Raw genomic sequence first — 72,089 nt, forward strand, 5'->3', positions numbered from 1 at the left:
TGGAAAGTGGTGGAATGTTTAAAGATTGAGTCTAGTGGAAGAAAGTTGTCAGTTGCTGAGGACATGCCTTCTATGGAATATTGGGATCCTGAACCCTTCCTCTCAATATTTACTTCCCTGTGCCATGAAGTGTATAGTTCCTGATAAAAATGATGGGAGATGTCATTCTGTAAATATGTTTCTCGTATTGATTAATGAATAAAGCTCTGTTGGCCAATAGGAAAGCAAGATAGGCGGGACTAGGAGACAAGGAGGATTCAGGGAGAGGGAGGAGAAGATTCAAAATGTAGGACCAAGATGAGTAAAATGTCAAGACCCCTTTTCCGGTAAGCCAAGACCACGTGGAAATACTTAGATTAATAGAGATGGGTTAATATTTAAGACAGAGCTAGCCAATAAGAAACGCTAGTAACAGGCCAACAGCTTTGTATCTAATACAGTGTCTCTGTGTGTTATTTGGGGCTGATGTGGCTGTGGGACATGGCTGGCAGGAAAACTACTCATAACCAAAAAACATTGGCCTAAAAGCAACAGAACTAAACAATCATAGATAGAAACAACTTAAACTATGAGCTAAACAAAACTTTTCTGCTTTTAATGACTAATCATGGTTGTCAGCTTGATAACAACTGAAATCAACAGAAACACACACTGCTGAACTCTCCTGTGGGGAATTGTATATAGTGCGCTAAATAAGAAGCTAGAAAACAATAGACTGATAGATGTTTATTCGGGGAGAAACCACTTACACCAGAAACAGGTGACCGCTGAAGGCTCCCATCCCAAGGATGCCTCTCTGTCTCCGACCAGGAAGTAAGACAGTGAGTGAGCTGGGGTCTGTGACCCCAGACCCAGTCCCCCTAGGTCACACTTACACCTATCCTCAAGTCCCAATGGGCGTGGTCAATGCAACAGGGGCAGGTGGGTTGGATATCTCACTACAATTTTACTTACCAGGTTATCTGAAAAAGGAAAACAAATGTATGATGGCATCTCCCAGTGGAGGTCCAGATAAAAGGACATGAAAGGAGGGAACATTACTTTTTGCCTGTCTGTCCTCACTCTTGCTGGCAAGTTTATCTATCCTGTTCTTGGGGCATTGCTTCACCAATATTAAAATCAACTTTTTAGGATTAAAGCCTAAACTGAAGACCAGCAGTTTCCCAGGAATCATCTAGACTTTCAGTGCTAGTAAGGACTGTTGAGATATCCATCCCTGAGGGCTGACCAATGACTAGATTCTAGGCCTCTCCAGTGTGAGACAGCCATTGTTGGACTACCCAGACAGCATCTTATAAGCCAATTTAATAAATCCCCTTCAGATATGTATTCATTCTATCAGTTCTGTTACTTTAGAGAACTTGACTAATACACTTATTCTAAATTGATTATCCAGTTCTAATTGTAACATAAATTAGGGAAAGCTGACTACCATAGTGAAAGGGTAAGGAAGCAACTCAGAGGGCAGGGGTAATAGGGAGAAATCTTCCAGGTGGAATGCCCCTTTTGTCTTGGTCAATCAGAGAAGACCTTGTGGAAGGGAAAATATTTCACCTAGTCTATGTAGCTTGCCTGGAATGCACCAAAATGAGGGTAAAAATTAATTAAAGATACACCATAAGGCTAGGTATGATGGTGTATCCCATTAATACCAGCACTTGGGAGGCAGAGGCAGGCAGATCTCTGTGAGTTGGAGGCCAGCCTGGTCTACAAAGTGAGTTCCAGGAAAGCCAGGGCTGTTACACAGAGAATTTCTGTCTCAAAAACACAAAAAAGCAACAATATCAAAAAGATGCACACCTTAATGAAAGGGCTACATGAGTAAGGACACAGAAGCCAATTATCAAAGCTACAAGAACCCACGTAGGTTGACAAAGTATGGAGGAGACCAAGAACCCATTAGATTGACAAAGTGTGGAAGAGACCAACAGGAGTGGGGTGGGTAGGTGAGCTAGGAAGGAACATGGTGAACCTTGATATGATGCCAATACAATCGCAGGTTCCTGTTTCTCAGGATTTCTGAAAAGAACTGAGCTTTCCCAGGGCCTGTAGATAGCTCTCTCCAAGTTGGGAAAGAGGTACACTGTGGATTCAATGACTGGCAGAAGAAAGAGCAGTGAGGATGCCTGTGGGGTCTGCAGATATCAAGGAGTCTGGATGCTGAACAGGGCATAGTAAAGACAGGCAGGTAGGACCTGTGTCAGAGGCATAATTTCAGTAGATTTCATGGTCATTTGAAAAGGACTCGGTACCCTGGGCTTTGCATACACACTAGTCAATCTGTGATTGAACTTGCTCCTGGACTCTTAGGGGCTCGATTTCCTATGTATCTTTTGCTATCAATCCTAGGATTTAAATGAAGACAGGTTATTTTAATAGGAAATTTAGATTCAACTTCAGAATTGAATTTATTCTTTCCCTCCCCCTAGTGACAAGATGAACTAACAGCTTCTATGAGAGACTCCTAATTTGCATAACCACAAGGTGGCAGTTTTCCGTGTGAGGCTGTGCATCCTCTGGCATGCTGCTGCTCAGGAGATAGTGTCAGTAACTAACAGGGACAATAGATACTAATAGTGTCACATAGGCTGTCCCACTTTATTTTCACTCCTATGTACATGTTTGTTGTTGTTGTTGTTTTGTTTCTTGTGAATTGAGCAAGCTAATTCTGCCCTATGCCACAGTTAGTAAGAATGGTGAATACTGTAGCATTAGCAACAATGTCTCCTCCAGCAGTCCCTGGTGTCCTGGACTCTTTCCTGTTCAATCAAGTATCACTTGCAGCCTTTGAGAACAAAAGTAACAACTAATAAAAGTTTTTTTGTTGCCTTGATTGACAGTGTACTGTGGCCGTTAAGTGGACCAGAGGGTATAGAGGGAGCTAAGGTTTCACCATGTGTAAAATGAGAGTAATAACACATACCTCATCCTACTATCAGGAGGACAAAATTAAATTATACTTGTAATTCACTTACTCCAAGCCTAGCATCTGGGGACCGTTAAGTACATGTCATTCATTATCACCCCTCAGTCATCACTCCTGCCATCTTAGTTAGTCCTGTGGTTTTGAGATTTACTTGATTCCAGGTGCCATGCTAAACTCCTTCCATGGGCTTGTGAATTTAATTTTCAAAATGGTCCCGTAAGGAAACAGAAACAGGGAGTGCCTGCAGGTTGCTGGGATTCCCACCTGGTAAGTGACCCAGGGGGAACAAAGCAGATCTAACAGGACAAATGATCCTCTGGCGTTTGCCACCCATTGGTCCCACAGTGTGGCCGTTTTACACTCTGGTGAGAGCTATCTGCAGGCATCATTCATTTGATGTATTTCCACTGTGTGGTAAATATAATTTATGTTAAAAAGGTCATCATGACCAAAGATTGTGAAGTTTAATATGCATATTTGTGCTACAAGGGGGAATAAACACACCTCCAATTGAAAGACAAGGATCTGATAGATGGCGAGGAATAGGTAGGGTCAATACAGAATGTGAGCTATCACTAAGAATACAGGATTTGAGAGAAAGCCTGGATAAAACTTACTAAAGATGAGAACCCCTTAAGAAAGTGTTCATAAATAAAAAGTAAAATAAAATAATTCTTGCCCCAAAGTATGGCATGCTTTTGAGTTTTGACAGGCACTCTAACTGGTTCTTCACAAGATTAATGCCAGCTACTCTTCTGCTAAGAGGAGAAAGAATCCATAGTCCATCAAGCTGGGGAGCACTGAATTAAATAACATAAATTGACTTCATCATTTGGGGACTTCTCAGAGTCTAGAATATACCAGTGCGTGCTTTTAATAAAGACAGGATGGCAGAACAAACGGAACCTTCTAATTTCTTACTGTAAAAGCTTGTGTTGGTGGGCATCTCAGTTCAGACCTGGTACTGGGAACATGTCAAAACCCACAGGCAGAGAAACAAAAGGCCCTATTCACATTGATTTGATAAACTGTCATATTGTCAACTCTCTCCTAAACATTTGTGTTTATATTTATAGGTTCATGATGTTCTCAACCTTGGTCATAAAAACTTCTTGCTACAGAGGGTAGCAGCACTTAATGAAGAGATCCCAAAAGTGCTGAGAATACACTACTGTAAGAACTCAGCTATACATGGGGCTTCTGAATCAACTCCCACTTCCATCCCAAGGCTCAGAAAACATTGGAGAAAATGAGAGAGAGAGGATATGAGAGCCAGAGGATGGCACGGAGTGCTGTGAAAAGCTGGCTATGGACATGGTATGTCTATTTCACACATGAACTCACAGTAGCTGTGGTAATCCACATAAAACTTCCACAAAATCAATAAAGTTAAAAATTCAAGCATAGGGAGGAGAAGCACTCTTAATTCTGTTCCCCCTAGCTAAGGAATAATAGCAGTTGGGGACTACTAAAAGAGGAAGTCCCTTTTATTTGGGAGCGATAGTTGGTAGATTGTTCATGCTCTAGTTGATGATCCTACATGCATGTATCTATGGGCTTCACTAACTAGAGTTACTGAGTTCTGGAAAAAAATAAAGAGGGAGACTTGAGATCTATTGGGGGTGAGGAAAAGTTGGAGGAAAGGAGTGGGAGATAGCTATGGCCAAGATGCATTGTATATACATATGACAATTTTTAAAGCAAATAGCTTTCAATGAATTTTTTCAAGAATGCTTCTAAGCAAAATTAGTAATGTATTTAGCATCCACATTCCTTGGGATATACTCCAAAGATACACATGACAAGTGATGAGACACATGTAGGGTAGAAAAGGTAGCAAGTTACATGACAAGTGACATGAAAGCCTGAGTGCCAAGATCCATTATGGGCACAGACAATTGTTTGTAAAATACAGGAAAGATGAATAAGGAGGGAGAGCAGAAGGCATCATGAAACTTTGGGGATGTTGAAATAAGAGGAAGTGTGAGCAGGAATCAGGCCACAGGGAGAAGCCTTGTCCAAGAATGAGTTTGAGTGAGGAATAAGACACGGAAGAGCACCAGATGGCTCAGAAGATCAGAGTTGGCTTTGAATTCCGGAAATAATGTTGAAAATGGAAAAGACTTCTTTGGGGAGAAGAAAGGATAGGATCATGCAGAGAAAACAACTCAGATTCAGGTCAATCAACACAAAAGACTAAGTGGGGGCAATGACTATAAGTCACAGAAAAGATGTTATGAAAATATCTCTTCAGAGTTTGAGTGGAAGAAAGACTACACATTCATGGTCACCATCTCATAGCAAGTGGGTGAATAGGCAGAAGAGAGTAAAGTGCTTCAGCAAGTAGGTCGAGAGAGACGTATGTAGCTGTTCCCTAGGTGGGCCTGTGAGCATATGCCTTGGCTTCTAATTATCAAAACCCTGCTCTTCTTGATCCATCCCCTGATGAATGTTGTCCCAGTTAACTGTTATCTTATCTACTTTGTCTCTTTTTACACTAGCCTGGGCTGCCCAGTTGTCCTAAGCCCTTGGCTTGCTCCTTCTATAGATGAAACCACACCAATAATCTCTTCATATAACCTGCACAATATAGGTAACTCCTAAAGGTTAGTACTCAAATCCAGGTCTGAGAGAAGCAGAGATGCAGACACTGTCTTGACTTGAAGAAGAGTCAGCAAAGGGAGCACAAATGAGCACATGCCTCCCATGGTCAATGAGGACTTGAACTCACTGCAAAAGTGGGTATTGTATAGACTATGCCACACAGATGCCCATCAACTTCCCAGAATTTACAACCTCTATGTGTCTATCCCATAAGGCTCCCAAGACAAGGAAAAGCTGAAGAAGAATCACAGAGTTCCCAGAAAGAAGATGCCAGAACATAGTTTATAAAGATAAGAGTGAACTGGCCACTAGCAGCTGTCGGAGCAGAAAAACTCTTTAAGAAGGAAGAGGTAGCCGTGAATATTTCCCTCCTCAGAAAAACGTCCCAAATGAGAAGCCTTAATTAAATGTGTTTGATGTTAAGCAGTGTATTTTAATGATTCTAAAAGCTCAGCAGTCATCATCAGCATCAAATTCCTCTTGCCTTTCCCCAACTTTCTACATACAGGTATAAGAACTCTCAGCCTCAAATGAAAGCATTACTGAGCAAAATTGCTTCCAGCATCAAATACACATCCCCAAAATGAAAACCTATCAAACCAAGGCTTAGGAAAAGCATGTGCATGTTGGACTTACCCTATAAATTACTTTTAGCTATGATTAAATTCTTTCTGTCTAACAAGTTTCTGGCCCATCAATTATTATAATGGACAGGGCTTCTGGACTTCTAAAACAGGTTTAGTAATTGCATTCAAATGTGTTCTTTCAAAATGTATTTGGGATGTGGCATTTGAATGTCAGCCTGGAGTAGTGAGGGACATGAGGGCAACTGAACACAAAGAAATGGTTGACCAGATGGTCAGCCTGCAAAGCCTGATCCATGACCAGCTATGTTTAATATTCAAATGCACGATTGGCCCCTGATCCTGCTGCTCCTGTCTCCGGTCCCCTTTGAGAGCACCCTTGGAGCTCTGATACACCCCCACCCATCCCAACCTCCAGCCTACCCCCCCTACCCTGTGCCCTACCCCACCTACGGTCCTGCCGCTCTGGTTGAGCACTGGGACAGAGGGTGGAGCCAACAGTCCACCCTACTTGGAGACCTCTCGGAGCAACTCCGAACAAAGGAGACCTGACTATCCACGTGGGACCACCTGTAATTTCCACCGGCTTGGTCCCTGACCCCGCCTCCAGTCCTCTGCTGGAGTCCCAGGCCCCTCCCAGAGATCCGCCTATCTCTGCGGGTCCACTTGGAGTTCCTGCAGGCAAGATCCTTGACCCCCAAATCCGGGCCCTGCCAAAGAACGAGGTCTCAGCTGGAGAGCGCCAGTTTCCAGTGAGATCCCACTACCCTGCAAAAACTTCTCAAGTTCCAGTCCAGCCCTCGTCCTCTTCTCCCGGCTATTGGCCAGAGAGAAGCCTCCTAGAGAGCTTGGACCACACAGAGATACAGACATTGAATCTTTGATCCACATAAGCCCATCTGGGAAGGACCATAGAGAGAGGGAAGAGACACCACCAACACCTACAGGAAGAAGCTATGGGAAGAAGGCAATACAAGAGAACACCTAACAACAGAAAGACAAACATGACACCACCAGAATCTAGGGAATCTACACCAACTAGAATGGAACACAACAACAAAGCAGAGGAAGCAGAAGGGTATGACTTAAAAATCACCATCATAAAAATGATAGAGGCCCTCAAAGAAGATATGAGAAAATCCCCTTAAAGAAATAGAGGAAAAAACAAACAAAAAAGTGGAAGAAATGAACAAATTCCTTAAGGAAAGTACAGAAAGCCAAGAAAAAAACAATTAACCAGGTGAAGGAAACGGTTCAAGATTTGAAAACCGAAATTGAGAAAATAAAGGCAACACAAATGGAAGGAAAGCTGGAAATTGAAAAGCTGGGCAAAAAATCGGAAACCACGGACACAAGCATAACCAATAGAATTCAAGAGATGGAAGAGAGAATCTCAGGCGCAGAAGATAAACTAGAAGAAATAGACTCATCGACCAAAGAAAACCATAAATCCAACAAATCCTTAACACACAATATCCAGGAAATGTGGGACACCATGAAAAGGCCAAACCTAAGAATAATAGGCATAGAGGAAGGTGAGGAAGCCCAGCTCAAAGGTGCTGAAAACATATTCAACAAAATCATCGAGGAAAACTTTCCAAATCTGAAGAAGGACATGCCCATGAAAGTACAAGAAGCATACCGAACCCCAAATAGGCTGGACCAAAGAAAAAAGACCCCTCGACATATAATAATCAAAACACCTAGCATACAGAATAAAGAAAAAAATATTAAGAGCAGCGAAGAAAAAAGAACGGGAAACATAAAAAGGCAAACCTATCAAAATAAAACCTAACTCCCCCATGAAAACCCCAAGGCCAGAAAGACCCGGATAGATATTTCTAAAAAAAATAAAAAAAAAAGAAGCCCCCCCCCCCCACACACACCACCAAAACCCCCAACCAAAAAAGAAAGAAAAAAAAAAAAAATAAAACAAAAAACCAAATTTCCCCAAAATATACCCACAAATCACAGCCACAAAAAAAAAAAGAAAAAAAAAACCCAAACCCAAAAAAGAAAAAAAAACACAAAAAAAAAAAGAAAAAAAAAACACAAAAAACACCCAAAAAAAAAGGAAAAAAAAAAAAAAAAAAAAAAAAACACAAAAAAAAACCAAAAACAAAAAACAAAAAAACAACAACAAACAAAAAGGTCCTTACTCACCCTCAACATTAATGGTCTTAACTCACCTATAAAAAGACACAGATTAACAGAATGGATACGAAGACAGAATCCATCCTTCTGCTGCATACAAGAAACACATCTTAGCTCCAAAGATAGACATTACCTCAGGGTAAAGGGTTGGGAAAAGATTTTCCAATCAAATGGAAATAAGAAGCAAGCAGGCGTAGCTATCCTAATATCTAACAAACTAGACTTCAAACCAAAACTAGTCAAAAGAGATGAAGATGGTCATTTCATATTCATCTCAGGAGAAATCCATCAACACAAAGTCTCAATTCTGAACATCTATGCCCCTAATACAAAGCCACCCACATTCGTAAAAGAAACACTACTAAAACTCAAAGCTCATATAAAACCTCACACACTTATAGTGGGAGACTTCAATACACCACTCTCAACACTAGACAGGACCACAAATCAGAAACTCAACAAAGAAACAAAAGAATTAACAGAAGTTATGTCTCAACTGGGGCTAACAGACATCTATAGAACATTCCATCCAAAGACAAAAGAATATACCTTCTTCTCTGCTCCACATGGAACCTTCTCTAAAATCGACCACATACTAGGAGACATAACAAACCTCAACAGATACAAGAGAATAGAAATAGTCCCCTGTATCTTATCGGACCACCATGCTTTAAAATTGGAATTCAACAACAATACAAATAGCAGAAAACCTGCAAACTCATGGAAACTTAACAATGTGCAATTGCACCACTCCTGGGTCAAAGAAGAAATAAAGAAAGAAATTAAAGACTTTCTAATAGAAAACGAGAATGAGGATACAACATACCCGAACTTATGGGACACCTTGAAAGCAGTGCTACGAGGGAAGTTCATTGCACTAAGTGCCCATATGAAGAAAACAGAGGATAGTCACATAAATGAATTAACAGCGCAACTGAAAACCTTAGAACAGAGAGAAGCGAATTCACCCCGCAGGAGCAGACGCCAGGAAATAATCAACTTGAGGGCTGAAATCAACAAAATAGAAACCAGGAAAACAATACAAAAAATCAATGCAACAAAGAGTTGGTTTTTTGAGAAAATCAACAAGATTGATAAACCTTTATCCAAATTAACGAAAAAGCAGAGACAGAACATGCAAATTAACAAAATCAGAAATGAAATGGGGAACATAACAACAGACACAGAGGAAATCCAGACAATTTTCAGGTCATACTTCGAAAATCTGTATTCCACAAAAATTGAAAATTCAAAGGAAATGGACAAGTTTCTGGATAACTATCACTTACCAAAATTAAATCAAGAACAGACAAACAACTTAAATAGACCTATAACCCGAAATGAAATAGAAGCAGTCATCGAAAGCCTTCCAACGAAAAAAAAGTCCAGGGCCAGATGGATTCAGTGCAGAATTCTACCAGACATTCAAGGAAGAACTAATACCACTACTCCTCAAACTGTTCCACAAGATAGAAACAGAAGGTTTATTGCCAATCTCTTTTTATGAGGCCACAATAACTTTGGTACCCAAACCTCACAAAGACACAACTAAGAAAGAAAACTACAGACCAATATCCCTGATGAACATCGATGCAAAAATACTCAATAAAATAATGGCAAACCGAATTCAAAAATACATCAGAGAAATCATCCACCATGATCAAGTAGGCTTCATACCTGGATTGCAGGGATGGTTTAACATACGAAAATCTATCAACGTGATCCACCATATAAACAAACTGAAAAAGAAAAACCATATGATTATCTCCCTAGATGCAGAAAAAGCCTTCGATAAAATTCAACACCCTTTCATGATAAAGGTATTAGAGAGGTCAGGGATAACAGGAACATACCTAAACATAATAAGAGCAATATACAGCAAACCAACTGCCAACATCAAACTGAATGGAGAGAAACTTAAGCCAATTCCTCTAAAATCAGGAACAAGACAAGGCTGTCCTCTCTCTCCATATCTCTTCAATATCGTACTAGAAGTTCTAGCTAATGCTATAAGACAACAAAAGGAGATCAAGGGCATCCAAATTGGAAAGGAAGAAGTCAAACTGTCTCTATTTGCAGATGATATGATAGTTTACATAAGCGACCCAATAAACTCTACCAGGGAACTCCTACAGCTGATAAACACCTTCAGCAAACTAGCAGGATACAAGATAAACTCAAAAAAATCAGTAGCCCTATTTTTTTCAGACGACAAAGAGGCAGAGAAAGAAATCAGAGAAACATCACCCTTTACAATAGCCACAAGCAACATAAAGTATCTTGGTGTAACGCTTACCAAACAAGTAAAAGATCTATATAATAAGAACTTTGTGACTCTAAAGAAAGAAATTAAAGAAGATACCAGAAAATGGAAAGACCTCCCATGCTCTTGGATAGGTAGGATAAACATAGTAAAAATGGCAATCTTACCAAAAGCAATCTACAGATTCAATGCAATCCCCATTAAAATCCCACCACAATTCTTCACCGACCTTGAAAGGATAATAATTAACTTTATATGGAAAAACAAAAGACCCAGGATAGCCAAAACAACCCTATACAATAAAAGAACATCAGGAGGCATCACCATTCCTGACTTTAAGCTCTACTACAGAGCTATAGTTCTGAAAACAGCCTGGTATTGGCATAAAAATAGACAGGTAGACCAATGGAATCGAATTGAAAATCCTGATATTAATCCATGCACCTATGAACACCTGATTTTCGACAAAACAGCTAAAATGATACAATGGGGCAAAGACAGCATCTTCAACAAATGGTGCTGGCACAATTGGATGAGGGTGTGTAGAAGACTGCAGATAGACCCATGTCTGTCGCCATGCACAAAACTCAAGTCCAAATGGATCAAAGACCTCAACATCAATCCAGCCACATTGAACCTCTTAGAAGAGAAAGTAGGAGGTACCCTTGAACAAATTGGTATAGGAGACCGCTTCTTGAACATAACTCCAGGGGCACAGACACTGAAAGAAACAATTAATAAATGGGACCTCTTCAAACTTAGAAGCTTCTGTAAGGCAAAGGACACAGTTGACAAGACCAAACGGCAGCCCACTGACTGGGAAAAGATTTTCACTAATCCTATATCCGACAAAGGGCTGATCTCCAAAATATACAAAGAACTCAAGAAACTAGTCAACAAAACACCAAATAACCCTATTAAAAAATGGGGTACAGAACTGAAGAAAGAATTCTCAATGGAGGAAATCAAAAAGGCTGAAAGACACTTAAGAAAATGCTCCACATCCTTAGCTATCAGGGAAATGCAAATCAAAACAACTTTGAGATACCATCTTACCCCAGCCAGAATGGCTAAAATTAGAAACACCAGTGATGACTTATGTTGGAGAGGATGTGGAGAAAGTGGAACACTCCTCCACTGCTGGTGGGAGTGCAAACTCATACAGCCACTTTGGAGATCAGTATGGCGGTTCCTCAGGAAAATGGGAATTAGTTTACCACAGGACCCGGCAATCCCCCTCTTAGGCATATACCCAAAGGATTCACATCAATGCAACAAAGACATCTGTTCAACTATGTTCATAGCAGCACTATTTGTAATAGCAAGAACCTGGAAGCAACCTAGATGCCCTTCAATTGAAGAATGGTTAATGAAGATGTGGCACATCTACACAATGGAATACTACTCTGCAGAAAAAAATAATGGTATCTTGAAATTCGCAGGCAAGTGGATGGCACTTGAAGAAACCATCCTGAATGAGGTAACCCAGTCACAAAAAGAGGAACACAGTATGTACTCACTCATATATGGATTTTAGACCTAGATCAAATGATCACCAGCCTATAATTCACATCACCAGAGGAACTAGGATACAAGTTGTATTCTAAGAGATTCATATAAAGTCCCTCACAGAACTGGGAAGGGACAAGTCCCCCAGACCTCAGGTATAGTGGGGGAGGACAGCTAATGGAGAGAGAAGTAGGAGAAAATGAGAGGGAGGAGAGGAAGGCATGTGCGACTAGGAGGATTGAGCCTGGTTAGGAATGGAAAATAGGAAAGAGAGAGAGAGACAGAGACAGAGAGAGAGAACATAAAAGAGGGAGCCAATATTGGTTTGAAGATAAAGTTGAACACAAAGAAATGTCGAAGGAACTACAAGACTGCTCCCAACTAACAATCTCAGCTTCCGTGGAAAGGCTATCATAAATGCCCTTCCCGGAGAGTGAGATCAACAACTAACTTCTCCATGGAGTCCTCAACTAATGCCTGTTGAAAACAGGAGCAAACACCCATACATAAACACTGAGTCAAACTAGAACCCAGAAGCAGATGGAGAGGACAAGACCATGCGGTAGAAGTACATAGAGACAGCTTACCTGAACAAGGAGGAGCTAAGGGCCACTAGACTGATAGCTGGGAAGCCAACAGGGGTCTGACTCGGACTCCCCTGAATATGGGTCTCAGCCAGAAGGTCTGAGCAGTCTAAGAGACCTCAGACAGTGGAGCCAGGATGTATCCCTGGTGCACAAAAAGACTTTGCAAAAAAATCCCCCCGGAAAAGAAAACCCCCCTATTCTAAAGAAAAAAAAAAGACCCTGCCCCCCTCCTCCCCAGCCCCCTCCAATACAAAATCCCCAAAACTGGTGGCCCCCCCCCAAAATTTTTTTTTTGGGGGGGGGGGGGGGGGGGGGGGGTGGGTGGTGGGGGGGGGGGGGGGGTAGAGAGGGTAAAAGGGAGGGAAGGAGGGAGGGAGGGCTTGGGGGGGAGGGAGGGAGGGAGGGAGAGGGAACTGGGATCGACATGTAAAATAATAATAATAAAAAAAAAAAAAAAAAAAAAAAAAACGCTTTGACTCCAAAATTTAAGTTGAAGAACAAGTTACTGGGGAAAAGTATTTCTATTTTTGTTTCCACAGAAAATGAAAAGATGTGGATTCCTTCCAGACTAATGTGGTTTGATCACACCAGACCGCCTGAAACAGAGTACAAGCTGATCCTACATTCCAAACAGCTGGACAAAACAGCCCTACAGACTACAGCTAGGATATCTGAATCTTTTTCGAATCCCCCAAGACAGCGCCCCTTACCAGCAGGAAGTAGTTTGGAAAGAACGACGCCCAAATTCCCAAATATTGTGTATAAATGTTTGTTTTCATTTAATTGGACTTTGTTATATAAAATTAAATAAAAAATACTCTATATGCAAAAAAAAAAAAAAAAAAAGATAAAAAAAAAAAAAAAAAAAATATTCAAATGCACAATCTTGGTAAACATTATCTCCATAGAGTATTACACTCTTCTGAATTCTGGCAAATAAGTACACAGTTTTAGAACCCATCATGCAATCCACTTATCTCCAGTACATTTAAGCAACTATTGTTTGTAGCAAAGTTCTTGGATATGAAAAGAATTTGCAGCCACAGGCCTAAGAGAGTGAAAAACAAGAAATTCAGCCCTGTTGGAGTTTTTTCAAAGTCACAAATTTAAGTGAAAATAAGTCAATAATGCCCTGTTCCAATCTCAACAGGGTGCTGAAGTTATTTGGCTGAGTTTCTGGTATTTATTGCTCTTAGAAAATTTGTCTCCAGGGCAGTATTTTTACAATGACAGATTCTTCATAAAAAAAAAATTTAAGGCAAAAAAATATATTAGTGGAACAGACCCTAAGAAAAATTGAGCTTCCTTGCCTATAAAATGGTGATAATACCTGTTGTGAATATTAAATGCATTAGGAGCACTGAGCCAAGGGCTGGCACAGCAGAGAACTTGAATAAATCTGTCCGACTCCCTCAGGTCCCCTGGGAAGGCTGTGTTGCCAATGAGAAGAACACCTCTCTGATTTGAACTTCTATATGACCAAGGATCCCTGAGTAATGGGAAATCATCTATTTACCATACATACTAGATCTTGGTCAAATATGGGAGTTAGTGAAAAATTCTGAAAATGTGCAATCTGAGTAAACATTATCTCCATGGAGCATTGCACTCTTCTGAATTCTGGCAAATAAGTACACAGCTTACAGAAGCCCTGTCCATTTAGTAATTAATGGTCCAGAAACTTCTTAGACAGAAAGAATTTAATCATAGTCAAATATAATTTGTAGGGTAAGTCTAACACATGCATGCTTTCTCTATGCCTTGGTTTGATTGGTTTTCATGTTGTGGATGTTTATTTGCTTCTGCTTCGGCCATGAGCCTAAAGTAGAGTGGGTTATCTAGAAGAGAAGTTGAATATATGAGTTAACTTTCTCACTGTTGTAGTAGACACCTGACAGAAGCAAATTAAAGGAAAAAGGACTGTTTTTGTGTCACCGTTTCAGGGACACAGTCAATTATGGTGGGGAAGGCGTGGCAGTAAAACATCTTGGTAGACCAGGAATCATACAAGATTAGAAGCTGGACCAGGCAGTAACAGCCAAGGTACACCCCAGTGCCTATGTCTGCTAGCTAGGCCCTGCATTCCAAAGGTTCCACAATTTCCCAAAATAAGGCCATCAGTTGAGAGTAAAGATTCAAACACATGGTCTACTGAAGACATCTTATATTCCGAGTATAACAGTGAGCATGAAGGAACCCACAGAGACAGAATGGAATTAGAGTCCATTTTTACCATTCCCAGCCTTGACAACTCAACTTGAAACCTAAAACTATGCAGAGGAAAAAAATACCGGTAAGTGTAGTTCCACTAGTGGTTCATACAGATGGAATAGAAAGCCATCACAGCTTCCCTGCAAAATGAATGAGCATGCCCCCTGGGAAACATAAACCCAATAATATAGATGACAATCCCAAGTTTAAGTTTCTTACTTCTCTATACAATGTGAGTGTCCAGTAAGTGCAATAAAACCTATAGCACATGACTGGTCTTCTATTGTTGGGGTTTTTTGTTTTGTTTTATTATTGTTTTATTTTTCTGTACACATGTATTTTCTACATGTTTGTCTGTTCACCGCATGTGTCTCTTGTGCCTATACAACCCAGAAGAGGGTGTTAGATCTCCTGGAACTAGAATTACAGATTATTGTGAGCCAACATGTGGGTTCTAGAACTCAAACCTTGGTCTTCTGGAAGATCAGCAAGCGCTGCACACTTAGCCAGTTGTGTAGCCCCATATGACCAGTCAACACTTAACAGCTTCAGTATACATTTGGAAGCCTAGCTATGAGTGTAAAGACATTAACTTTTCCTGAATATTAATGGTAAGAAATTATAATGCATTCTTTTCTAGTCTAAGTTATAAAAATGCACAGATAGAAAAAATACCATTTGAACAACAAAAATAATCATAAAAAGTAATGATATGAAATTTAAATATTCACTGTATTTCATTAACAAATATGAGGTAATCAGTTTATAGAGAAATAGCTATTGTAGCTCATCAATTCCAGTCTATAATCAGTTGTCCTAGTTGTATTTAGGCCTCAGAAAGGCAATAATCACATACTTCCATGTGTGACAGAACAAATCACTCACCTCATGGCTGGGAAGTAAAAGAGAGAAAGGATCTTACATACCTTTGGAGACACTGATGACCAAAAACACTCTCTCCTCCTAAAGCCTCCCCCATCCCCAAGCAGTGCCTTTCTAACAGCCCTTACCACATATACACGTACATATAAGGGTATATGTAAGGTCCAAAGCATAGCAATGACTAAAATGTAAAGTAGGAACAATTTACTTATCTCATTCTGTTTCTTCTGTACTTTCTAAAAGTATGTGCTTCAGATTTGAGGAAAGGTAACTGTTGTATTCAAACACTTAAAGACACTATTTCGTTTTTATTGCTACAAATGACAGCATTCCTTCATTTTAAGGACTAAATAGTATTCCACACCATTCAACTGAAAGGTTTCCCCTGTGACTGGAACTCCTCACATCTTGACAGGTCAGGGAGGAGAGACAAGACAAACAGGACTCTGGCTGCATCTGAGGTGAGATTTGTCTCTTGCCACTGGGAAGTTTTTCTTCCACAGATTGAACATGAACTTCTTAGACTTCTTGTCTATTTCACTTCTAGGAACCTTTTGCCAGAGCCAAAAGTCTACACAAGAGAGACCAATAAAATTCCCACCTTAATTTTACACGCATAATATAAGTAAATCAGAAACGTTTAATGACAAACTCTAGGCAATAGACTCTAGGCAATGGACATGGCAAAGGTGACCGTGGAGACATTTGCTGTGTGTTTGATTGTTTCCATAATAAGTTTTTCTTTATTATTTTCTCATCATAAAGTTCTTGGTGGCTTATGGCAATCACATTTAAGTATTGGTCTCTCCATTGGCAAAATAATATATGATTGAATGAAAGTTGTTTTTTAAATGATCAACTTAGTTTTAAACATATCAATTTCATAACTATTATAAACCTGGATTTTTTAAGTATAAACTATTATCACCATTGTCATAATGCAATTCCTATCACATATCCTTCCTAGTGATCCCCCATCTCAACACTTCTCTATCTTCTCCAAGGAGCTTCAGCATCAAAGGTTGATGCTGAATGTCACAGCAAACTTGGATATCTTCCACTTGGGCTCATCAGATGAGCATTTGATATGCAAATGCACTGACCCTCTTCAGCCAGGGCTCAGAAGGTTGCATTCCAATAGCCAGAGACTTGATCAAAAGATAATATGGTCAGTGGCAGCTCTTCCAAGAACAAACCACCCATATCAGCTATCCACATGGTTCACACATCTATGACAAAGAAAATCTGAAATAAGTGTGCATCAGTAGACTCACAGGAAATGTAAAGCAAAAATTCTTCATGGTTCTTGTCCTGTAGATTTTTAATGCTAGAGCCAATGAGCTGTATTTGAGACTTCTGTGTTTACATCTTGGCTCTGGACAGGTGGTGGTCCACAAGTAGGCACTGCTCTGTGGTACTGGAATGGAACAGGGCAACACATCTAGACTTCCAGCAATGCCTCACTCTCTATGATTTCCTACACATTGAAAAGACACTGAAATTATAGTCACAGAGCATAAAACATACAGTATCCCTGCTGGTTAATCAAGGCATGGATACATGCCAGAAGCATAGACAAGCCTCCCTTGCACTCAAGGTAAACTGTCCACAAAGTCAGATGGTCTTAGGTATTTAAGGCACATGTTTTCAAAATACCACAAATCCAGGACCCTCCAGAACACTGAGTGAAGAGATAATGCTTATAGGTGTTGATCGTCGATTTCCCACTGTGTGCTAAGCATTTGCAGAGACATCAATGAATGTATATAAGAAGGATCTAGGGAAACCCAGTGCTCTGAGGTTCAAGGGAAATTTCATCTCTTAATTCCAGATGCCTATGCACCTTGATAAGGAGCAAAGAGATACTTTAAGCTGGGGGGATAAGGGCACCTAACATTGATCTCTGGCCTCCATGCCTATACACACTCAAGCACACACATGCATGTGCACACACACACACACACACACACACACACACACAGTAAACAATATACTTAATCAGAATTAAAATCATTGCCTGTGTGCAACATACATCTGTTTCTTGTAGAAGTATATTCATTCTAGAACTCCCTACTTATAAATAATACTATATCATGTCCAAGTCTCACATTGTAAGCCATCTCTCCTCTTGAGCTAGGGAGAAGTCATAATAAGTTCTTTTCTGAACCCCCGTACAGAACCTAATCAGAAGATCCATTAAACCGGTAAATAAGACTTGTTTTTGGAACCATCCTCATGCAATATCACTGTCAATCATTTCTTTTCTGCTTGTGAATCCTTTTTTAATATTTTTAATTCTTTGAGAACTTCATACTTTGTGTTTTGATCATGTTTGATCCCTCCCCTCAATTCCTCCCAGATTCACCCCCCCTCTTCCCCATCTACCCAACTTGATACCCTTATTTTTGTTTCTTAGTTCTATCATGTTTAGTTTGTGCTGCCCATATACTCTTTGGTATGTGGCAGGCATTCGTAGAGCATAGTAAATCTATCAAGGATCACACTCTTAAAGAAAAATAACTTGTCCTTTCCCAGAAGCTATCAATTGACAATAGCTCCTCAGCTGGAAGTGGACAGAAAGTCTCACCTCCCTTCTCCAAGCTGGGATGTTTTCTGACTCGAGCTTTAGCAGGTCTTGTACATGCTTTCACAGTCATCATGAGAAAGGCCATTGTGTCCAGAAACAGTTTCCTTAAAAGCATCCACCACCATCTCAGGCTGTAATCTTTCTTACTCAGTGATCCTTGAACCTTGGAAGAAAGAGTGATTAGGAAGAGAGAGTGATTATATATATCCACCGTATCTTATTCTCTGCACCTTGACCAATTTTAAGTCAGGATCTTAAAGGAGCAAATCTTCTTTGTTTGAGCTTATAATCAATGTATATTTAGATTCTCATGCTTCATGAGAGGGAGGTGGCTGAGCAGATAAAGGCATCTGCTGCCAAGCTAAATGACCTGAGTCATTTAGGTATAGGGATAAAGCCAACTCCAGCAAATTGGTTTCTGCCCTCCATATACACCTCATGGCATGTGTGAACCCATGAGGGCATATGTGTATATATACACACACTTAATATATAACTACATATAAACATTTTGGACTATTTAATTACAATTACTAGGTTCATTCTGCCCAAAGCAATACTAGAAATGATAACTATTATGGTCTATTGCCACATACCAAATTTCCTCCAAAAATTATTGGCCTAAAACGATGAACACTGATTAAGAATTTCTAAGGTTTGAGAATTCAAAGGCAGCTTTACTGGTGGGTCTATCTCAGGTTCTTCATGTGGTTGCAACTACAGCCACACCTGTCTGAAGATCCAGCTGAAAGATCTGCTTCCAGAATCGCTCACCTATGTGGCTATGGCAAAAGATCTCAGTTCTTTGATGAATGTTAGAGGAAAACTTGGGTATTCAACAATACTTGGGTTTCTTGAGTAGCCTTATATCAAGACAACCAATCCAAGAGTGCAGAAGAAAGCTAGAATGTCTTTCAAGAGTACCCTTGGAAATCACACACTATCACTTCCTTTCCTCTGTACTTCAAAAGGAAGATATTAAGTCCAGGGCAATCTACACTCAAAAGAAAGGAACTCAGCTTCATGTTTTAAGGAAAATGTCACAGACTTTGTAAGTGTGCCTTAATACTTCACAATGCCTTTTTACTCCAACCCCTTTCGAGCTTCAACCTGCCTTCAGATTTACCCCAGCCATACCACCCCAAATCTTCATCCCACTCTTTCCCAGACCTTCCTACTCCTCCAAATGATCCTGGGTGCCTTTGCTCATGCCCTGACTTCTTCACTTGTTTCATCCATGCCCCACTTAATTTTCCACACATATGTAGGCATAGGTAAGTCCTATCCATCCATTAAAGTTTCCATTTCCCTTCCCTATGGCTCCATTGAGATCCTGAAATATTTTAGACTTTATATGATATTGATAAGTTTTCAGACTTAGAATTGTACTAATATCTATGACTTGTCTTTCCATTTAGACAGTAGTCTCCTTGTAGGGAGGCTCAGCCACATCACAGTACATTCAAGAGTTGTCTTCTGCATAACCAAATCCACACTGGGAGGTAGTTCAAGAGTCAACAAATGTTTTCTGTAAAGAGACAGATGGCAGATATCTAAGGCTTTATATGGTGTTTTGTCTCTGACACAACCACTCACCCATGCATGACATAAAAAAAGCAGCCATGGATGACCTATAAACATATGGGTGTGTCTGGGGTCCAACCAAATCTTATATATAATAATACACAGCTGGTTAGGTTTTGTCCAGGAGCCCTTGTTTTCCAATCACTGAACTCAAGTATCTCCTAAGTGTCACCAAGCTGTAGAATTCTAGGATTCAAATACAGAATTGAACTATATTTACTATGCAGGTGTGGGTATTTTCTACTGTTTCCACACTCAGAATGCATTTCCTTTATAAGGAAAAGGAAAGATTTTTCAACTTTATCACTCTCTCGTCATTTTAAGAATCCTTTTAAGGACTTAGAGGCTGAATGTGGTATACATATGTTCTATATATCGATCATTTTTTTCACCATTATTCTCAGACAAAAGTCTCTAGTTATTATATATTTTTCCAGCTCATGTAAAAGTGACTCATTTTATTCTCAGTCAAAAGCCTACAGGCCAGTCAATTACTAAACAGTAATTTCTATGCAAATTTGAGGATTAAGTAAACATTCTAAAAAAATCACCTTAATTTCAGGTATGACTCACATATTTAAACTACTGTCTTCTTTCTTAAAGTATGCATGAATAGTAATAGGTTAAGAGTCAATGAGCCAGATCACATGCATGAAAACCAAAGTGACTACTTACAGACCAAAGTTGAACTTAGTAAGAACATAATATATAATAAACAATTGTCTGGTTTTACTGAGACAGGAAGAGGCTGTGGAGGATGCACATTTAAAAAGCCAACTCACTGGTCTTTACAAGGAAATAACATTGTTCAACAAAGCCACCCTCAAAAGCTTTAGCTTGCCTTTACAACAGTGGATATGGAGCTTGAAATATGCCTGGGTAATAAAGGAGACTCTCTGTTTTCGGGGAAATGTCAAGATGCAAAGTATATTCTTGTTTAAATAGAGCTAAAAGAGAAGCCACTGTGTGTGTTTGACAGTGATAAATAGCTTCCAAAGAAAACAGGGCAATGGCTGGCTGTCCTGCCTTTGGAGAACCCATTCTGTGAACTATCAAACCTTTGGGTTCTTTTCCGCCTTGTCTCAAGTGATCATGGGAAACAGTCATGAACTGTTTGTCTTAAAATTTACATAAACCCAGTGTTTAACTGTGGGTGTCTGCTTCTGCTTCCATCATCATCTACTAGATGAAGGCTCACATTTGTCTTTTTGTGACTGGGTTACCTCATTCAGGATGGTTTCTTCTAGTTCCATCCATTTGCTTGCAAATTTCAAGATTCCATTGTTTTGTTTTGTTTTGTTTCCCCTGATGAGTAGTACTCCATTGTGTAACTGTACCACATTTTCTCCATCCTTTCTTCAGTTGAGGGGCATTTAGGTTGTTGCAGACAGGAAAGAGTGATGAACAAAAGGTTTGTCAAGACCAAGCTGGAGAAACCCATAGAAACTGCTGACCTGAACAAAGTGGAGCTCATGGACCCCAGAATGATAGCTGGGAAACCAGCATAGGACTGATCCAGATTCCCTGAATGTGGTGTTAGTTGGGAGGTCTGGGCAATTTATGGGGCCTCTGGTAGTGGATCAGTATTTATCCCTAGTATATGAATGGACTTTGGGAGCCCATTCCACATAGAGGGATATTCTCTCAGCCTGGACACATGGGGGAGTGCCTGGGCCCTGTTCCTAATGATATGAAAGACTTTGAAGACTCCCCCCCATGGAAGGCCTCACCCTCCCTGGGAAGCAAAATGGGGATTGGATGGGGGTTGTGGGGGGGGGACAGGTGCAGGAACTGGGATTGATATGTAAAACAAGCTTGTTTCCAATTTAAATTTCAAAAATTACATATAAAAAACAATCAAAAAATTTACATAAGTCTCCTAATTTCAATTATTACATGTCATCTTTAAAAATTTAATGAGTAATTGTTCTAGACATTTAAACCAGTTTTTAACTCTCTGCTTACAGTGCTTCCCTGGTTGCTTGTGGGAGTCTGGAGTTTCAGAGTCCTCAATAAAATAAAGAGAAAGGGAGCTTGTTTCATTAGATGGGTTCCCTGACAGTGACTTCAGAGGATGATTTAAATTCAGTTGTTATGTTGTTGCTTTAGGTGAGATAGATTTGAAAATTGACAAATTGACGAAAGGCCCTAGGAAATATTAACACAGTGAAAGGCTCTTTGTTCTAATTAAGGGACATATTTTATAGGTATGCTATGAAAGAATATTGTCAACCATAGGATGGATAAATCATAGGTTAGGTTGGATATCTTATTTTTTGTTGGGTTTTTTTTTTTTTTTTGTCTTTTTGTTTGTTTAGGTTTTTCTTTTATTTAATGATATGATACTACACTGCTATATATTTTTTAAAGAACAAACTACCGATATCATAAAACAATGGATTTCAGCCATACATGGTGACACAGGCCTTTAATCTCAGAACTAGGGAAGCAGAAGCCAGCCTAGTCTACAAAGTGAATTTCAGGGCTACACAGAAAAACCCTATCTTAAAAATAAAACAAAAATCTCAGTAGGGATGAGGTATGGACTAGGTGAAAAATATATTATTGATGTGTACTTTTATAAAAACAAAAAATGGGGGCTGGAGAGATGGCTCAGAGGTTTAGAGCACTGCCTGCTCTTCAAAAGGTCCTGAATTCAATTCCCAGCAACCACATGATGGCTTTCAACCATCAGTAATGAGATCAGAAGAGGTTCTGGCCTGCAGACGTACATACAAGCATAACAATGTATACATAAATCTTTAAAAAAAAAAAAAAAAAAGACCTGGCAAGCATTGTCTTTACCAAAAGACCCTGTCTCAAAATAAAATAAAAAAAAAATGGTCACATTGCATTTGTTTTGCTTTGTTACAGCACTGAGGATTGAACCCAGAGCTTTGCACATGCTAAACAAATGCTCTACCCACATCCCTAGCACCATCAAGTTGTCCTTAGAGACTGTTGTACCATATATGATTCCCTATTCCTACACTAATCATTTTCAAAAAGTAAAGATTGTTGGTGGAAACACTCTAGAATAAGAAGTAGAAATTATAGAAAAGATCCAACAGGAAGCCAGTAAGTCAATAGGGGTGTGTTAGTTACTTTTCTCTTGGCTGTGACAAAATACCTGGCAAATAAATTCAAGGAAAGAAGGATTGATTTTGGCTCATGGTTTAAGGCAGGATATAGTCCATCATGGCTAGGTCAGATGGCCACTTCATGAGGTGCCCGGCCACATTGGCCTACAGTCATGAAGGAAGCAAAGTGGAATTCATGTTGGTACTTGGCTGGTTTCTTTCTTTTCCCCATTTTATTCAGCCACAGATCATAACAGATGGGATGTCGGTGTTCACATTTGGTGTGGGTCTTCTCTCCTCAGTTCAGCCTCTGAGGAAGCACTCTCACAGACGTCACAATGGAGCCTCTCCCAGCTGATTTCAAATACCGTTAATCATCACAAGCCCACCCCTTGCCAACTTGACACACTTTTAAACCTTAATCTTCCCACTCTGGCCCTAAAGGTTCAGTAATAAAAGATGCATTTAGTCCATCTCTAAGTGTCCCCAAACTCTTAACAGTTCTAAAAACATTTTAAAAACTACAAATTCTTTCTTGAGAGTCAAGGCAATCCTTTACCTGTGAAAGCTCAGACATTAAAAAAAAAAAAGTCATTCCAATATACACTAGCACAGAATAAACACTCCCATTTAAAAATGGAGGAATGGGAGCACAAGGGGAAAAAATCAGAACTAATTAGACTGAAGTTCACCAGAGAAAACACCAAATCCTCCAGCCGTGCCTGTCACCTGTGGCATACAGGGCTTTAACAGTCTTGGGGAACTTTACACCTCCTACTGCTCAAAGCACCTATAGTTCTCCATGGAGCTGATTCCATTCTGTGCCTGCTGCTTTCCTAGCCCCTGTCCTGGCATCTCCAACATCCTATAGTCTTTATCACAAATTGGGTTGCATATTCAGAGCTTCATATAATATAGCCTCTGGAGGCTTTCTTTCAGGGACTTGGATCCTGATACTCATTGCCTGGCTTAAGTGGCCTTCTGAAATCTTGATGCCAGACTCCATGACCCTTCATTCTTGCATCTTCCATACCTGCAAAATGAGTACCATGTGGACAATACTGCCAAGTTCTGCTTCCAGTTTCATATTTAGCCCCATTAGGAAGCAGAGAAGGATAAAAGCTTGTTCGTGTAAAAGCCTATTGTCGTCTTTTTTTTTTTTTTTTTTTTTTTTTCCTTTTTATTCAGCTCATGGATGGTGACATCCTCATTCAGTTTGGGCACTTCCTCCGCAGTTAAACCTCTCTGTAAATGCCTTTTCGAAGGAGAAAAAAGGAGAAGAAAGGTCTCCCTTAACCATATATCAAAACATACCTAGGTGGGGCAAGTTACAGAGATGTCACACAGACATAAAGAATTCAAGTCTCCAGAACCCACACATAGCTGGACGAGGCAGCACGTGACTGTAATCCCATCACTCCTGCAGTGCTATGGGAGAGTGGGGAAGGTATCTTCACAAGCCAGCTAGGCTGGTTACACAGTGAAGAACAGCAAGATACCCTGTCTCAAACAAGGTAGAAGGTGAGACAGCACCTCCTTTTTTTATTAGCTCAGAGACTAATCAGGGAAGAAATTCCTGTTACAGCCAAATCTTTCTCTTCCCAAGCCCTTTTGTTAGAAATGGCATGAAATGGTTAAAAATGGTATTAGAAATATACAATTACATGGTCCCTTGTATACTCACTCTTCAGTTTTTGATGGATCTGATATGATAAAAATAAGAAGGGCCAACTCACATCTAAAATTTCATAACCTTCATATTAGTAATCTTTAATACATTCCAGTAAATGCATCCTAAAGAAATAATCTAAGACTTAAGACAAACGTGTCCAAAAATACTTATTACAAGGTAAATTATTTTAAAATTGTAAAATTTCTAATAATCCATGTGTTCACCTGAAGATAATTTGGTTAATCTTAATATGTACATATCATGAGGTATACTAGAACCAAAAAAAAAAAAAAAAAAAAGTTGCCCAATTGGAGAACACATTAAACACTTTGCATGGATCCTGTCATCTAATTTTCATCGAACTTAAAATGTGATGCATATATTCACATTTTACAAAGATGAAAATGGGGGTTCATCATGGCCATCAGCAGGTTCCATTTCCTTACTACAGACTGAATATCTTCATGACATGGAAGCTGGCTTCCCCCACAACATGTGGTTTCTCAGGAGCCACATGACCTTTATGATCCAATGAAGCTTTTGGAGACTGGTAAGCTAGCTCAGCCCATAAAGTGCTAGCTGCAAAAAAAAAAAAAAAAAAATCATGAGGACCTGCGTTTAGATTCCCCAGCATCCTTGTAAAAAGCCAAGTCCAGTGGCACAAGTCTCTAACCCAAACTCTCAAGGGTACATGAACAGGAAGAACTTCACTGGCCAGACAGTCGAGCCAATCAGTGAGTTCCAAGTTCAGCAAAAGACTCTGTCACCACTAAATAAATAAATAATAGAAAAGGAATGTATAACTAAGGAAAACATCCAACATCAACCTCTGGTCTTTATGTTCACCCACATACCATATGCATGCACATATATTCGTGCACACAAGCATGCATACATAAGTACACACACACCACATGCTTTTATTTCTTCAAGGTTATGTTTGTGGCACAGATAAGACTAATTCAAGGTCAGAAAGAGTTACAAAGGACATAAAGCCTGGAAGGGGTAATCACTGGGGAGGGGGCCTCTTAAAGGCTGTCTGTCACAGGGGAAAAAATCTCCAGATTTCACTGGGTAACTAGACACCAACCCAGAGGCTGCTGCCAGACACTCAGCTCAGATAACTAAGATTCCTGGTAGCTAGATTCTTCCACACCACCCTGGAAGCCATTTCTTAAAGACTAAGAAACAAATCTTGCCTTGTTTGACAACGTTGCAGATCTGGTGGTACTGATGACCTAACAAATATATTTATATCAAGATGTCAAGTTGGGGTCAGCCCTGTGAAGGAAAAGCTCTGCAGCCCACAACCCATGTTTGGTTTGTTTGTTTTTTGTTTTTTGTTTGGTTTTTTTTTTTCATTCAAGCAGCCATTCCCTATGCTTTTCCACACACATATTTTCCACTTGGCATACTTATATCTGCTAGGTAACCTATTACACACACACACACACACACACACACACACACACACACACCTTCATTTTATAAATCTATAAATAGGATTATGTGTCTATTACCCAAGACTCACTGCCTGGTAAGAGGTCACATACATAGGCAGAATCCAAACCTCTCAGCTTCATAATGCAGCATTCACACGCCATTATAAATGATTTTGGAGGAGTAAAGTCCACTTTCAGACAGCTTTCAGAGTGGCTCCCATGACCGGGACTGTAGACATCTGCCCTGAGAGAAATAGTATTCCAAGTCTTTACTCAGAATGATTGACAAGGATGCAACGTGATCCATATACTTTGAGTCCCTCTTCCACAAATTCAAAATCCTACTCGTAGGATGATCAGGTATCAAAAATGGTGGAAAACAAGGTCTTGGAGGATGCCAGTGGATTCTTTCTCCAGTTCCCAAGAGCCACTGTTTGAAGTATCCTGTAAAATAATTTAGTTGAATCATAATCTGAAGCCCTGAACATTTTGTGACCAAGATCAGCAAAAGGATATGAGAAATGTGGGGAAATATCTATTTTATTTATGTTTAGGTAGCACCTTTCTCCAAGAATCTCCAGGACTAGAGATATGGGACACTAGTCATCTATATATACAGTGCTTCTGTTCATGCCTGTTCACTTGGATTCTTCAGATCTCTTTCCACTGTGATTCCTTTTTTACTTTTTTCCTCTTCTCTTATTGCTGTTCACAGTGTAATGTTGTTCTGCTGTATCCATTTAAATTAATGACTTGATTCTTATGTTTTAAGAATCTGAACAACCAAGATGATATGGTCAAAAATAGATGTTTTTATTGTTGTAACATGATGATCCAACTTTTTCTGTGTTGCAAGTTCAACAAATGCATCAACACACTAAGTAATCTCAACAGCCTACCCCACTTTTTGTCAAAGGGCCAGGAAATGCACATCCAGATGTTAAGAGCAAAGAGTCCAACAAGGAAAGAGAGATGTTCTTCCTATTGAGGGATTAGGTTCAAATGATTCTCCCCAGAGTATGGTATTCAAGTAGGGGAGATAAAAATAATAGCTTTTATAGACTATTTGGCAGTCAGATAGGATGACATAGATTGTATTTGAGCCCATAGTGAGACTTCCTGTACCCATATCTCCTATGAAGATACCTATACCTCCAGAGGTAATAATCTTTGGATAGCTTCTAACTAAGATCAAACTTCAAAAGGACATTAGAGGGCCAGGGCACATATTTAAAACATGATGCCTCAGGGGAGGTAGAATGCTTGTTTCACATGCTTCAGGCTCTGGGTCCATTCCCAGCACTACAAAAAGTATTAGTGGTTTCTGTTGACCCTACCAAAGAAAAGCTGTTCTGACAAAGTTTTCCAACTTGTGCTTTTTGATATTATGAATAAAGTGTGTATTTCCTCTTAGGCTGAGCCAGTGTCCGTTGCCTTAAGGTAAAGTTTACACCACTTCATACCTTTCCCAAAGGTATGAAGTATTATAGGTCTTTGCCCAGTTTTCATGCCATTGACTACTAAATATTAGTATTACCTGAACAGTTCTCCTGCTTCCATACCTCTTCAAACCTGCTGTGAGCAGAGTCCTGTGTGTGGATTCAAGCCTCATATTGTGTTCATAAACAAGTGAAAATGAGTGATGAATACTGTCTCACTGGAAATAGGACTTTAACTAAGCTCAGGATAAAAGCACCAAACACCAGTTTAGATGAACAAGCTTGCTGGCCTCTGATGGCTTGGTAGCCAGCATCCTGTTCACTCTTCCCCCTCAACATTCTCTGTTGCTTTAGTTTAAGTGTCAGTCTTCAAATGCACATGCTACAAGGAACTGTGAAGTCTTGAGCGGCTCTTAGATTCAGAAGACTGGATTCAAAACCTGAGTCTGAACCTCATGACCCCTCAGTAAAGCCATCAAGAGTCTATAACCTACAAACTGAGCAATACAGGTAATTTTTTTCCAAAAATCAGCTTACAAGTGATTTTACCTATATTGAACTAGCTTATAACAAACAAAAATACCCTATGGAAAAACAAGAGTTGGAAATTATGTGAAATATTGTGAGAGATAACAGAGTTGTAGATGCAGCAAACAAGTGAGCAGCAGCCATGCATTAAGACAGAAGACAATCTTTTTCCTTGAGGTATTTATGGACTTCAAAGCAGTAGCCTGTGGTCTCATAACTAGGGAGGGGAATCAGAGAGTGACAGCCAAATATGAGGTGTCATGTGAGCTTTGAGCCTCCTTGCAAAAAACCGAATTGAGGGAAGAAAAGTCAGAATTTGGAGTCTGCCAGAGAAGAAATCCCTGGAAATCTTCCCAAGATGTGAGGCAGAGCCTTGCAGGTTATACACTTGAAGAAAGGTCAAGCCAAAATAAAAACACACCATAGGAAAGGTAGTGACAAATCTTCACTGGATTAGCATAGTCTCTCTTCCCTCCAATCCTTCCTAAGGAGTCAGATGTGATAACACAAACCTGCTATCTCAGTACATCAGAGACTGAGACAGGAGGATAATGAGTTAAACTCAGCTAAGTCATGAGAACATAGAACAAAAACAAACAAACAAAAAAAGCAAACAAAACATCTGCCTAAAATACAGGAAAAGCCTGTCTAGAAAATAAATCTGCCCAGAGCCTCCAATCACTCTGAAATTTATTATATATAAAGTCCAATATCTAATAAAAAGTACCAAGCATTCTAGAAGATACGACTAAATGACAATGCACAAGCTTGAAGAACAGTCTAACAGGAAATGCAGATAAGAGTTTGGGAAAGGTTTTAAATACATGTGATTTCAGCAGACAGTTAAAACTGAAGGCAGTTTCTACACTAAAGTAAATAAATAAAGACACTGAAGGTACAAGCAAAACAGACTGCTCTAAAGCAAATTAGAATTGATCATCTAAAAGGAACATCAGTGGAAACCAACCAAACTAAGGCATGGGGGAGGGGGGCACTGAAAATAGAAACAAATGGGATATGGTATAAATGTATAACATATAATACAATTGGAATCTACAAAGCAGAGGAGCCAGAAACTGTGGCAGGTGTAATACTTGCAATACTTGAAGACATAATATCCAGATTTATGAAGGATTGTGAGAAGAGGAACATACAAAGAAAGCCACAACTAGTTTAAATAGAACAGACAGGGAAAAAAACTCAGTAAGGATACCAGTGAGACACTGAATACATTTGTTTTTTAACCCACATTGACAATTACAGGACATATATTCTTTTTTCAGTTCATGCAAAAAGCTAGAAAAGTGGATATAAATATAAAATTTATTTACTCAGGAGGCTGAGACAGAAGGATTGCTTGAGATCAGCCTGAGCAGCATGGAAAATTCCATCTCTAAAAGAAAATCTCAAATAAAACAAACCTGAGAACTATGTCAAGTTGTGATGGATTTTACATATTTTGAATAAGAGATATTTGTCAGCCACATAAAATTAAAATAATAAACTCATATAAAAATGATGATAGACAAAACTCCTTATGTTTGCAAAGTCAGCTGCACTCTAAATGTTCCAGCAAAAGGAGATGAGAAATTAAAGTAGAAATCAGAAAATATAGAGAGTTACAAAAATATGATCTATTAAATCATTGAATGCGAGGAAAGACACAATTAGAAGGAAATGAATGACTTTAAATGAACACTTTAGAAAAGACCAAACTAAGAAAGGGGCAATGGCTAAACCCAAGGAAAGGATGACAAAGCTGATAGAAATGGGTGAAACAAAAAACTAATATATAACAAAGAAAAATCTAGAAAGCAAAAATGTACTGAAAAAACACAAATTACTAAACTAGGAAATGAGAGGTGGCCACCACAGCCCTTGAAGCACTAGCAGATGAGGGGACACTATAAACAACCCATTCAATTGATAGGCCTAGCAGGTATGAGACATAAATAAAATTGAATGAGTTTTATAATAATTAAAGAAAATTTTAAATGAAATGTGTCTATACAAACAAAATTCCCTCAAAAAAGTAAAGATCCAGGTGGCTTCTCTGGTGAGATTTAACACCGACTAAAGAGAGAAAATCAATTTTACACAAACTCTTCCAAATCCAGACAAACAGGAACAGTTCTTAAATCATGTCATGAGCCTAACATGGTCTTGACACTAAAATCTGAAAAAGTCATTATAAAAAAAATTGTAGACCAATCCCATTTCCAAATACACTATAATAAAATATAAGAAAAGCAAACTGTTACACACAAAGAAAATCCTATATGATAGCCCATTTGAGTTTATTTCAGAAAGACAATGTTAATTAGCAATCAAAATCAATTAATGTACCATACCATTAAAGAGAGAATTACATGGATCCATAGCAGTCATGTAATGCATGGAACAATGACTACATGAAAGATGAAAAGAGCCAAACCCTTCTCAACAGAAGACAAAGTGGGGCCATTGAGATGGCTCAGCAAAGGTGATTTAAAACACTGAACAAGAGGAAGATGACAGTAGAAGTACAGACCTCCATGCTTGTGAATAGCGGGATTAATCCCGAACACATGGCTGTATTGCCAAAGGGAGCTACAGGTTCAATCCCATCTCCATCAAAATTCCAATGGTATTCTTCAAAAAAAAAAAATCCATATGGAAGCACAAAATGCCTTAACAACAAATAGCTAAAATAAGTTAACAAATAAATAAATTTAGCAAAAGAGTATTGCAATGCTGGAGATGTGAGAATCCCTGATTTTTTAAATTATCTTCTGAACTAAGTAATCAAGTGCCGCTGACACACAAAACCGAGCATATAGACCAACAAAGTAGAATAGAGAACTCAAAAATAAGCCCACCAAGCTGCAGATATCTGACTTTTTCTGTTTTGTTTCTCTGTGTAACAACTCTCTCTTGGAACTCAAGCTGGTCTCAAACTCACAAAGATCTACCTGCCTCTACCTCCTGAGTACTAGGTTTAAAGACATTCGCTGCCATCACCCAGCAGATATTTGACTTTTTACAAAGATGTTGATAGCATATATTGAGGCAAAGATTTACTCTACAAGAAATGCTACTGTATAGATAGAAAATGAATCCAAGCCCTTAATATCGGGATTCCCTGAAACTCTGAAATTGCTAGAGAAAACGTAAGGAACACACTTCAAGACACAAGCTTAGGTTAAAATAATCTGAAAAGGACCCCAGTAGTTCTAGAAATAATCATAAACGACAAATGGGACTAGATGGAATCTAAAAAGCTTCTACATAACAAAGCAAGTGATCGTCAGAGTTAAGAGAGCATGGAGAATGGGAGAGACATCCGTGAAAACCACACATCTCATAGAGATTAATATCCAGACCATGTTAAGAACTTAAAAATTAAGTGCCAAAAATTAAAAATCATCTAACCAATATATGGGGAAATGAAATGAAATGAAAACTTCTCTAAAGAAGAAGAACAAATGGGCCATAAACATCAGCCTCCTTAGCCATTAAGAAAACACAAATCAAAACTCCTGCTGTTATCTTTTTCTTCCCCCTCCCCCATCTTCTTAACAATATTAAGCATCACTTTGTTTTCTGTCTTTAAATTGCATTTTCCATATCATTGCTTTTATGCTTTTGTATTCTTAAAGATGCTATTGCCCTAAGGCCGTGTTCACACTAAAAACATTTGAATAGTAAAATAACTAAAATATTAAAATATTTGTTCTCCATTTGTCTCTTTTAAAAAGTCCTACAATACATTTTCTTTAAAAACTTGAAGACTCACCAGGCAGTGGTGGTGCATGCCTTTAATTCCAGCACTCAGAAGTCAGGGGCAAGCAGATGTCTGTGTGTTCAAGGTTAGCCTGGTCTGTAGCATGGGTTCCAGGACAGCCAGGATACACATGGAGGAATTGTATCTCGAAAAACAAACAAACAAACAAAAATTTGAAAATTCAAATTCTCGTATTTATTTAAATATTGTTGATGCTTATAGACTTTTATCCATTTGTCATTTTTAATTCTAAAGGTTTTTTTCAAAAAATAATTTAGCTCACTAGATAATGTCCTGTATCACAGAAGAAAACTCTATTTAAAAAAGTCATTTTTCTATGTTCTTTATAGTGTGCCTCTCTGTAGTTTTCTCCACTCTTACTATTCTGCTATTTTTATATCCTCTCTGTGTTTCCCTTTTGAAACAAGTTGTCCTCAAACTGAAGATTCTTCTCCTTCCCTGTCCTGGAAACCAGGACTACAGGTTTCCACCACACTCCACTCCTGCTTTTCTCTCTTTTTCTTCTCCTCCTCTCCTTCCATTTCTTGAGATTTGATTTTTAACCTTTATCTCTAATTTCATAGTCCCATGCTTTTAATATCTATTTGATCTTCTGTTCATTATTCTTCCTGTACTATTTTTAGTAGATTTGAAATTGTTCTCTTATTTAATGACTGTAAAATGAATCTAGCTGAAAATTTCAAAGTATAGACAAAGGGAGTGTCTCACACTAGGAAACAAGGTAATCAGAAATTTAGAGCTGTCCTTAAGGTTTCTTGAATCCTAGAATCTAAGAATATAGAAATGCACCCTGTCTTGTGGTTGATTTTAATGTCAACTTGCTGCCACAAATTAGTTACCTGAGAACAGAACCTCATATGAAGAACTGTCCTGATAGCCTCAATCCATGTGGTCGGGGCCAGGAAGGGCCCACCCTATTGTGATTGGCACCTTCTGGTAGCCCAGATAAAATGGGGATTTCAAAAGGAAGAACTTTTTGTTGGTTTCACCCTGTTGCTACTCCAGCTAATTCCTTCACTGATATCAGAGTTTCTAGGCTCTGTAATGGATTAAGGACAAGCATCTCTCCAGGAATGTTCCAGGTTTTCCGCACTGGATTGGGACTACTGAGGCCCTGTCTTTGTGGACTGAACAAGAACTGAGTTGTCAGACTCTGCAGTGAGAGACTGCTACTAGGGACAACTCCAACTGTGAGACACAACCTTGTTAGGAATTTGCAATATGAGCTACTGTTTTTAAATTCTTCCTGGGATATGGAGATGGGTCAATGTATACTACACACACATACACACACACACACACACACACACACACACACACACACACACACGAGAAAGACAGACAGACAGACAGACAGACAGACAGACAGACAGACAGACAGACAGAGAATTAATTTTTTTAATTCCTAAATGACCACTTTGGTGAGTATTTTAAGTACCTAGATGTATATGTTTCCATGTCTTTGCTGATCTTGTGTGCATCAAGCTGGGAATGCAGAGAGTAGGTGCTATGGTTAGTATCTGAAATACCCTCCAAAGACCTTCATATAAAAGGTTTGGTCCACAAGCCTTGTGGTACTTTTGGGGGTAGGTGGATCCACTGGCAAGTTGGATCTAAAGTGAAGTCTTCAGGTCATTTGGTCCATGCCCATGAAGACCAGTGTGGACTCTGGCCTCTTTTCTGTCTCCTCTTTCTTTCTAGTCGCTTATAATGCAGGTTTTCCCAACCACGAGCTCCTGCCCTGATGTGCTATCTCCTCACACACCAGAACAGTGGACTAATGAATCACAGACTGGAACCACCCAAACTGTGAGCCAAAATCAACCTTGTCTCTTTGTACTTGCTTGTCTGGGGCAGAAAGTGATTAACAACAAAGATTTCTAGTGCAGCTTTATTTGCCTGATTAGATTGTCCACATCAAGTCAATCCTGAAACAAAAGTACCATGTGTATTGTACCTGTGAAGTTGCTGAATTGTTAAAAGGATATGACTGAATTCCTTTTAATTCAATTGTCTGAATCTGTTATGACAGGAAAAAACAAAAACATCAAACTAGAAGTGTTGTGAAATTTTTAGGATAAAATATGAATGAAACCGGCCACCGGATACTGTTCAGACATGGCCAAGTCCAAGAATCACACCACACACAACCAGTCCCGGAAATGGCACAGAAATGGCATCAAGAAACCCCGATCGCAAAGATATGAATCTCTTAAGGGGGTTGACCCCAAGTTCCTGAGGAACATGCGCTTTGCCAAGAAACACAACAAGAAAGGCCTGAAGAAGATGCAGGCGAACAATGCCAAGGCAATGAGTGCACGTGCAGAGAGGCCATCAAGGCTCTTGTGAAGCCCAAGGTGGTAAAACCCAAGATGCCAAAGGGTCCTGGCTGTAAACTCAGCTGTCTGGCTTTCATCGCTCACCCCAAGCTTGGGAAGAAGATTAGAAACTACATGGCCAAGGGTCATAGGCTTTGCCAACCAAAGCCCAAGGTTCAAACCAAGGCAGAGGCCTCGGCTCCATCTAAGGCCCAGGCTGCAGCTCCAGCTCAGGCTCCCAAAGGTGCCAAGGCCCCATAGAAATGGTTTCTGCCACTGTGAAGACGGATGGACTGGTGTGACACATCTACACACTATCTGCAGATGACCTGTGCCCTATGCTGTTTTTACAAATAAACTTGAGGCAAGATCTGTTAATATATATATGTGTGTGTGTGTGAGAGAGAGAGAGAAAGAAAGAGAGAGAGAGAGAGAGATCATCGCTTAAAGAGTCCAAATATGTCATTTCCTAATTAAGTAACAACTGCTAGTAATTTGACATATACCCCCTAAATTAAAGGTGCTTACAGGATACCCCTACTAGCTATACATTGGAGCAGGCCTATTTTACAGATGGGAAGCATGAGTCATTGAAGATAAGAATGAAGTTACCCAGTCAAGCCTACCATAGCAGCAGGTTCTCTGCTGAATGCAGGACCACACCTAGTCCCCATGCCATTCTGACACCATGACTGCAGGTCCTTCCTTCTACCAACATGAGCAGAAGTCTGGATTGAAGAAGACTGTTGGGGAGCTCCATGGTAGTCTTGCCCTTTGTGCATCCTTCAGTGGGCTTTGTGCTTGTGAAAGACCATAGCTCCTGAATGCATTTGAACTGAATGCCTAGGATTTAGGGACCAGAAAGCCAGTATTTGTTCTGCTTTTATCCAAAGACAAGTATTTTTCTTTTCTTCTCTGTATAAACATCAGCTTGTTTTCCCAGTTCTTAACTGAATACCAAACCTCAATTTTAAAAAATTACTTATTGTGTCCAACATTAAGGATGCAGCAAATAAATCTCAGAACTACAAACATCCAGGTTTCACACAGGGATGCCCAGAATATCAGGTGTTTCCATGATCTCACCCTCACCCATCAGTGTTTTCAGTGTTTAGAAGAATACAGTCAAGGGCTGAGGCATCAGATTAAATCTTTTGAGTCTTTTAAAGATCAAACTAAAACAATCTATTAATAAGTCTACATATAGTTTAAATGTTTTCATGACTACCTATAAAGACTACATATAGTCTAAATGCTTTCATGACTATCTATAGACATATAGCAAAGTCTGAAGAGGAGGATTGAATTATCTACATTACTGAAGCCGAAATAAGAGTGTGTGTGTGTGTGTGTGTGTGTGTGTGTGTGTGTGTGAATACACATGGATCTACAATGAGTAACTATAGTAGTTGGAATATAATTGGCCCCTGTAATCCCATAATCCCAAAATCTTGGGGTGTGGCTTTGTTGATGTGGTTATATCCTTGTTGGAGGAAGTGTACCTCTGTTGGAGCAGATTTTGAGGTCTCAGGATACCGCCCAGTGAGTCAGTCAACTTCTTGTTGCCTTCAAGATGTAGGACACTCAGCTATTTCTCCAGCACGATGCCTGCCTACATGGGACCGTGTGCCCTACCATGAATGACTGAACCTCTAAAACTGTAAGCAAGCCACCCTCAATTAAATATTTTCTTCGTAAGAGTCACTGTGGTCATGGTGTCCCATCACAACAATAGAAACCCTACCTAAGACAGTAACTTACTCAATTTCCCAGTTTTCCTTCCACATCTAGATATCAAACTATAATGACAAACTCTTCCATACCTACCATGATCTATGATGGAGGCAAGTGGGTAGAAGACATTTATTTACTCTTTCCACATAATATTTAACTTGGAAATAATCCAGACATAACCCTGATTCCACATTTAAAGGGTATTAAATACCTGTGTCTTATTTTATGTTTCTAATGCTTCAGGTACATAAAGCTATAGAATTTTTTTTATATTTTTATTTTTCAAGAAAGGGTTTCTCTAGGTAACAGCTCTGGATGTCCTGGAACTGGATTTGTAGACCAGGCTGGTCTCTAACTTACAGTTCCCCTACCTCTGCTTCCCAAGTGCTGGCATGAAAGGCATGCTCCACCATCCCCTGGCTGGAAATTTTACTTGTAAATAAAGGAATCATGAGTCTTACCTTGATGAAAACAAATAGAAGTGTATAGACCACTTATTGTTTTCATGTATATTAAACATTCAAGAGAAACCTATTCCTGAACCATTTCATTTCACTGTATTACTATAATGGGAATTTCTTTGCACTGCCAGTTCCCAAATAGTGACACAGAGACTTCTTACTAATTATCAAAACTTGACCTTAGCTTAGGCTTGCTCCCAACTGGCTCTTAAAACTTGAATTAACTGGTTTATATAAATCCACATTCTGTCATGTGGCTCATTAACTCTCCTCAATGTCTATCTAATGAATACCCTGCCTCTTAGATTCCTTTTAGTTTCTCTTTCTCCTCAAAAATTCCACCTATCCTCTCCCATCTAGCTATTGGCTGTTCAGCTCTTTATTAAACCAATCAGAATATGCCTTATTAGAGATAAATCATCACAGTATGATCAAATACCCCATAACATATTATATCATCAGTAATATCACAGCTGATAGTAAAACCTGCCCTAAAACAAATTTTGAAAGCTAAAAGCCCACTTAACTAATTTGCTTCTGCTGTACTAAACAAAATGAAATTCCCGCAGCCGTCAAAGTTTCTTCTGAGGAAGAACTAGTATAATGTGAACAATTACCTGAGGCTGTGCTATCATGACAATAAAAACAAAATGTTAGCTGCATTCTTGAGTGAACTGGTAGAGCCTCAATGACTTCTAAGCATGACTCAGATGCCACCGTTATTTTACACTCTTGACAGAAGCTATCCCAGGTAGCCAGGAGGACCTAGCGTTCTGCTTTTCTCTACTAACCCTCTTCTACATTCCTATAACTATCATGCTGAGTCCTCCAGTTTCCTCTAACCATGTTGCTGCTGGCCCAGAGGAAGAGAGCAGCAGTGTGCTGCATAGAGCAACCTGGACTTTTACACAGGAAGTGATGAGTCTGGCCACAAACTGTGGGATTCACTTGAAAATAGAAACTCAAAGCCAGGGATGCCTCTAATCCCAGCACTCTGGGGCAGATGGATCTCTGTAAATTCCAGAGTTTGGTCTGCAAAGGGAGTTCCAGGACAGCAAGGGCTGTTACGCAGAAAAGCTTTGTCAAAAACAAAAACAAAACAAAACAAAAAAAAAAAAACCAAAAGTACAGAAATTCAAAATGCAATTGCCCCCACTCTGTTGCTTCTTATAAGGAAACATCACTACCAGGCAGTATTAATCATTATCTGATGATTTCAGTGACATCAGAGGGGGGGCAGAGTCTCCTCTGTGTTGAATATGTTAGGCACCTTTGATTATTTCCAACAACTAAATGAGAACTAAAAACACATTGTAGCCAGTACATTTCCTTTTAATTTTTAAATCCATGCATATTATCACAGAAATGAAATCCATATGCCTATAAAACTTCATTTACACTTTGCAGTTCAGAATATGTGACAGTCTCTTTATAAATCTTTTAATGTCTTTATTTACTTTTGGAAGCATCCGGTTGGGGAAAGCAAACTCCAAATAATCAGAACCAAGCTGCTATATTCCATGAATGTGCACCCTTCACACATGACTGATAAGGCAGCAAACATGTGGAACAGATTCATGAACACCCTTTGGAGCAAGAAGTGCTGTTAGAAGACCTAAGAAATGCTTGTGAACGTTTTTTGTAACACTAAATTTTACAGCTATCTTTTATGTTGTGCTTGGTCACAGATCTGGAGTGTGCTTATGTTTAATGCTTTGAGTATTTGAGAATGTTGGGAGGGGACACAGGACCCTTTTTCTTCTCATAGCTCTAAAAATTGTACCAGGCTTACTAAAGGGGAAGATTTTTGTCATGTAAGTCCTCCTGATGATACTGAGTTGAATATTTTGGTGGGTTCTTTGTTTTGTTTTGTTTTTAGTGTCCCTGGGAGTAGCCAGCCTGAGGATGGAGATCATGGGTAGGGGATTCCAAGCATGGTGGCTTGATCTTAATAAAAATTCATTTACCCACTGAAGGGAGTAAGACACAAGCCAAAACAGCATTGTCACCAATAATCAGCCCACTAAAGACAACAGCAGATTCATTAGATCTTCCAGCTCCATGGAAACTTACCACAAGGTACCACAATGTCTCTGGACACACTCCCTGGTCTGCTGATATGATACAATGCATGATCATACAAAATTAACCAAAATTGATTTGACATAGCCTAGTTTTTCAATGCTGAATTTATGAATGCCTGCTTCAATTAATCTCTAAGGCCTAGCCATAAGATCACCAAATAGTCTTAAGGTCTTGGTGGCCATCTGAAGCTACCAGGTTTGATCAATAGCTGACAGTTCCTGACCATTCTAAGTGCCTTTGATTGTTCTAGCCAGTTCAGGAGCTAGCATTAATGGTCTTGATAGATGGTAGATCTTTCACAGATCTAATGCATAGAAAATACAGTTCTCAAGACAGTGTCATGAGTTAATTCCCTGACAAAACAAAGCTTGGCATGGTGGCACACTTGTAATCCCAACCCTCAGATTGAGCAGGATGGTATTGAGTTTGAGGCCTGCATGGTGATTTTTGTGACCGGCCAGCTCTATGTGGCAAGATCTTATCTGAAAGAATAGAGAAAGGAGTTGAGAAGGAAAATAGTAGGGGAAACAACAGCAACAGTATCAGGAGCTGACAGGAAACAGGCAAGTCTCTATTCTTGCTGGTACTAGGGACTGAATTTAGGGCTGTGTTTATTCTAGGTGAATGTTCCACTGCCAAGCTACATCTCCAGGTTTGGTTTTGAGATAGTTTGGTTTGATTTGTTTGTTTGATTAGTTTTGCTTTTTGTTTTGGTGTAGACTCTTACTAACTTGCCCAGGTTGGCTTTGAATCAAAAAAATGTAAGATTATAGGCTTGTACCATGAGGCCCAGAATTCTATTAATGCCTATTGTGAAATTTAATTTATTGCAATTGCCCACACAAGGAATATAGTTTCCATTGAACAGAGAAGAAAACTGAGCCTAGTAGTTTTGTGTAATGTCACCCAAAGTGACACAACTGGTAAATGGGGGAAATAAACAGGATTTGAACCAGCATTTATCTACCTGTGTTAGTCTCTGGCCACTGCACATCCCCCCTTTCCCTTACTTCTCCCCCACCCCACCCCCAGAACAGTATTCACATTGGGCAGTTTGGGTCTCATATGTGGAAATCCTCATAGAGTTGGTAAGAGAGGCCCCTTCTATCCAATCCAAGAAAGAAATCTTCTGTACTTCATTTACAAAATCCTCTTGGGATTTGACCCTAAAAATAACTAGCAAGAGATGGGCTCCTACCTCCCTTTGCTGTTTGCAATGTCTAAGACATGCTATCCCTCACAGAGAAGCAGTGTGTGCAGATTCAAATGACTGAAAATGAATGAAGGATTTCTAGAAGTGGACAAGTTGCTTGAATCATCCTCCCAAAACTCAAAATTTCACAAATGTAGATGAAATTGATGCCACTTCCCAAAAATATCAGCTCAGAGTGGGTTCCAATTAAAACTGATATTGCTTGTTATCTATTCAAAGAACTTATGGATCAGACTTCTAGATCACAATTGGGGTCAGAAGTGAGGTCTGTCTTTGAATGGCTACTGACATTGACTAATATATTCAATGCTTCCCACATGAACCTGCTACACATCTGGTTATCAATAGAAACAGCTGCTACAACAACAAAAATAGTGCTCCTCATACATGGATATTCACAACTGTGAAAGGTCCAGCTTTCACAGAATATTGTTTTCCAGTGTTATCTTCTTTTTTATCTTCCTGAAACAATGTGCACGCCCCCTTGTGGCCAGAATAGTATATTTCCTTTCCTAGATAGAGCTAATCACTTCACAACTTGTTTGCCCCAGGATCGTTTTAATGTATTCCACACGCTTCCAGCTCCAAATCTACTTTGAAAAAGAAAAAAGAAAAAGCCGGTTTCCTTCCATTCATTCGATGTCTTGTTTTTATCCCCTAAATTTGCTGCTAAATCAAACTAATTATCTAAAGGAGTTTCGTTTTATTCTGTTATTTGAAAATCTTATAAAACTAAAATTTCCTCCACCAGCACTTGGAGAACTCTTGAAAGCTAAAACTGCAGAGTTGCTGTAAGAAAGACACTGGAAGTTATTCATCAAGTCAGTGTATCTCACTAGAGAAAAGGGAAATGAAACGTTACAGAATGGAAATGCAATTTAATAGCTGAATGAACATTTGATCGGCTTATTTCATCCCTAAGAAGAAAAGGGGCCAGTGGAGGCAACCCAGGTGGTTAAATTATAATACAGTAGAAATTCTATCACCCATGAAAAACTGTAATTGGGATTCCACTTTTGGATTTGGCCAGCCCAGAAACAGATGTGTGTTTCAATGAGAATCCCAGGCTTTACCTCCTCAAGAAATACAATTCAGAGTTAAAACAGGACTTTCAACTAGCATGTGCTCCAAAGAAGTGACTAGGCTAAATTACTGTAATTGCCCCAAGGTTTTTAGAATTCCCATGCTGGATTGGGGCTAAATGTGTGGTTCTCGTTGTATGACCTTGAAGGAAGACCATGAAGTTGCTCCTACTTCTGCTCTTTGGGGGGGGGGGGGGTATACAAAAATGGGAAGAAAATGTCTTTATCAAGTTGAGATCCAAAGATCTGAACATAAGTATCTCAGACACATGGCATTTCATCAGTGAGGCTAGATAGAGACAGTGAGGTGAAGGTGAAGGCCAAGTACACTTTGTGCATAAGTCGCTCCCATTTAGTGATTCAAATGGTTCTCATTATACGGCCTGTCTGGGTACACGAGTCTTTCAGATGAGCTCCTCCAATGCATTCTGGCAAGATTCTAAATTCATATCATCCAAATAACATGGAGCAGGTAGCATTTCTTTTGAAAAGAAACTTTGGCCCGTGTAATTCTAGCTAGAGAAACTGGTGCCAGGAAATTGACAATGAACGATACCCTGACCACAGTTGAATTCAATAAAGCTACATCTTTTTTGAGGAGTCAAGAACAAGCAAATGGGAAATGGGAAATGCAGTTGTCAGGGAGTGAGGGCCACCAGTAACAGTCTAATTCCTGGTGGATTCCAGTGAACTGTGGAGAGCTGAAAGGCATGCCTGTAAGGAATCAGTATCCCTTCAGGGTCTCTCCCATTCTTTTCTTTCCTGGCCCAGAGAGACCCAATTCTCTCCCAAAACTGAGGAAACCAAATTCATCAACTCCTTCCCTGATCTGCAGGAGTCAGGTTACCTTCCAGAAGAACCATGTCTCTTGTCCCTCAGTCCTCTTCCTCTTGAGTTGCTGGCTCTCCTTGCTACAAAGTGCCCACTTCTCCCAGGGAAGTTATTGCAACCCATCCTAAGTACTTCCTCCAACAAGCCATTGGACAAAATCCTGCCTTTAGTCGCTGAAAGCAGGAAACCAGCCCTCTTTACAAATACAGTGTTTTGAATAAACCCTTGTTAATAGTATCCATCCAAGAGAATAGAATGAATGTGGTAGAGTTGAAGTAGCTGGCATGCAAGCAGCAGACATGCATTCCAAGACTGTATGCACAGCACAGCTCCTCCCTGGACTATCAATGAAGCAGAAACAAATCCTTTGCTGAGAGAAGGGCATATGGGAGGTGACAAGAGCATTCATTCACCTGGAAGAGCAGCGACAAAACTAAGGAGAAACACTAAGTTTTCGTTTAGGTGACTATACTGTATGTTACTGTCATTCTTTAAAACCACCAGAAGGCCATCTGAATGATTTTGTCTTTCTTTGTATAGTTTTTTCTCTTTGATATGCCTCTCTATTTTTCAAGTTGTTCTTAAAGTATAAAGTAAAACGCACATGGCTACCCAGAGACAAACAGTCTCTGATTAGTGACTCTCCCTCAAATTATTCTACCTTTCATGATACTATAAAATTGTATGGTGAGTCTGCAGTTCCTCTAGAGCTCCAGATGCACAGAAAACAAAATGTCATCTTTAAATGCTATTTAAATCTCCCACTAATCTTAGAAATAACTCTCTGACCCCTTTTAACAGCTGAACATCTCTGGAGAAGTCAAGCAAAGGCAGTTCCAGTCTTCCTACTGATGGTTCCTGCAGGTTTTACTACATTGGAAGGGTGCATCTCGCTGTTGGGGGTCAGTGGCTAAGGAGGGGGCTGCAGTCCTCAGTCACCCTCAATGGAGCAGGAACTGAAATCAGCTACACTGGGAATCTTCACAGTTCCAAACTCAGAAGAGTTTATCCCTCAGTACTAACTTGAAAAGCCAAAGCCTATTGTTATTGTGACTATGGTGTGCCTCCCTCATATACCGCCCCCCCCACTCCTCCACCCACTCATCCCCCAGCCCAGAATGCTGAAGACTCACCTTCAATCACAGGCTTTCAAAACAATGGGGGAAAGATCTAGATCTGAGAAGTGTTTCTCTTTGCAGGTGGAACTTAACAAAAACAAAAGTCTCTTTCTGTGGTCCTGAGTTGGATTTCTGCTAGCTTACATCCCTAAGCAGCTTCCACGAAGTTTGGGAATGCAAGGAAACAAAAGGTGCTGAGACTCAGATGATGGCAACTACAGTAGAAAAGGTTGCAATGCCTACACCAGTCTAAGCAAGCCAGTCAGTCCTTCTCCAGGAAGATCCCTAAAACTCAATGAGACTCAGATGGCAACTGCAGTATACATACTTCTTGTATTTACAGAAAAGGTTGCAATGCCTACACTGGTCTAAGCCAGTCCTTCTCCAGGAAGCAAGAAAAGATCCTGAAACTCAGTGTCAGAATTGCTGGGTTAGATGAGGGTGCATGTATCTAAGTGCATTGAGGCTAGCTGAAATCACAGAGGCCCTGCTGATTTTTCATACTTCCCTCCCACTCTCAAGATCCTCTTCTCTGCAGGCTTATGGAAAGCTGACTAGACTGGTCTCAGAGTCCAAGTCCCAAACCTGACTCTTAGACGAGATGAGATTCTGTCGCTTACTTCTACATCCAAGCTCTGTCTTCATAACTTGCTGTGTGATCCAGAAAAAGTTAATCCAGCACTAGCCCTATATATTTCTTTAAATCATGAAAAGGTCTCTATGTAAAGAATGTGTGTACTGGTTTATGACCAGTAACTTCAACAGGTACTACTGTTTTTTAAACTCAATGAAAATTACTTCTCACTGGTTCTAAGGATGAGAACAGAGCAGGCAGCCACAGCAGACAGTGCCACTTTCAAGCAATAATTTAACTCGAAAGTCTCTCCCCTGGTTGCAGAAAACCAAACACTGTGGGGCGGGGTGGGAGGGCGGAGGACAATCAGCCAGAAACTCCTTTGTAGTTTAAAAGCACTTGATTGTTTGGTAACCTGAGATAATTTCCTTTAGCTTTTGGAATGCTAGAAAAAGCCCTTTAAGAAGTCACTTCATTTTAGGGTGGTGGTGGCTTCTGCAACTGCCTCTGCTCTCTGGTCTCCAAAGATCAGCTGCATTCCCTGGACTCTTGTCAAGCTGGTCCTGAAGGGAAAAGGGAACCACAATCATATCAATCTGCGGAAGCCACTGACAAATGTCCCTATGCGGGTCACTTTTTCCTACCACCATCTGCCCAAGCTGGCCAATAATGGATCAAGAAAAATCAAGGAAACGCCCTTTGATCGTGTGTATTCCAGGAGGGGAGATGGGGAAGCTTAGGGTGAGCACAAAACACTGCAGAGGACACAGACTTTCTCCCTCACCAAGCGAGGTTCAGACTTTCCTTTATTCAAAGGCAGCCATGTTTAACAGGTGATGTTAGACTCTCACCAGTAATAATATGTTTAGGACCACCAAAAAAAAAAAAAAAAGCATTATACTCTGAGTCCCACCACCAGTGTGCCTGAACTTGAATTTAGTTAATAGTCTCGGTTCCTAGCTTCAGCTGACATCTCCTGGGTTCCTGGGTTTTTGCCCGCCCCCTATTCCTTGCAGACCAGAAGCCAAAATGAACCTTGGCACCCTGAAGCAGTTTGTTTTTCAAAATTAACAACGTTCCTTTTCCCTATCCTGTCTTCTTTTAAGTGACATTAGGTCAGAAGCAAAGCCAGTCACTGGCCTCAGGAAAAAAAAAAAAAAAAAAAGATTTCCAAACAATATTCGGGGATTGGGAGTTGGGAGCAATTCAAGGAATTTGTAGTCTGGTTTGTTACTATAAAAAGTTATAATAAAGGGTGTTGGCCTCTTTACTCCTAGGTTCAAGCCCCACTCCGTTGGGACTGTGGGCTCTTGGAGGAGTCAGGAGTATAGAGGAGGGACAGGTCCTTGGAGAGTGCATGGAATCTTTCCAAATTGAAGAAGTACCGTCGAGGAAGCTGTGTAGATGAAGAGGACTGGGACCTTTGACAGTGAGAAAAGTGAAAAAGAAGACAGACTAGGAGATAGAGCGGAAAAAGGAGAGAGTACAGAAGGAAAATGAGCTGAGAACATAGAAGGAAAAGAGAAGGGGAAGAGGAAGAAGAGAGGATGGATATAGATTAGGAGTGGGGATGAAAATTTAAGTTGAGGCTGTGAATGCAGAGTCTCTGTCCCAGCTAGGATGGTTAGGAGGATGCAACCATCTAAAGTCAAGATTCAGAAAAGCCTAAAATATCCCAGGGGCTTATTGAGGAAGTGCGGCGGGACTGGCCAGAGGCAGAATGAGGCTGGAGCAGCGCTGGACCCCAGCTCCTTGTGTCCAAGCGGAGGCCCAGTGAGCTGAGCCAAGCAGCCAGCCGCTCCACTGCGTTGGGCTGTGGCTCTCCGAAGGGACAACCCCTATGAAGTCGAGGCCGGGATGGGCAGTCCGTGTAAGCTACCAAGCGTGTCCGTGGCCTTGCTGCCCGGGCTGGGGGGCTTCCTGTCGGCCCCTGCGGAGGAAGCAGAGGAGCATCAGGTCACTGCCCAGAACTTGGCAGTGGAGCAGGGTGCCATTATGTCATGGGCTGGGTTCCCTGGCCCTTCCAATGCCTGGAACCAGGAAACCAGGAGCGCTCATCCTTTCTGTGCCTTGCAGAGAGCCGCCTCAAGACGGGCTAGTCAAGTGGATCTCCTCACCAGGCGTTCACTCCTGATAATGACCACGGAGGCAGGCAGAAGGTGCTGTGAAGGTCTTCAGCTCCTAAAGAGACTTCAGAAGTTGACCAACCTGGTGCTGACACCCACCCATTGATCCACTTCAGACCCCAGTGGGATGAGCAGATTCTAGAGCTGGAGGTGGGCTGGTTGTGGAAAATGCACCACCAAGCATTACTGGGGATCTCAAGCATAAGCGCTTTAAGTAAGCATTAGGAATTACTCTGCAGACACAGCCCACCCTGGGGCCCTGTGGGTCTCAGGATTAAATCGCAGCGGGGTTGCCAGATCAGGAGGGGTGGCTCTATTATTTGAGGGTTTGGGAAGGGGCCCAAGTTTTGCTACTGGAAGCCAGAAAATGATGCCACGATTGTGCAATCCTGTTTTTCTTACCGGGTACCCGGTGCAGGCTTTCCTGCACAGGAGGCTAAAACGAATGAACTCTAAAGGGCCTCATTTTCGATTTTCCGACCCCTCCTACCCTCAACAAGTCCCCCTAGGATGCCTCACTTCCATTCGGGTGAGAGGGAACTCTGACTTGCCAGCTGCCCTCTCAGCCTTAAGCATAAAGTGTTGTGACTGTCCTATCTGAAATTAACAGTACACGGACACACACACACACACACACACACACACACACACACACACACACACACACACGGTTAGTTAAAGATTTTGAAGAACTAACTTTAAAGAGTTTCCAGGACAAAGCCCCAGGAGTCCCCCACCTCTAGGAAGCAGATATGACTACACAACCAGTATCCAGACTTCTTTTCACCTGGTCCACACACTTCAAGGAACAGTTTTAAAAATATCTGAAGAGGAGGAGGTTTCTCAGGCAAGAGTAAGTTACCTTAGAGACAAGCGGAGAAAATAAACAGCCGGGATCCAGGAGAGGGCTTCCATCTCACCTCAGCAAAATTTTCCTCAGCTTTCATCTTTGTCTCAATACCCCTCCCTTTTTTGGTAGTCTGTGGGGCCCTGGGAATGTGGGTGTGTACTTCTGGGGACCTAGAGCAAGGGTCACTTTGGCATACTTTAATCCATGGGAGCATAATTAAGGTGGAAGTCTTAAAAATACTAGAATTGCATGTAAGGTGTGACAGGACCAAGGGAGGCTCAAAGAGAAAAGGGCTAGCCAGGAGCTTGCTAGTCATCCGTGACACAATTCTCTTTTGGTACCCTGAAGTGCTAACTCTGGATCAGCAATAAGCAGAATAAAATTACAAATTATCTCTAACAACTATAAATAGCAAGTTTTCCTTGTTCCAGTTTTCTTACTGGAAGCTAGAAAGTGGCGCTCCCGGATTTGATTTCCAAATCCACCCTCCCTTTTTCCAATCCCTCCTGGGAGTGGTTTTAGAACCTTAAAAGGTTTCTGAAATATGCCCTGAATGTCTGTTGCCTTGCGAGGGTGTCAGTGGTAGGGTCTGCTGCCTTGGGGAGGAAAGTCCTGGCACAAAGTCCTTTGGGTGGATGTAAATGTTCTCATGAAGAGAACAAGGTTTCCTTACTGTCATCTCAGTTGCCAAGAACTAAAGTTCCCTTTCAGGAGATGGGAAACAACACTGCTTCTACTTTCTTGCCTGCATTCCCCAAGACAAAGGTACTAAATTGTGAAGCATAGGCTGATGATATTCAAGGCTCCAGACTGAACGACCAGTAAGATGTTCATTTGAAGGTAACTGGAAAGACACTCCAGTGTTTATTTTATTCTGGATAAATAGTTTTCATCAAAATAATTTTATTTCGATGAGTATATTTATATTTATATGGGTATGAACTCACAGTCTCCACCAAGTTGTATTAAAAGATTAACTATTATAATTCTGCTATTATAAATTGAACAAAAATTAATGACAAGGAATTCATGGAGTAGCTTTTTTGAAGACATCAATTGCTTAAGAAATTGTTGAAAATAAGTGGCACTGTGTTGTATTACTTCACCTCGACTTTTCAAAAACCAGTTAGGAAGCAATCTCTGAAATCTCATTTTCTGCCCATGAGAAGAGTATAAACTAATACTCCAAAGAAGTGTGTAATTCTCATACTTCAAAAGTAGGTGTTTAGCGAACAATTCTTTTTACAATCCTTGCATGCAGAAATGCTTGCATGCTAGCCTGAGAAATCATTCATCAAGTTGGGTGTGAATAATTCCTTTAATCAATTTTTTCAAAGCAACTTTGTGAGTCAGGACATTAACTTACTAATTCAGTAATCAACATAGCTAACTTGGTTGTAGGTTTTGTAGGAAGCAAATACAATAGTCACAGAGACATGACTGGCAGTGAGAAGCCGTGTGTTCCTAAAGGGAGTTGTCCGATAAAGAAAATCAATCAGAAATAAATCCAAATGCAGATCCCTGTCCATGGAGATTACAGGACTTTAGAGTTAGTGCTCCTGTAACCACCTTTGGATCATATCCACACTGCTCCACCTGTTTCTAATGCAGGGCTGGAAGAACCCTCTGAACCAAATGGCCCTTCTGAAAATGAAGTGCTTCCCTCTGAAATCAAAGAACTCTTTATTTCCCAGTGTCTTCCTTCTCCTTGGGATCAACCCAGGAGAAATCACTCAAACTCATAGTTATACATATTTAATTCGAGTAATCCTGCAAAGTTGAGCACTTCACAATTGTGTGGCAAATTTTACTCACACACCCATATTAAAAGTCCTGAGTATCAATGAGAGTGAAAACTCACACTGCGTTCCTTCAGCTGTCCTTAAATGTACAGCTACTGGAAGTTCATAGTCTCCGTTTTTGTTTGTTTGTTTGTTTGTTTTTGTTTTTGCAATTCTTTCTTGGATTTTCCTGCCAATGAGCAAGTAGTATTATCCTATTGTTTAAACTAAATTAAAATAAATTACTCTGCTCTGACAGTTTTCTGCACTTGAATTTCTGAATAATTAGGCAAATGAGCATTATCTGAATATCCTAGTGAGTGGTCTGTAAAAATCTATAAATATTTTAAAAGCTGTTTTCTTCCTTCAATTCACTACGGTGGATGGCAACCTAGTCCTCCCTTCTGGCACCCAGATCCTGTCATCCTGCCTCACCAAAGCTTCTTGGAAATAGCTCTTTTTGTCTAGGAGTCACCATCATCTGCCTGGCCAAGGCCACCAACCCCCCACTGTCACCCCCTCTAGCCTCTGTAGGTGTGAAACAGGTAAGGTTGTTTCTTTCCTAAGCCCAGAACACCTGTACTGGAGTTTATGTGCACGGGACCCCCTTCTCTGCTGGAACCTCCCCCCTCACATCAGAACAACAAAGTTTAAATATTCTGGTGATTGAAACCCAAATATAAGCAGGTTCATAACTGGTAGTTTAGGATCAGGTAAATTATTTCCCAGGATCAGTGTGATTTAATCCATGCTGACCCCATGGTTTGAATCTCTTGGTTGACTTTTGGGGCAGCAGATTTAGAAGAGAGGAGGATGAGGTTCTAAGTCATGGTACTCTGGGAAAGAAAGAACCTGAACTTCTGAAGACCAAAGCTGAAATGCTTTCCATTTTCCCCAGAGAAAGAGCTGAAGAAAAGTAATCCAAGAAGAGAACAGAGCCAAGTTTAAAGGGAAACTAGAAAGAAACGGACTGACAGAGGCCAGGAGCTGAGTCCAGGCGCAGAGGTCAGGAAAGCCACTGGTGGGTACACTATAGAAAGCAACATCTTGCAGGCTACACAAATGTGGGCCAGGGAGGCGTTTTAGACCATTATTGGGTTGGAGAACCTGAGGCCAGGGTGGAGTAATAATGATTTGACCAAGGTGTCAAAAACTCTGTTCACACCTGAAATCTAGTTTACCAACCGGCTCTTTTCCTTGTCTCTCAATATGGTTAAAGCGGGTGGTTTTAAGGATTCCCCCAATCTCCCTATGTCTTTTCCTTGTACACCTGCTAGAGATCAATCTGCTGCAAGTAGCTGAGTGGTTAATAAACTCAGGTTTATTTCTAGTATTTTAGTGTCTCTGACCTCCCTCCCTCCCTCTCTCCTTCCCTCATTTTTTTCTCCCTGTCCTTTCTCTTCTACATCCCAGGCTCCTCTCCCCACTTTCTGACACCTCCCAGATGGTGCCCCTCACCTTCTCGGCTGGGGTGTTTGAAGGTCATGGCTGCTGCAAGCTCCCCGCCGTGAACCGCCACACCAGCTCCGTGGGGCGCCAGCGGGGGTCCCTGGGCGGGTGGCCAGGGAGGTCCCGGGGAAAGGTAGCCAGCTGCTGGAGCGCTGTACACGCCGTGCTGGTTGGAAGCCGGGTATGCGCAGGCGGGAAGAAAGCCACCCACTGCGGAAAGGCTGGACGCGGACTGTAGATAGAGACAGATTGTCAGAAAACCCGCTGACTTCTCCAGCACAGGCCACGTTGACGCTTGGACTCTGCTGTCCCATCGCTTGCCTCTATATTGGGACTCCCTAGATTTCTATAAGTCTACTCCAGTGATACAAAGTAAGGAAGTCGCAATAGTGGGGGGGGGTTAGAGAAAAGGGGGCTTTCAGCCTTGTCTGCCTGTCTATCTGTTTGATCACAATGCAAGGCACTCTCCTTCCCTCGAAAGTCGGGCTGCTGCAATTTAGGACCTCGGGACTTTAGGACCACAATAGGCCGCTGAAGACACTCTCTGCTCAGACTTAAAGCTTAGGAGACAGTGCTGCTTGCTCTTTCTCTCTTTTCTCTCTGTCTCCCTCACCCCAGGCCTTCGTCTGCGCCCCCCCTGCCCACCCCAAGGTCACCTGCTGCCCAGCATTTTGGTTACCTGAGTATATTTAATGTCTGCCTCCAAGGCAGGTTTTTCGAGCCCATTCACTGCTGGTGCGGCGGGGAAGGTGGCTCGGTTCACACCCGCCCAGTCTTCCATCTTGGGGGAGTAGGCTGTGCCTTCGCCCCCAGACAGGGCCCCTGCAGTAACGCAGATGGAGTGGAAGCATGTGCACTCTTGGAGATCTCCAGCCCAGACGTTTGCAAAGGAGCCAATGACCCAACTAGAATCCATGGGTGCTACCAGACACCCCCTTCCCGCACCCGGAGGCTGCCACAAACTCCTAAGGCCTTTCTTTGGAGGTAGAAGGGGGGGGCAGCATTCCCCTTTCATTCACACAGAACACGGAGCAGGGATCAGAGAGGAGAGGGCCTGCTCTTCATTTCCCCCAACCTTTGGCCCGCTTCCTACGAAAAGCACCAGTGAAGCTCAACCGGAGGTAGTTCCTCTCCTGCTCAGAAGTGACACGCAGAAAGTTTTTAATTCGGTGCAACTTCACGAAAATTGTGTAAGCCTCTGCATGTCTTAATTATTATCTAAAGGGTCCATTTTGGCCTGGGACTGGCTCTAGGGACATTCTTGGTCTCCCAAATGAGGCAACAACACTGAGACCTACACCAGGATATCCCCAGGACAGAGCTGTTCCCAGTTCAGGTGTGTCGCCAGCAGAGGGAAGGCTCCTGCCTGGGCATAGGCATTGCAGTCATCTTCCAAACCACCTGCCTGCCCTTTGCTGCTCCAGTGGAAATTTTGGTCGGTGTTATTCTGGTATAGAACCACCCGGATGAACAGTGTGCAAGGCCTCGGAAATCAGGACTAAGCCATCCACTTTCCTCAGTTTGTTTCTCCTAAACTGCTTACTGTCTGCTAGCATAAGAAAGGGGATGCTTCTGGAAAACACCCGCATGTATCGTCCTAGGCTGGACACCAAGACTTCCGGCGGCCTTTTCCATCCAACAGAAACTAACAACGTTTGGCGGAATTTTAATAACAATCAAAGCACAAGTCCTGGTGACTGTCCCTGAAGAGAATGGGGCACTATTACCTCTATTCTAACGACAGGACTTAAAAGGCCTCTGAACCTGACAGAGATCTGGGCCATACTTTTTTAAAAAATGACCACAGTGGCTCTTTCTCAAAAGAGTTTCTGGGCCTGCAATAGCTCTTGAAGGAACCTGAAAGCTAAAGAAAGAGCCAAGCCATGCACAGCGTCCCGAGCGGTTTGTTTGGCTTAGATTTGGCGATAGGCATTTGCATTCTTTTTGCAAGAATGAAAAAGTGCAATTTCAAGCCTCCGATTTTGTGGTCTGCGTCTGCTCTTCTATTTGGGAAATATTTTCCATATTTGTCATAAAAAGTTCAAGATGTCCGAAGACTCCCACAAAAGGTTCTGGACCCCCAGCTTCCGTGACCAGTCCTGAACTATTCTCTGAGCCAAAATCAGTCCTAGGGGGAGAAGGGCATTCGAAACCCTCGCTCTTCTTCCCGCCCTCAATTCTGTCCCTTTTGTACAGAATTACAGAAGACATCACAACTGACCTGTTTGCTCCATAAACGTCCGGATGCCCAGGATGTTGCTGACTGAATGTGCAGAGGGCCATGAACGCGGGATGCTGACGTGGCCCGCGGGGCCTGGGACCCCAGGATGGCTGCCCATCTTGGTGCCCGTGGGCGACACTGGGCTGGGGTAGGGGTACTGATAGATATGATTGTAGGGCAACGCAGGCTGTGGTGGCGGCTGCTTACTTGCTTCGTAAGGCCCTGGCTGCGCCAGACTGCCAATCTTGTTTCGCAGGATGCGACTAATGGAGCTCACAGAGGGCACGTTGTACTTGTCACAGACGCCATCAGCCAGGAGTCGGTCGCGAATCTCCCAGGCAAAGATGCCAGGGTCTCCCTGCTTGTAGTCCCGAATGTGCTTCACTACGTTGGGAGTGGTGACTCGGGGTTTGCTGCCCCCAATGGCCCCGGGCAGGATGGAGCCGGTCTCGTTATAGCGCGCCAGGATCTTGCTCACGCAGCCATGTGAGACCCGCAGTTGCCTACTGATGTCACAGGGTCGGATACCCAGCTGTGCTAGCTCCACGATGCGCAGGCGGATGGCATTGGGTAGGGGACGGCCATTGACGAACACTCCACCGAGCTGGTTCACTTCGCCATACGTCTGCTCTGCGGACGCGCAGGGTAGGAGTGAGCAGACACGGGAGAAAATACCGGCGGGTTAGCCATGAGTGTCCTAGCGGCCCGAAGCACTGTACACCCTAGCGCGACTCTAAGGTTCTGCAGGTCCACCCCTACCCTTGACAGCTCTGATCCTGAGAGAAGAGAGGAGTACAAGCTGGCAAGAGTCAGGACCAAAGGCAAGCATTACGCGCTTCAGCCCTCCCTGTACTCTCGCGACTTTGGTTGTGTCCTCGCCTCTTCCCTGAACTTAAGAGACTGTCCCCTCGACGACCAGGAACGTCAGAGAACTCGGCTACTGTGGGCGCAGAACCGTTTTGCCCAGGGAAAGGGGATCACGAGGAAGGAAGGCAAGAGTTTCAACCCAGTTCCGCACCCTCCCGCGCCCCGCCTTAGGCTCGCCCCTTACCCATCGTGCGCGGGCCAGCCAGCTGCCTGGCGCCGGAGCGGCGGGAGCTGGGCCCGGCGCAGTCCGGGAGAGCTCGGGCGCCGCCACCGCCGGAGAGGCATAGAGGGAGGGCGCGAGCGAGCCGAGGGCCGCGGCGGCTGGAGACGCGCAGTGAGCTGCTGCCCAGCGCGCCACCAGCCCCAGGGCCCACCGCCGCCGCCGCCGCCGCCGCCGCCCGCTCCCAGGACACTCTCCAGGCCCGCGACCCCAGGCCCAAGGTGAACTTCATCCGATTGGGAGAAATTCGTCTGACCGGGAAGCTGTGGGGTGCGAGAATCAATTTGACGTGTCCTCCACGTCAATCTCTGCAGTCACGCAGGAGACTCACGAATTGGTAGCTCATTGGTTCCCGTCGCCGCGCCCTGGCGTCCCCCCCTCCCCGCCCAGAAACTCTACCCCTCCTCCTCCTAGCTCCGGGCTTCCCTCTCCTTCTCCACCCTCTCTGGAACCCATCCCCCCACTCCCCTCCCCCACTTCCCCCCAACACACACTAAGAACACATACACCATCCCAAACCCTGCTGAGCCAGATCCTGGAACCATACAATTTCTGTTGCCTTTTGCTGCCTCTCTAACATACTTTAGGGAAGTAGGGAAGTCATTTCAAATTGACCATACACTAGTTTTACAATCACCTCTCCACCATTACTAATAACGTTTCAGAGGGTAGAAGTTCATCCTGGCAAGGTGTTTTACTCTCTTCACCACCTGCTGCCCTGAGCAGAAGTAAGAGACAAGTCCGGTGGATGCAGTCCTCAGAGAACTGCCAAGATGAAAAGGAAGAGGAGGCCCAGCTTGATTGGGTTGCCTGGGAAAGATGGATCGTGGTGGCTTATGCGGCTGACTCTCCCATATTTATCTCATTTCTGCCTTACTGTGTCCCTCCCGCTCTCAAGAAATTCTAACAGTAACAATGACTTTGGAGTAGTAATATAAGGTGATATCAATGACCCAAGAGGGGCACATTCCAGATTCTGTCCCTAATGACAAAGCCTACCCACTAAAACTCATTCTCCAAGAACTGACACAAGGAGCGGCCAGAAAGAGTTAGGTTTGCTACTTCCGGCCCCAACAATCTGACAACCTGCAAAATGCCTAATGGCTGCTGAGCTCCTGTCCTAAAGTCGCACAGTCCCCACACCCCCACACCCCACACCCCCACCGACATTGGTCTGTCCTTGCCTTTCCCTGCTATACCGCCCAAAGGTCCTTTCCCCACCTAAAGCAGTTTGCACAGTCCTTGCATCTTTGGACCTGTTACTTTAAACCAGCTCTTCTACTCCGAATTAATGCACACTTCTGGGCTTCCCAGCTGGCCTTGATACCTGCAGCAATACCAAAGTAAGCAACAGGGTGGTGGTGGTGGTGGTAGTGGTGATCATGTATTTTTGCATCTGAACTGGTGCCAGGGGGTCAATACCTGAGCATCTCCAAGTGAGACCAGTAGAAACAGAGAGCTTTGGGCTGGTCACAAAATAGCAGGAAAAAGGACCTGGAGAGAACTCAGAAACAGTCACAACCCCTAAATACTCCTCAGAAATCAAGAAAATATCCCTCTGCACCCCCCCCCAGTGTACTAGCTCTTCAAAGCAAGGAAGCTGTGCAGACTGGCCCTGTCAGCATAGCTTCAGGAGCCTCTTCGGAATCCCTGACCCCATTTCTTCCTCATTTTCTGGAGGGGGTGAGAAACTTTAATGGACCTCAATCAACCTATGCAAGTGTGTGTTAGAAGAACCTGAGCCATAAATTCTGAGCTCTGCAGGCTCTTCAGAACTGGACAACACCCAACAGAATTGAGTTGGAGCCATGGCAAAAGAAGAAAAAGGAAAGAAGGGAGGGAGAGAGGGAGGGAGGGAAGAAGGAAGGAAGGAAGGAAGGAAGGAAGGAAGGAAGGAAGGAAGGGAGGGAGGGAGGGAGGAAGGGAGGGAGGGAGGGAGGAAGGGAGGAAGGGAGCCAGCTTCAAAAGAATTGAAGACTTCTCTGTCTAGCAGTGCACAGAATACAGTGCAGCACCAGGCCCTAAGAATTTCAGCGAGGTTGCTGGGACGTGGGAGAGGTGCACCCTAAAAGGCCCCCATCTGTGAGAGCTGTAAGTAACCCCACTTGGAATACCAGGCCTGTCCACAACCGAGCAGTCTTCCAGTAAAGATCTAGGGACCTAGGGACGGATGTCAGTTAAGGTGGGAATGCTGGGCTCTGGAGCTTTCTGCTGTTGGGGGGGGGGGTGCACACCAAGCTGAGGAAGACAAATGCACAGAGCAGTTCTTTGAAGCTTTGGGGTATCAGGGTCCCTCACCATCAATTTTCTTTAGATGGTTAGAGATTTGGTACCCTCTAAAGACTTGTTGCCAGGATTTCTAGACAGGCAAGGGATAAAAAACAAACAAACAAGTGTAATCATCCACCCATGGACTCTCTCAGGTGTGAAAAACAAAAATAGGACTTCTGTCCCTGAACCCGGTGCGTTCCAGAAATCCATCAAAGTAGCTAAGGGCTGCAGGGTTCAGGTGGGAAGTCAGTAGGCGCTATCAAAGAGAAGCCTTGCCACGAAGAAAGCAGTTTCTACCCAGCTACCCTTTTGTAAGTTTGCTCAGCCAGCATGCTTTGCTGGCAAGAAAGTACAATCCAGACAGCACCAAACTCCCTAGGGAAAGGCCCCGTGGTGCAGAAGATGGTGGAGGGATCGCACTTGGGGCTGGGGACTTTCAGGCGAAACAGAACCCGCCATCCTTCCCTTCACTAAGGTTCCCTCCCCAACATCCAGCTGCGCTGGTCGGGACTGGACTAAGCAGCGGTGAATCCCGCTAGGCTTCGGGGAAAACCTTACAGTTTGTCGCCCCCTATCGGGTCGGGTGCTGGCTTGGCTGCGCAGATTCCCGCGTGGCGGACTGCACGGGGTGGCTGAAAGCAGAAGGCAAAGTGTCTCCTCGACCCTCTGGGTTGTGGCTTGGTCATCTCCACTGCTCCAGGTCAGCTAATGGTCCAGGAGGCGCGCACAGAGGTAAGAAAGCTCATAGACTCAGCATTTGAGCTTGGAGCAGTGATTTCCAGGAGCGCGGAAGGCACCGGGTTGGAGAACCTAGCTCAGGGAAAGCCTTGTCCATCTGGTGCTGGACGCAAATTGGGACAGGGAACCAAGGTGAAGGTCCTTAAGTGATTCAAAGACCTGTCGCAGATATCCCAAGGTCGGAAAGTAGATGAGTCTAGCGACTTGCTAAGCGTTGCAAGTTAAAGAGGAAGCCATAAAAGTGATTGTCTTTCTGGGGACTGGAGGCTGGTTGCTGAGAAAGTCGCTAGGAAATATTTTGTTCATTTGTTACCAGAGCTATGAATGCAGGACCCGAACGCTCAAGCTGAGTGAATCAGTCTCCCTACTTCACTTCTCAGCATCATCTTGATTTTTGATGGGATTTTATGGGGTAGTTATTTGGGTGCAAACGAAGCGTGCAACAGGCTGATTGTTCCCCGGTACCCACGCATTAGGAGAAAACTAAACAAGCAGATGAAGTTCGATTCTGGCCCCGCGGGCGCACGATTTAATTATGCTGGGAAGAAACCCAGAGCAGAGCACACCTCTGTATTCGCCTAAAAGCCCTGACTAGTCTTGGTCGAACCTCGGGGCTTCGGCTTTCCAGCCGCCCCGCCTGGCATCCGCCAGCCCGGGAACTGGCAGAGGTGCATTTCGCCAGTCTCTCTTGACTCTGGCTCTACATTTTCGCTGTTTTATGAACACCGGGCGGTTCATCACACAGTTCGAAATTAAAGTCAAACAAACAGAATCTCTTTTGTTTTAAAATTCTCTTAAAAAAAAAAAAAGACAACACATATTAAGAATGCTTTGTGTAAGGAGGACTCATAAGGGCAGTCTAACTTACTCTACAGGAACAATTTCACAAAGGACGATTTTACCAGTACACAACACTTAAAAGTAAGAAAATGGATTTCTTTTGTAGTAGTAGTAGTGGTGGTGGTGGTGTTAGTATTATTTTGAAGTATGAGATGTGGCCAGGTGCAAAAAGGCGTCTGAGAAGAAGAAGAAGAAGAAGAAGAAGAAGAAGAAGAAGAAGAAGAAGAAGAAGAAGAAGAAGAAGAAGAAGAAGAAGAAGAAGAAGAAGAAGAAGAAGAAGAAGAAGAAGAAGAAGAAGAAGAAGAAGAAGAAGGAAAGAAAGAAAGAAAGAAAGAAAGAAAGAAAGAAAGAAAGAAAGAAAGAGAGTTGCAAACCCTCAGTGGATCGCTTGCGCGGGTAAGCGGGTAGTGTAAGAGGGAACAGGAAGAACGCAAGGAACTACACCGAAAGTGACTGAGAAGGGAGAGGGAAGGATGAGAAGAAGGGAGAACTCACAAATTTATTGACACCAGCAGTCAAGTCAGCTTGAGGCCTGTGCCTCTCCCCACTTTAGCAGTCAGTGGAATGCAGCACCTGCTTTCCCCTCTAGAATGCACACTTCCCAGCCCCCAAAGACTGAGGAGCTGAAGGCAGCGGCAACAAGTATAAAACCCAGAGCGGCAGGCTCCGTTCCTCTGTCCCCAAAGACAGATTCCCATGGCTGGTTTTCATCTGGCCTGCTAGTGTCTGGCCGGCCCTTTGCCGCCTCGCTTTACCTCTGCTAGCCCTGAAAAGTCGGAGCAGCCAGGCCTGGCTCGACAGAAACTGTTTCAACCAACTTTGGCTGCTCACTGTGTTCTTGAACATGCAGGATGAAGAAGCGAAGAAAAGAAAAATACTTTCCAGGTTTTTCAAATGAAAGAAGTAAATAAGAACAGATAACTATTTTGCAGGAGGAAAAAAAAAAGCCTTGGCTCCTCCGTTAGGTTCAGAGACTAGAGAGGAAATAGCAGAAAATAGATTTGCTGTTCAAGTCCATTAGAAACAAATAGGGGGAAATTGGGCATGACCAGTGAAGATCTAAGACACTTCCTGCTTTGAAATGTAGGGACCTGACTACTGTATTTGTCACTTAGCTTTCAGAGGTTCAGAGTGGAAGCATCAAAGTTTGCATTTGGGTGATAAAAAATAAACTCTGAAAGCCAGTAGAGATGTGTCTTCGTTGCCCCCCCCCCCAGGGTGGTGGGGAAGCGGGGTTGTTTCTCTGAGCTTTTGAAGGAGCCTGTCCTTTATGGACACCTTGCTCTTGGTTCATGTAAATCCTAACCTGACCAAAATCCTGAGTTCTTTGTATTGTATGCCTTCCCACCTTCTCTGGCAATGGACATGTCACACCAGCCTCAGTTTCCCTCTGTGTAAAGTTACCCACATTGTGAAATTCGATTTATTTCACCTCATTATATCACACACACACCACTTACATCAAATCGCAGGAGGCGCAAGGCATAGCCAAAACTTCACCTTTGCAGAGATCTCTTAGAATGTTTAGGTGTCAGTGCTAAAAATCTAAACAGCAACATTAATATTGTAAACACTGGAAGAACTTCAGCTGTGCATGGGGCATATCTCCTGAGTATTTGGGAAAGTGGGGAATCTAAGAATAGCCATGGAGGGGGCTATTTACAAAGGGAACTGCAAAGGCAGTGTTGTGCCGGCTTTGGAAAGCACTTCTTAAAAAGCAGAGGTGCTGTGGAAAGGATGCCCGTGCAGATCAGACTCGCTCAGCTGCCAAGATTGACATCTGAGCCGCATCCACACTGGCCCAACATAATAGGAAACAGCTTGAAGTGTGCTCCTGTGAACTCAAGGGCAATGCTTTAGATATTCCTGCTTCTGCACAGACAGAACAGAGAGAGGATGGGCATGGCAACTGGGAGTTACTTATTGGAGCCTTTTGTCTAAATGACAAATGTCTGACTGCCAGCCCTCATTTGCTTGGATTTCTCTGATTTCTTATTAGACACCAATCTTCTCCACCCTTCAGCAGAGAAAGGATCATTTACACACTGGAAATGTAGTAGTTAGGTTTGCATGTTTACCACATGACACTAAACCTTCAGTAGGACACTGCCCAGATTCTCTCCCTACAAACAGAAAGGTGTGTGTGTGGGGGGAAGCAGTGACCTATTTCTTCCACATTTAGCATAATAATTCATACTTAGAATTTTATTGGTTCAGTTCTAGAGATACATAACACCGAAAAACATAGCTATGTGGAAATAAAGTCTCTGCTCTGTGTCAGTTTCCTTAGCGATGGCTCAGAAGTCCCTAAGCCTCCCTCTGTAATTACGTGGTCTCACCGAATACACGCTTTCCTTTGCGTTCATTTAATTTTTTACATGCACATCTCTATAATCTCTTCCCACATGGGATCATTTTCCTTGACCAGAAATCAAGTGTCTTTTATGTCCTCGAGGTTTCTCTAAGGCACAGTTGGGCCTTTTTTTTTTTCAATGTTTTTTATTTAAATTTGAAACAAGCTTGTTTTACATGTCAATCCCAGTTCCCTCACCCACCAGTCCTCCCCTCTTCCCCCCACCAACCCCCATCCTATTCCCTTTCTGTTCCCCAGGGAGTCTTTCATGGGGAGTCTTCAAAGTCTGTGATATCATTTGGAGCAGGGCCCAGGTCCTCCCCTGTGTGTCTAGGCTGAGAAAATATCCCTCTCTGTGGGATGGGATCCCAAAGTCCATTCATGTACTAGGGATAAATACTGATCCATTTCCAGAGGTCAGATGATCTTTTTACTTGTAACTTTTTACTGCGCATCTGCCCATTTCATTGAACTGATCGCTATTGGTTATCTTTTTCTCTAGAGTTGCTGCAACATCCTAGTGATGCTACATATACATACACACGTACATACACATGTATTTATGTATGTATAAAGTATGTCTGCTGTTCGGTGATGGTTTTAATTTTCCTCTCCCCCAACCCCCTGGTGTATGGGCTATGGAGTTTTATTGAAGACCTGTAATGCCTCCGGTTTTGATTTAGTGTTTTGGAGTTTGTGATCTCATTGCCCAGTATGGAAAATATTAGACAGGGTCTGCAGATTGTACACAGGAAAAGACCTGCCTCACCACTGAGGGGTGAGCGCCCTTCTCCAGCCCTGTAATAGCACACTTCCACAGATGGCTCTAGCCAAAGTGTAGCAGGTTTTATGTCATCAAATATGGACTCCTGCAGCCTGCCCTGACTTTGCAAAGGGTTTTAGAAAAACAACTGAATCTCCACAGTGCTGGAAATCACTGTAGACCATGTTGACACCATGAGACTGTGATTGGATTTGAAATGGTTAGGATTGCAGCCTAGAAATCAAATTTTTAAGAAACATTTAGGTGGCTTTCAGGTTTTAAATTCGAGAGTGCTTTTGGAGGAAGGTAGAGGCAAGGGGTATGGCATGATGTTTCTTTCTCTGTACCAAGGTTCTGAGAGGTGAAACAAAAAGCTGGCAGCCAGCTGGGCTTCTCTGTGCTGATGCACTATGAGGACACTTAAATACAAGTTCAAATCCTTGTCTGAAATGGCCTCCCTATGATTGCTTCTGTGGTACTTTTGGGAACAGCAGGACAGGGATCATACCTCTTTCTCAGTCACTGCTGGCTGCGGAGGAGGTTTCTGTCTTTTAAGAGCCCTGTCTTCCCACCCTCAGACAGGTGATCCCCTGATCTCCGTTAAGTGCAAACATCTGCAGAGGTACCGGAATTAGCTCAGGAGCTTTGCCGCAGTTTGGCCTGAAAGGATGTGGAAATAAGTCATATTCACCTCACATCGGGGGAGTGGGAATAATTGGGTCATCCAAGAGGCTGGGAACTTACCTTTTCATAACACTCCTAAGGTGGCTTAAACAATAGGCAAGACAGTACAGCCCTCAACCTGCTGAAATCATCTGAGAAATATTGACTGTTAAGTTCCATGTAATTTTATATTTTTGTTTATGGTTGTAGTTGTTACTCCTGTTCCCTGTAAGTTAGAAGAAGAAGGCTTTTCCATGGTGGCAGGCTGCATGTGTGCTGGAGTGCACACAAACTTGGATAGTGATGGAACTATCTGCAGGTATCTTGGCAGGAGGAGAGGAGGTAAGGAAAGCCCCCCCCCAAAAAAAATCACCTTACAAATCTCTAAAGTCTCAGAAATAAAATGAAATAACCATTTGTTTTTATTAGCTTAGTAATGTTAAGACCATGCTACTTTTAATTTGTTTCTTTAAATCTTAGGAGCTTGTGTATATTACAAACTACAAGTACCATTTCAGGCTCCCCCAACCAGTTTTTGTTTTGTGTTGTTTTTATCTTTGTTTGCTGTTTGAGACAAACTATGGAGTCCTCTCTGGCTTTGAGAGCTCAATCTTTTGAATATTAGGGTAACAGGCACCAGCAGCCACCACTGGCTTCTTTCAATTTTGTGAACAAGTTTCAGGAAACTCCTCGAGTCACTGCCACTACAAAACCATTGACTTTAAAAGTTCAGGACTGCATGAAATGGTTTTTTTTTTTTTTAATCCTTTCTACCTGTGAAATGTAAGAGGGTAACTATGATGGTTTGGCTGGAGTTTGAGGGTATTATTTAGTATCTACGTTTGGAACCCACAACCTTGAGCATGCTAGGCCAGCATTCTATCACTGAGCCATACACACAGCTCGTGTGTGTGTATGTGTGTGTGTGTGTGTGTATTTTAAAACATTTCATAGATATCTATTGAAGATATCTCTTGGATGATATATTTTATAAACACCATTAATTTTTTCAAGTATTCTGTAAAAATTCTTTGATAACATTTCAGTAATTGCTATAAGATCATTTGAAAAATAATTTAAAGATATATGAAAATTGTTAACAATAGTGACAACAGCAAAAATAAAATGCCCTTAAAATTGCTTCAGGTTTCTCAGTAACAAGCAGAAGCTGAAGGTTGGAGGGTGGTTTGAAATGCCCTGACAGATGTTAGCAGGGCTGCAAGGTGGTGGGTTGCATGAACAGATACACTGAGAAAATTAGTTTTGACAGGACTCGTAGGCATGTAGACACTGGCAAAGTGAGCGAGTTAATATCTGCCAGCCTGGAAAATACTCAGAATTTGTACTATTACTTCTTGACAGGCCAACGGAAAAGAAGTTTTTTCCTGCCCACCCCCCTCATGGGGAGCATCAGAAGGTGCTGTCCATTCCATTTTATGTAATAATACCTCTAGTTGAACCAAAACTCTCTTTAGTTTAATCTCTCTTCTGCAATTATGTTACACAAAATGTAACCTAGGACATGAAGCAGGGCTGCTGGGCGCATGTGTGGGACATGTGTTCATGTCTGCAATGTCAGCCCGCTGATTAGAGCAGAAGGAATCTGTCACTTTCATCTTAGTTTCTCTTTAAGCAGGGGCGTAGGTAACTCTGCAAGAAGGACTGTGAAATTGTCTGGAGCTGGCAGGCAGCAGAGCTTCAATTTGGACGAATAGCCTCAGGTGGGATTTGATGGTGTTACAGTACAGCTTTTTGACTTAAGGTCCTTGGGTTATGGAATTGGAGGCTGAACTGTACTGGTGTCATTGTGCCTTCAGAGGATCTCTTTGCATTTAAGCTGATGGGAAATTGAGGAGGGGGGCTGGTGGCCAGAGGTGACTGATGATTATGCATGGCAAAGTGTGTTGGGGTGCAGAAGTGGGTCTGGGGTAGGCTATGTGGGTGTGCATGTGCCATTGTGGAGTTCAAATACCCTTGTCTTTTAAGCTTAGTATATTGACAACCTTAGGCTTTTATGTCAGTCTATTGGATGCTCGGGGATGATTTGCTAATAGAAATGTTTATAAAGAGATCTGTGCCTTATAGAGAAGGTGGCTTTAAAGTATTTTCCTAAAGTTTCATTACTTGCTGTATCCCTCATGGGGCTGGTCCAACACACTGAATTGATATGCTGGGAAGACAGAATCACAACCTCTACTTTCAAAGGGTGAGTGACAGAAATGTTACTCTCTCTTCTGCAGTTTAAGAAAACTGAGGATGAAGGAAAGCCTGTTTGCCCAGATTTTTCCAGTAACACGGAATGGTTTTAGTTCTTTCTTTTTGTATTTCTTTCTTGTTGGCTACACATTCTGAGCCCTAGTCTAAACAGGAACCATGGGCTGCTCTGGCTTTGCCCAGTGTCACGTCAAGCTTTACCTGGTGATTTTACTTCTATAATTATTTATTTCTATATGTATTTACTTCTATATTTATTCTCTTGCTTTGTTGCCCCAAGTGGAGCCCTCACTTTCTTCGTTGCCCTTCAAACATGTTCCACCACTGGGAACTCTCTTGGAGATCAGACCCTGGGCTCAGTCCCCAGGGAACCAAGTGTGGAGTTCAGGGACCCTTGCTTCTAGCAGCCTCCAGAATTCTACACAGTGTTCCTAACTGAGAATGGGATCCCTCCTTCATGAATTACCATCTCTCCATACTTTTTTTATTTTTTCCCATTTCAAGAAATGCCTTAAATCCTTATATGCCTTACAGTTTTAGTTAAGTGGCATCTTCTATAACAAAAAAGCTATAACCTTAGGGCAAACATCACACAAATCTCTTATACCTCATTAGCTAGGCAGACTACCTTAGTAATCTCATGGCCTCCACTGATTGGGGTGCCAGACACGCATGTACTGCAGTGGACACTGCCAGGCACTATCCAAATCTCCCCACCCCGTACTAGTATGTTCTTTGCTACCAGTTAAGACTGTTGACATTGATGTTGACAATTCTCATGGGAGGCTAGACAGCCAGTGTGTCCCCACATCCACTGATGCTCACTGTTACGTTATAAGAGCCTGTGAGACAAGAATTGGAGAACAACTTGGAAGGGCCATTCCAGCATCAGAGCACCAAGTGACTTTGCAGCTGACTAGATTATCATCCTACTTGTCCTCCTACTCAGTTCAGGCCCGAATCTCTCTAGGGTATTGGATCCAAAAGGCTGGGCTAAGTCTGCAGGCTGTGAACACCATCTACTTTGCCAACCATGTGAATTTGTTGGAAGGGCTTCCTTGTTGCAAGGGTGAAGGTGTAAGCATATTTCTGTAGAATCACAAGCTTTGAGCCAGGATGGCTCCTCATAGTTCCTCTTTGTCCTAGCTGAGAGACATATTCAAAGCAGGTGGGGGATTGTCACTGAAAGAAAAGGGGGAGTCTGGAAGGGACTGACATGCAGGGACCGTTATCAGATTAGCATTTAGGTTCTTAGACTCTGAGAAGCCAGAGAAAGGCACCAAGTATGAAGGTGGGAGGGCTCTGGGACAAATGCCGAGATGTTAAAATGTGGTCTGGCTTTGTTTCCAACAAGGGTAAATGTCTGAAATGGAAATACACAGGACCTCCGCGGCACTCCACAAATTAGAGCATGGAACATGAACCATGTTGGTGGGCTTGTACCAACGCTACAAAATAGCTTCATTGAGCAAATTAATCAAGTAGTTTTGGTTACAGGGGAAACATATCTACTGAGGGGAAAATGATTTTCAGACCCTTTCAGCGGTTGTGTTAACTTGTAATTCATTTGAGCACACAGAAGAAAGTGCTTTCTGCAGTCAGCACAGGGCCTTGCAACGCAGATTGAAGAAGCAGGTTTTGCTCTGAGGACTTTGTGTTCTGGTTGCCGGCTTCTGAAGCGGCACTTGCAGATTTTCCTGGTGCTTAGGGAAGGGTGGAGAGAGATTCCAGCCATGGGAATACTCCTTTCTCTGGAGTCCCAGTCTTACCTAATGATTTGGAAAATAATGTTACTTTGATATCAAAGCATACATAGATTCTTCAGGGTATAGGATATAATTTTTCTGTCTTTGTCTATCGGAAGGATAAAACACAATGTGTCGACGCCACCCCAGTTACCTGAAGTCTGTGCTTAGCTCCCATTATGGAATGTCAAGGCGTATGCCCTTGGGTGTCAAGAGAGGTGCCATGGTGGAAACTTATGAACTGCCCTGTCAACTCTGCAAGCAGAGCACATCAGAGTAAATACCAGATGTGGGTGTCAAGAGGAATGCTGGAGCGTGAAACTTTGAAGTGTACTGTCAGCTCCATAAGCAGAGCCCATCAGAGGCAACATCACCCATCTCAAGTGGGAGGACCACAGGCCATTGCAGGTGGGTGCTTGTATCCCAGATGGACCTTGAAGAGTGAGTGGCGGCTGACAAGTGGCAGTCCAGAGGGCAAGGAGGGGCAGTAAGTGCCTCTCAGGGATAAAACATGCTGAGCCAAGTTGGAGTCACAGGGAAGATGTGACTGAAAAGTCAACCACTTGGCTTGGGAGGGGAGAGATGTGGTGGCAGAGGAAGCAGGAAAAAGGTTGGTGGCCTTGAAAGGGGAGGCTAGAAAAGCAGGTCTGGGAGAGAGTTGGGTGCTCAGGCCCTTGGTCCAGGGCTGGACGTTGATATCAGCCCAGAAACTAACCTGATGACTTCAGCCCCACCTCCCTTATCTCGGGGTCATCTAAACTCTGTATCTCAGTTTTCTATCCTGGAGTTCATTTCACTGGGACATCTGGGGACTAAACCTGCTGAGAAGATAAGGTATTTAGTGCAATGCCAGCTGCACAGCAAACACTCGACAAGTTATTATCCGTGTATCATTATAACAATAGATCATATAAGTATGTTGTGCTGTATCAGTCATTGTACAGTTTCCAACACCAAATAATGAGGCTGTGAGAAATTAAAAGGGAGACAGACAAGCTGGGGCTGAGGATGGCAGAAGAGAAAGATGCCTTGGCAGGAGTTCTGTTTGGCCAATTGTAAAGCAATCTCAGTTATTCACTAAGGCAGAATTTCTGCAAGCTACAGCTTGTTGGCCTCCACTGTATTTATCCCTGGAGAATGGATGGACTTCATTTTTTAAAAAACATCTCATTTGAGTTAAGTTCTTTCATAATCATTTCCTTTCTCGACCTACTTCAGTCCTAAAAACAGTCTTAGGAACAGTTAAGAGAAAGCAAAGTACCATGGGGGGGGGAAATACTACCAAGGGCCACAGAGAGCAGCAGGGCAGAAAAATGCCCTGTCTGGAAATGCATAGGTACCAGCAAGCAAGGGCTATGAATAGAATCCCTTTTGCTCACCTTCAGCATTCACAGGCATGAGTTCTCCAACAAAAACATGCCTTCCAATTGTCAGCCCAACACTGAGAATGCAAGATTCAGAGGGAAAAGTTGAGCTGAGACTACAGGCTGTGCGAACATGCCATAGGTCCTACAAGTTCTGAGTGCCATTGTCAGACCTGCTTTAAGGCTTTGATCCCACTATCTACAGACCCTTAACTTGTGGTCTCCCAGCTCAGTCTTCTCTCTTGCTTCCCTTCTTTTCTTCTCCCTCCATCCTTTTCTCTTCTGTTGTTCAGAAGACACCGGGTAGACCAGCCTATCCTTGAGATTTCCCCTCACTTTGGCCATCATCCCACATCCACATGGTTGAAAATAGCCTCTCTTCAATCCCTCCCCTGTCCTTACTCTCAAAGGTATGATGTCTCTGCTTCCCCCCCATGCTATTTTACTTACTAGTGTATGCTTATGATTTTGTGTGACAGCACCACTGTGTCACAGTCCACATGTGGAGGTCAGAGGACAGCATTCTGGAATCTGATCCTCATTCTACCACAGTTTGGGTACTACATTCAGCAAGAGTTTCCACTCACTGATTCTTCTTGCCTGTACCCATCTATATTTTTTTTCCATTCAAACCTCCTTTGATCCCCTGCACTGAAACAATGGAATTGTTCCCAACATCTCCTTATTTCTCACATTTCCCTCCTTCGGTGATCTTTGGTGCACCTGCTCGTTCCCAACCTTAAGTTGCAATTGCCATTTCTCCCAAAATCCTGGTGATTCTGTATTTCCACTGTATACATAGTCCCTCAAATGCTGCAGGTCTCCTAGGGGCCTGAAAGAATGAGAATGACCTAGCAAAATTTACTTCAAACTTAAATTAATCAGAAGAGATAAAGAGAGACACTTCATTTCAATCAAAGAACCAGTTAATCAAGAAGACTACCCTAAACATATATGCACCAAACTCTGGTGCACCCAATTCCATAAAAATAATACTACTGGAATTAAAGACACAGATTAATGCCAACCTATTAATAGTAGGTGATTTCAACACCCCACTTTCTCTGATAGAAATAGGAAAATATCAGAATTAAGTGACATCATACATCAAATAATCTTAACAGATATCTACAGAATATTCCACCCAAACACACACACACACACACACACACACACACACACACACACACACACATATATATATATATATATATATATATATATATATATATATACTACTTAGCAGCACGTGGAAGGTTGTTTAAAATAGACCCCATTCTGGATCGAAAACCAAATCTTTTCAAATTCAAAAAGATTAAAATTAACCCTTATAACCTATTTAAACACAATGCAATAAAACAAAATTGATAGTAAAACAATCTCTAGTAAACAATCAAATTCATGTTGTACAAGCATTTTTTTTAACTTTCTCAGTTGTCTTTGACTTCACTTAAGATGATTGTTTTTTCTGTGTAGACATTCTAAGCCCCTAAGACTTTCAGGGATAGGCTGGGGAGGTAGCTTAGCTAGCATTCATGGGTTTAATCCCCAATATCACATCAACAGAGTGTAGTGACATAAACCTGTAATTCCAGCATTCATTAATAAAGCAAGAGGATGAGAAGTTCAGTATCACTCTCTGATAGGTAGTGAGTTTATTGGCCAGCCTAGGCTACATGAAACCCTATCATAAAAAGAAAAATAAAACCTGTTAGGATGAACTATTCATTTATTCATTTGCTGGAGTCTGCATTTCACATAATGTCTAGGCAAACTTTCTTCCCTTCATGATGTACACTCCTCCTGTGCATCTGTCAGGCATTCTCATGACTTTTCATTTTCCGTGGTGTGTTGAAGTTAATCCAAGTATGCGGTGTGAGGTGTGGATCTCTCTTTCACCAGAGCCTTCCAGGAAAGAGAATCACTCCTACAATTGTGGCTCTGAGTTTAATCAGAACCAAAGCCTCCCAACCTGTCATGGCAACATAAATCCTGCTGCCCCATGTCATTTCTCCCATGAAGACAGTAAATACACAGTTTCTATCTAAATGCCCCTTAGCTATGCTATTTGCCAGATAAAATTTTCAGTACTCCTCCATCTCAGTTCAGCAGTAGTTATGGTCGAAGTCCTCTACAGATGGCCTGGGATTAGTGCCATTGTAGATGAAGAGAAGCCCTCATTCCTCAGCTCTGAACACACCTGAATTATTCTACAAAGGAAGAAGATCCTCCTTAGATCACCAAGCTGCTTTAAGCAGGTAGCAGAACTATCAAACTATCAATAAAAAGTCACTGTGTCATTTGTGACCAAGCCCTACTGTGTGTGTGTGACACTGAATTAAGAACTTCGCACACATGTAAAGAATTGTCTCAGGGCCTAGGTTTTATCTGATTAAAAGGCACAGTAGGCACTGTGGTTTCACTTAACTGGAGGTCTCCAGTATATATGTATGAATGCATGTATGCATCATATTTATAGAGAGGATCTTACTATGTAGCTCTAGCAGGCCTGGAACTCACTATGTAGATGATGTAAGCTTAAAACTCGCCAAGATCCACCCACCTCTGCCTTGAAAGTGCTGGGATTATAGGTGTGAACCATCATGCCCAACAAGGTCTGTATTTCTGATATTCATCTATTATTGATATTTAGAATAGATCAGTATTTAAACTTGTCTTCATACCTTCTGTGGCCCAGATGAAAGCCTGTCAGTCACTAAAGTTGATGACATCTGCACTCAGTGACCAGTCTTATGTAAGAAGAAATACCCTGGCCCTGTGTGCCTCTATAGCACAGAAAGAAAGCCCAGACCAAGGAGGAGGTATCAATTTGATCAAAAGTTCATGCTGAGTCTGCAAGTCCAAATTTCTGGAGGCATGCAATCAAGGTTGTTAGTAAATGATTGTAAGGACATATAAATAGAACCCAAAAATGTGGAACTGACCAAGACGGCTCTGGTGCCATGCTTCTGAATCCCCAGAATTGTGAGCTAAACAAATAATTTTCTTTATAAGTCACTCAACTTGGGTACTTTGTTATAGTCATGGAAAGCAAACTAATAACACTGAAATTATATAAATGTGAATACATAACATTTTAGGAAGCTATTCATTATGAATATAATGCTATTGTAGTTTTGTCTTTCAAAAGTCTTTATCTCATAGTCAAATACATAGAAATATTTCCTAAAGGTATTTGGTCATCTGGTGAAGACAGGCATTCTTAGTTTTCATTTCAAGTATTATCAATACTTCTTCCTATCTTAGTGGCTATTCTCTTTCTTCAAACAAGAACCTGGAAACAGTGGTAGGCTTCAGTATTGCAACATCAAAGCACTCTTGTGTGAGAAACAGGAAAGTAAAACGCTAAGTAGGGCAGACCCAGGGCCCCCTAGTTCTTCCCACACCTTCAGCCTTTCCTTCTAGGCCACCTCCGTTCCTTTTTGATACCTGCACACCTGCAGAATCGCTCTCTACCAGGGTCCGCCAGTGGTTGGACTAGGCTGGAACTCATATCATTGCATTCTTCTACACACAGCAGAGAAGCTTGCTCTTGCAGTGGATGGGAACTAACACAAAGACTACAACTGGACAGTGTGAAGAGTGAGGGGCTTTACCACACCCAGCCCTCATTGGAATGTCTCTATCATTCCTCTCCCTTTAAGGATCAGGGGTCCATGCAGAAAGATGGTAAGAACCAGAAGTAGTGGATGACTCCACAAAAGACAGCATCTTCCAGACACAACAGGACTGATACTCATACACAGAGACTGTGGCAGCACATAAAAGACCTGGCCTGCACAGGTTCAAACCAGACAAAACCCTGGTATGGAGAGGGGGAGTGGGCACAAAGTTCTATCCTAACCAAGAAGCTATTTGCAATTGATACCTGCTGGAAAAGGGAAAAACCAGTTTTTCTTCAAAGGAGTGTCATGGGGTGTATAAGCCACATTCCAGAGCAGGTTCCCATACACAGGAGTAGTTGGCCAACACAAAACGAACTCCATATGCTGTGTTTTGTTTTGTTTGTTTGTGGGCTTTTATTTTATTTTGTTTTGTCTTTCAGGGATTTTACTTGTTTTGATTTCTATTTTTTGTTTTTGTTTAGAAAGAAAAGAGAGAAATAGCATGAAGTTGGGTGAGTAGAGATGTGGAGAGGATTGTGGAGAAGCTGGAGGAGGGGAAACATGATCAAATACATTGAATGAAAAAGATACTATATAAGAAACTTCACATGAAGGTCCAAGAATCTAATAGTTGTTCAGTCCACGAGGCTGGAGGCCTCAGCTGATCTTCAGTGTATTCCAGAATTGCAAAGAAATAGGCTCTAATGTTAATGAAGGAATGGACTTTGCTAGTATTGTGGAAGCAGAAAGGCAAAGAGCAAAAGCTTCCGTCTTTCACATCCTTACATAGGCTTCAGCAGAAGGCGTGGTCCAGACTGGAAGTGTGTCTTTCCACCTCAAAGATACAGATTGGGACCAGTTCTTCCCACTTCAAATTAAGGAAAAGCCCATCACAGGAGTACCCCTCCATTTTGGGTGCTTTGGATAACTCCAGATATAGTTAAGTTGACAACCAAGAATATAGCCATCATGGTCAATATGATAAATGTGCTTTTATGGTTTTTTTATTTGCATATAATTTTAAAGATTTATTTATTCTAAAAAGATTTAAACTTAAATAAAGTATAATTATACTTTCTATGATCCCATCAACTCTTCCTATACTCCTCCCCTTATCTACTCCCTTTAAAATTCATGGTCCCTTATTCTTTGTTATATATGCAAATAAATGTATAAACATAAAAAACTTCACATGATTTCTAAGATTATATTTTATTTCCAACATAGTTGACTCTCAAAAGACAAGTTAGAGTCAATTGCCTTCTTTCTCTTACTAAATGGTGACTTCCTGCTCGCGTGCAATTTACAGACCCACAAATCCTGTTCACTTACAATGCATAGCTCCAGTGTGAGGAGAAGTCTGTATGTGTAGCATGATGCACAGCTTTCTAGCCTTGGCTTCTCACCAAATCTCAGGGGACAAGGGACACTAAAAATACTTGTTCATCGATGTTCTCTCCCCCAGGGGAAAAATAAAAACTCCTCTTTCCAAATTGTCTCTCTATTCTAATGAACCGGGCTGTTAATGTTAATGTTCTTATTAGATGCAGACATGCACAACATATTGTATTAGTTATATTTCTCATGGCTCCTACACAATATCTACAAGTCAGACGTAAGGAAAAAGGAGTTATTTGGGCTTGTGGTTCGAGGGATACAGTCTGTCATAACTAGAGAAAGCATGGTAACAGGAGCATGAAGTGGCTGGTCCTGTGCTCTCAGTCAGGAGACAGAGAGAGATGGATGCTGCTGTGGCTGGTCCTGTACCCTTACAATCAAGAGACAGAGAGAGAGAGAGAGAGAGAGAGAGAGAGAGAGAGAGAGAGAGAGATGCTGCCGAGGCTGGTCCTGTGTTCTCATAGCCAGGAGGCAGAAAGAAATGGATGCTGCTATTCTGCATTTGCTCTTTTTTTTCACTATTCTTTTTCTTATGTAGTCTGGAACCCTGTCCATAGATGGTGCTGCCCACACAGCTAAACCTCTCCAGAAAAATGCTCCACAGACACATCCAAAGGTGTGTCTCCTAGGCAAATCCAGGCAATTTGACAGTGGAAATTAACCACCACACAAATGATGTATTCACAATTTTTAATGTTTAGATGTGACAGTTATATTGGAAATCACTGCTGAAGTATCTACTGCATTACCTATTTGTGAGATTTCTGTTTATTGGCTTTGTTCATGTAGAACCTTATTGATATGCTGATAAAAATAAAATACATATCTATAATTTTAAAAGGAGCTTACCATGTGAAGTAGCTACCAGGTGCCTACTGTATATGACGGTGAGGAATGTCAGAGTTTTTACATATTTAAAATTTTGTGTGTAGAGTGTTTGCCCTCCTCACCCCGTGTGTGTGTGTGTGTGTGTGTGTGTGTGTGTGTGTGTGTGTGTGTGTCTGTCTGTCTGTCTGTCTGTCTGTCTGTCTGTATCATGTGCCTGCCTGGTGCTCTTGGAGGACATCCCTGTGGCCTCAACTGTCACAGTTTGATGTAATAAGAGGTCAAGATCAGTGTTAGCCTGGAGTTTCTAAAACTTCTTCTAAGGAAGATCTCCCTCAGGAGACAATTGTGTTGTATAAAACACTTCACCTGTGGACGTGTCTTTTCCTGTGGAATGGACACTGGCCATTTGACTCCACTTGTTTTCCTCTTTGTTAGACTTAGATCTTTGTTGTGCATCACTTTGGACAGCAGAGAGTCCATGATGGCATCCCTAGGGCCACAAGCAGATCCTGCTCATGAC

The 72,089-nt window shown here is 42.0% G+C and overlaps 1 protein-coding gene and 1 pseudogene across 1 annotated transcript; one reads left to right on the top strand and one right to left on the bottom strand.

The window, feature by feature from the left end:
- Window positions 1-33,939: 33,939 nt before the first annotated feature.
- On the top strand, window positions 33,940-34,415 carry LOC127221203 (60S ribosomal protein L29-like; annotated as a pseudogene).
- Window positions 34,416-45,090: 10,675 nt separating this feature from the next.
- On the bottom strand, window positions 45,091-52,998 carry Pax1 (paired box 1). Its single transcript, XM_051183122.1, has 5 exons — window positions 52,731-52,998; window positions 51,680-52,309; window positions 50,138-50,280; window positions 49,468-49,690; window positions 45,091-45,182 (listed from the first exon to the last, which is right to left on the bottom strand). Exons 1-5 carry the CDS (start codon window positions 52,996-52,998, stop codon window positions 45,091-45,093), a joined length of 1,356 nt encoding a protein of 451 aa, XP_051039079.1.
- Window positions 52,999-72,089: the final 19,091 nt, after the last annotated feature.

The sequence above is a fragment of the Phodopus roborovskii genome, unplaced genomic scaffold, assembly GCF_943737965.1.
Source record: "Phodopus roborovskii unplaced genomic scaffold, PHOROB, whole genome shotgun sequence".
Taxonomy (NCBI): domain Eukaryota; kingdom Metazoa; phylum Chordata; class Mammalia; order Rodentia; family Cricetidae; genus Phodopus; species Phodopus roborovskii.

What these genes read in the sequence shown, in the direction of transcription:
- Pax1 (XM_051183122.1), bottom strand. Translation starts at nt 52,998, where the DNA reads ATGAAGTTCACCTTGGGCCTGGGGTCGCGGGCCTGGAGAGTGTCCTGG. An exon ending in GGCTGGCCCGCGCACGATGG is followed by an intron (nt 52,310 to 52,730) that starts GTAAGGGGCGAG and finishes GCGCGTCCGCAG; the next exon opens with AGCAGACGTATGGCGAAGTG. An exon ending in CAGACATTAAATATACTCAG is followed by an intron (nt 49,691 to 50,137) that starts GTAACCAAAATG and finishes CTCTATCTACAG; the next exon opens with TCCGCGTCCAGCCTTTCCGC.